General features: G+C 38.4%; 3 protein-coding genes and 1 pseudogene across 4 annotated transcripts; 1 reads left to right on the top strand and 3 right to left on the bottom strand.

The window, feature by feature from the left end:
• Positions 1-20174: 20174 nt before the first annotated feature.
• Positions 20175-23624, bottom strand: LOC104089360 (receptor-like serine/threonine-protein kinase At2g45590). The gene has a single exon (XM_009594227.4). It carries the CDS (start codon positions 22369-22371, stop codon positions 20314-20316), a length of 2058 nt encoding a protein of 685 aa, XP_009592522.1. The 5' UTR covers positions 22372-23624; the 3' UTR covers positions 20175-20313.
• Positions 23625-46917: 23293 nt separating this feature from the next.
• Positions 46918-54626, bottom strand: LOC104111344 (calcium-dependent lipid-binding protein-like). Of its 2 annotated transcripts, XM_018776003.3 has the most exons (13): positions 54471-54626; positions 54197-54333; positions 53085-53186; positions 52408-52458; positions 50757-50877; positions 50519-50608; positions 49675-49796; positions 49468-49566; positions 49172-49252; positions 48999-49084; positions 48131-48356; positions 47845-48009; positions 46918-47489 (listed from the first exon to the last, which is right to left on the bottom strand). In XM_018776003.3, the coding sequence occupies exons 2-13, from the start codon at positions 54299-54301 to the stop codon at positions 47091-47093; spliced, it is 1647 nt and encodes a 548-aa protein (XP_018631519.1). In that variant the 5' UTR covers positions 54302-54333; positions 54471-54626; the 3' UTR covers positions 46918-47090. The 2 variants fall into 2 exon arrangements, with proteins under 2 accessions (XP_018631519.1, XP_009619318.1); XM_009621023.4 differs by lacking the exon at positions 50519-50608.
• On the top strand, positions 53624-53732 carry LOC117280330 (U6 spliceosomal RNA; annotated as a pseudogene).
• Positions 54627-62080: 7454 nt separating the features above from the next.
• LOC104111345 (early nodulin-like protein 18) lies at positions 62081-65284 on the bottom strand. Its single transcript, XM_009621026.4, has 2 exons — positions 64947-65284; positions 62081-62787 (listed from the first exon to the last, which is right to left on the bottom strand). The coding sequence occupies exons 1-2, from the start codon at positions 65149-65151 to the stop codon at positions 62351-62353; spliced, it is 642 nt and encodes a 213-aa protein (XP_009619321.1). The 5' UTR covers positions 65152-65284; the 3' UTR covers positions 62081-62350.
• Positions 65285-72089: the final 6805 nt, after the last annotated feature.

Below are 72089 nucleotides of genomic sequence, written 5' to 3'. Positions count from 1 at the left end.
TTCTCAACTATTCGTTGAGCTTTAAGCAAAGAAATAACTCTACTGAGAGTATACTCTAAGGTACCTCTCCACTCTAATCGTGGTAAACTTGGCATAGCCAGCATCACAGTTTTAGCGTGACAATCAAGAATAGTATAATGGGACGACAACCAGTCCATGCCCAAACTAATATCAAAGTCCACCATGCTGAGCAATAATAAATCGGCTCTGGTCTCAAAACTACTAAGAGCAATCAAACATGACCGATACACGCGGTCCACAATAAGAGAATCTCCCACAGTAGTAGATACATAAATAGGGGAACTCAAAGAATCCCGAGATATCCCCAAATGTGGAGCAAAATAATAAGACACATATGAATACGTAGAGCTTGGGTCAAATAATACTGATTCATCCCTATGACAGATAGGGACGATACCTGTGATGACTGAATCTGAAGTAACAGCCTCTGAACGGGCTGGAAGGGCATAGTACCTGGCCTGGCCTCCACCTCTAGGGCAACCTCGACCTCCCCGACCTCCACCTCGAGCTGGCTGAGGAGGTGGGGTGGCAGCTAGGGCTGGAAGAATGGGCGGAGGACCCGGTGGTGCACGTGGAGGCTGATAAGTCTGTGGAGGTGTACCCCTCCTGGCTCTGGGGCAATCTCTAACCATGTGACGAGTGTTACCACACTCAAAACAACCCCTCGGAGGATGCGGCGGCTGAGACTGACTCGGACTTGGCCTGCTGGACTGGCCGGCGGTGCATAATAGGGCTCTTAAGGTATAGGAGGAGCGGGAACACCGCTGGCTACTGGAAGAGCTGAATGAACAGGGCGATTCACAAAACCCCTACCATAGCGTGTTGCTGGCGCACGAGCTCCTGAATAATGACCAGTTTCTCGAGACCTCTTGGCCTCTCTCTCCTCTCTATTTTGGGCGAACATGCCCTCTACTATCCTGGCAATGCTCACAGCCTACTGATAAGTGATGTCCATCTCCAACTCCCTGGCCATACTGGTTCGAATACTGGGGTGGAGTCCCTCAATGAAGCGATGAACCCTATCTCTGACTGTAGCTACCAGAGCCGGTGCATGGCGAGCTAACTCACTGAAACGGACTGCATACTCCGACACAGTCATAGCACCCTGACGCAGCTGCTCAAACTCTGCGTGCCAAGCATCCCTGAGGCTCTGGGGAACATACTCATGCAAGAACATCTCTGAAAACTGAGTCCAAGTGAGTGAGGATGCCTCGTCTAGACTACTCAGCTCATAGGCACGCCACCACTAATATGCCGCTCCCCTCAGCTGGAAAGCGGTGAAAGAAACCCCACTCATCTCCACAGCATCATCTGAAGCTAGTCCGCTGAAAGTAGGTGGGTGGTACTTCTTGCAACTCTCAAGTCTCAGTTGTTCTGCCTCAGAAGCAGCTACCCTGATCTCACACTGAACTGGAGCCACTGGGGGCATAGGAATATACTCTAGGGCCTGATCAACCTGGACCCTCTACTCAGGAGTGTGGGCTGCGGGAGTCTGTGCCCCTCCCCTGGCCTGAGATGTAGCGGGATCTATCGGAAATAGTCCAGCCTGAGCCAGAGTGCTGAATATGCTCATGAGCTAAGCTAAAGTTCCTGGAGGGCTGGAGTAGCAATAGGGATCTCCGGTGCTGGCCCTCCAGCTGGAGCTGCTAGGGGCTCCTCTGACGCAGCTCTCGCAGGTGCTCGGGCTGCACCGCATGGTCGTCCTCTACCCCAACCCCGGCCTTTGACGGCTCTGACAGGGGGCTCGTGTGCCTGATCGTCGGTCCTCTCGGTACGGGTCCTCACCATCTGTGAGAAAGAATAGAATAGAATCTTAGATTTTTTGGTGTCAATAACTCGCACGACAAGGAAATCAAAGAAATATGATTGTTCTTAATAGTTACATAGCCTCCCTAAGATAAGTACGGACGTCTCCGCACCGATCCGCGAGACTCTAATAAACTGGCTTGTGGCTCGCGACTCCTATGAACCTAGTGCTCTGATACCAACTTGTCACGAACCAAATTAACCCTCCGTAAGGTGTCGTGATGGCACCTAGTCTTTACGACTAGGTAAGCCTAATATTACGAAAAAGGAATATAAAAAAAATACAACATTTTAAAGATAAACAGCATATTGTGAATAGCCAAGAGTAGTACCACTCGACATATACAAAATAATTTCCCAAGACCCAGAATATCACTAAGTCACAAGTTGTTATAATCTATGTAGCTCTATACAAAAGTCTGAAGATAATAAAGAAAATCTCTAGGCGAGGGAGTAGAAGGGGACTCCGAAGATCTGCGGACGCAAGCAGAAGTACTTTGAAGTCTCCTAGAATCAGCAGCACGCACTAACCCCGAGGCTGATAGCTCGCACTTGGATCTGCACACGAAAACATGTGCAGAAAAGGGCATGAGTACACCATAATGGTACCTAGTAAGTTCCAAGCCTAACCTCGGTCGAGTAGTGACGAGGTCAGGTCAAGGCCCTACTGGAGTAAATATAATAAATTAGAAATTAAAAGATATAAGTAAAATTTATGGTAACACAGTTAAAGAAATTCTCGAAAATTTAACAGTTAAGGGAGCCCTCGGCTCAGAACAAGGTAAACACGGTGGGAAATCTCCCGGGATACCGCCCCGTAGTTCCAAATGACTATGCAGTACAGGGGGATCTCCCGGAATACGTTCATAGTCCCAAAGTAAATATGCAGTGCTGGGGGATCTCCCGAAATACTTCCGTAGTCCCAAAGTAAATATGTAGTGCTGGGGGATCTCCCGGAATACGTCCGTAGTCCCAAATTAAATATGCAAGACAGGGGGATCTCCCGGAATACGTCCGTAGTCACAATTTAAATATGCAACGCAAGATGAAATGGCAGGTATGGCATCGAGTTATACAGTTTATACTGAACACAGATAAGGAAAATAGGGACTTAACTAAGCATGGCGCATAGAATGTCAAATAGGCAGTTAAAACACGTAAGCATGCTCCTCTAATCTAAGCTAAACAATTAAACGTATTAGTACAATTTAATAAGGGAAAACAGTTTATAATTTAGAAAGGAAAAACGGGATTTTTGCAATAATAGCCCGTGTACATACTCGTCACCTCACGTACACGGCACCCACGTATCAATTAATATCAAACATCTTAAGAAAAAAGTTCCCAACGCAAGGTTAGGCAAGCCACTTACCTCAAACCAAGCTCAATCAATCGGTCAAATACCTTTCCCACGAATATCCGACTCCGAATGGCCCAAATCTAGCCAAAAGCAATTACATATCATAAATACAACAATAATAGACTCTTCTAATTAACGAAATTAATATTTTAACGAAAATTCCGAAATTAACTCAAAAGTCGTATGTGGGACCCACATCTCGGAATCGGATAAAAGTCATAAAATACGAACACCCATTCGCTCACGAGTCTAACCATATAAAATTTGCTCAAATCCGATCACAAATCCCCTTCAAAACTCGAAATCTTTATTAAGGAAGTTCTTCCAAATTTTTCCCAATTTCAACCCCAAAAATCTGAAATTAAAGAGGAAATTAATGATAAATTAGTGGATATAACCATAAATGAGTTAGGAATCGTTACCCAATCGATATCTCTGAAAATCCCTCAAAATCTCGTCCAAATCCAAGCTCCCTATCTCAAGTTTTTTTTTGGTAAAATGGCAAAACCCCTGTTTTTGGAAACTTTAACACTGCCCAGCGATTCCTTAATCGCGTTTGCGGAAATAGGCTCGTGATCGTGAAAAACAACTTTCTGCCCTAGAAATTACTCTACGCTATCGCGTAAAACACCACGCGAACGCGATGCTCTGACTCCCCTACTCACGCGATCCTGAACATCCGCACGCGTTCGCGATGAGCAAAGCGCGTGGTCGAGCTTTGGTACACTTAACCCTACGCGATCGCGATCTTGTCTCTACATTCGCGAAGCACCACCTCACATCACTACGCGTTCGCATGTCACGAAAATCTGCATGCGTTCGCGATGAGCAAAGCGCGTGGTCCAGCTTTGGTACACTTAACCCTACGCGATCACGACCTTGTCTCTGCGTTCGCGAAGCACCGCCTCACATCACTACGTGTTCACATGCCCATGTCTGCGAACGTGAAGAACAATTCCTTCCTCTGCCCAGCTAAGCCTACACGATCGCGGATCACCCCACGTGATCGCATATAAGGAAACCAGAACTCAGACACCAAAAAACTTTAGCAACCTCTTAAGTTCAAATATCGATCCGTTGGGCGTCCAAAACTCACCCGAGGCCCCCGGGACCTCGACCAAACATACAAACCAATCTTAAAACACCATACGAACTTAGTCGAGCTCTCAAATCACATAAAACAATGCTAAAAGCATGAATCACCCTCCAATTCAAACTTAAAGAACTTGAAACTTCAAAATTCTACAATTGATGCCGAAACATATCAAATCACGTCTGATTGACCTCAAATTTTTGCGCACAAATCATAATCAATATTACGAACCTACTTCAACTTCCGGAATTGGAAAACGACCTCGATATCAAAAATTCCACTACCGGCCCAAAACTCCAAAAATTCGACTTTCGCCATTTCAAGCCTAAATGAGCTACAGACCTCCAAAACATAATCCGGGCACGCCCCTAAACCCAAAATAACCTAACGGAGCTAACAGAACCGACGGAATTCCATTTTGAAGTCGTCTTCATATTGTTCCGACTACGGTCCAAATCCTAAGGCTTAAGCTCTTATTTAGGGACTAAGTGTCCCAAAACACTCTGAAACTCAAAACCAATCATCCCGGCAAGTCACAATAGCAGAAATAGATATGAGGAAAGCAGTTATAAGGGGATCAGGACTCTAATTCTCAAAACGACCGGCCGGGTCGTTACAACTTTGTTTCATAGAGGAAGGTTTATGAGATTAAGTCCACCAGCTGACTTAGGGGTACATATCTTTTCCCATGCTACTAATGCCTTCCTGGTTATTGTGTTAGTTCCAGACCAGACGTAGCTTCTGCAGAGTGCCTCTATCATTTCAATACCTTAGCAGGCAAGATGAACAATTGAGCCCAGTAAACTTGAATGCCAAAAATAACAGATTGAACCAACTGCACATGACCAACATAAGATAGCTTTTTAGCAGTCCATGAAGAGATCTTGGCTGTGATCTTTTCAATCAAAGGCTGCCATTGTATGAGAGCTATTTTCTTTGTAGATAGAGGAATGCCTAGTATTTGAAGGGCAAGGATCCTTGTTCAAATCCCAGGTGAGCCAAAATCTGCTCCTTCACATCTTGTTTCACCCCACCAAAATACACTGAACTTTTACCCAAATTAGCCTGCAAACCTGATGCTTCAGATAACTGAGAGAAACATTTGTATAATGTGACCACCGAGGATAGATTACCTTTGGCAAACAACAAGAGATCATCAGCAAAACTCATATGAGCTATGTTAAACTAACATATAAAATAATAAACTAACATATAAAATAACAAGCATGTTGAGTGATAAACTAACATATAAATCAATAGACCTGTTGAGTGATAAATCGGGAAACTTTTCTCATCATGAACACAAGAACATTGGATACCTTGGTGCTACTCGGCCTCAAATATCGAGCCCGGAACCAAAATGTGGTTCATTTGGACTCAAACTAAGTATTGTTATATGAATATTTAATAATTAAATCTTGTATAGTTATGAAAATTAATTATTTAATTTTATTATAGTCAAATATAGGTGAGTATTAAACAAACATATAAAATAATAAAACTAACATATAAAATAATAAACTAACATATAAAATAATAAACTAACATATAAAATAAGAAACAAACATACTAAATAATAAACAAACATATAAAATAGTAAACTAACATATAAAATATTAAAGTAACATATAAAATATAAAATTATAATATAAAAAATATATTAACCTAATTAACAATATAGTAAAAATATCAAATAAATTTTAATATTAAAGGTATTGCAATATATTTAAAGATGTTAAGCAATGAAAAAGAAAAATACTTTAGTTAATATTGTTCAATTTACAGTAGTAGTCATGGAGGTTCCGCATGTGCATCCCGGACCTGCCTCGCTAGAGCTACCGTTGCTACAGGCCGAGCATAGGTCTTCGTACATATGGGAGGGGCAGTTATTGCCCCAGACGTTCCGTGCTAGAAGAGTAGACGATATGTGGGACTTTCTTAGGGCCCACCATCTCCATCCCCGTATAGTCAGACGCCTTCAGGACACGAGTTTCTATAAGATTATTAAGATCGACCGGTTGCAGCTGGATTGGTCGTTGATCATGGCTTTGATAGAGCGGTGGCGATCGGAGACGCACAGATTTCATTTACCCATTGGCGAGGCTACTATCAAGCTTCAGGACGTGGAGGTTCTGTATGGCTGCCAATTTATGGACATCCTATAGCTTTACCACATGCTATCAGAGATTATACGGGATTGCAGCACCTGGAGATGTTGCAGCGGCTCACCGATTTTCAGCCAGCGGATGAGGCTGCATTGGTTGGGGCTAGCCATCTGCAGTTGACGCCCGTCTGGCTGCATCTGGAGGCGATGCATGAGGAAATTACGGATGATACAACGGATCTTCATATTAACCGGTACACGAGGTTGTTGATGCTACTTATGTTTGGAGGGGTATTGTTCTCGAACACTTCGGGAAACCGAGTCACCTTGAGATTTCTTCATCATCTTGAGCGACTAGATGATTTACCTGATTACACCTGGGGTGCAAATGTTCTTGATTACTTATATAGGCAGATGTGCCGGGCTAGCATGGGCACCCAGCGAGACATTGCCGGATTTTTGCCACTGCTGCAGGTGAAAACATAGTCAATTATTTTCATGATTATAACATACATAGTAAAAATATACCTTAAATTTTACATCCTCATTGTATATTAGGTTTGGCCCTGGGAACGGTTCCTGCAGTTGCAGCCACCTCTACCACCCTTCGCTCCGGATGCACCACCTCCACCGTTTCTCCCATTAGCTAGGAGGTGGGTTGATAGGCGGGGACACAGACGCGAGTACTGTCACGACCCAAACTCCCTCTGTATAATGTCGTGACGGCACCTAGTCTCTACTACTAGGTAAGCCTAACAAATTGCGGAAAATAACAAAATAAAAGTAAAACTTGGAACCTAATAGGAGTGGACAGTTAAATAACTAGTAACAATGATGCTCGGCATGTACAATAACCAATACTCTATAAATACACAGTCTTCCCAAAACTCGAAACATCATAAGTCACAAACTACAAAAGGAAACTAGTATCTCTATACACCAGAGTCTAACAAAAGAAGTACGAAAGGTAAATGACATAAGAGAGAATAGAGGGGGACTCTGAGGTCTGCGGACACGGCAGATGTACCTTGAAGTCTCCAAATAACAGCAAGCACTCTCAGCTAGTAACGGGGATGATAAGAAGCACCTGGATCTGCACACAAAACATGTCCAGAAGAGTAGCATGAGTACACCACAATGGACCCAGTAAGTGCCAAGCCTAACTCCGGTCGAGTAGTGACGAGGTCAGGTCAGGCCCACTAGTAAATAATAAATAAGGCAGGAGAATATGCAGTATAATGAGTGACTAGAATTTAACAAAAGGAAACACAGCAAGGAAACAATACAACACACAGCGGTAAACAGCAGGGGATCTCCCGAGATACCGTCTCGTAGTCCTAAAATAAATATGCAGGGAGAACTCCCGAGGTATCGCCTTGTAGTCTCAAAAGTAAATATACAGGGAGAACTCCCGAGGTACCACCTCGTAGTCTCAAAAGTAAATATATAGGGAGAACTCCCAAGGTACCGCTTCGTAGTCTCAAAAGTAAATATATAGGGAGAACTCCCGAGGTACCGCCTCGTAGTCTCAAAAGTAAATGTGCATGGAGAACTCCTGAGGAACTACCTCGTAGTCTCAAAAGTAAATGTGCAGGGAGAACTCCCGAGGAACCGCCTCGTAGTCTCAAAAGTAAATGTGCAGGGAGAACTCCCGAGAAACCGCCTCGTAGTTTCAAAAGTAAACACACAGCTCAAACCGATAAATACAACGATAACAGCAAGATTTCTACAGTTATACTTATAAGGAAAAAGGAAAAGCAGGAAATCAACTAGGCATGCTTCACAAAGTTCAAATAAGCAGTTAAAGCACGTAGACATGCGATATTAGACTAAACAGGATAACTACACATACTGGAATAGCTCAATTAAGAATGAAAACAGACTAATACTTATTTAAACGATATAACTCAAATAAAAGAGAAAACGGGTTGCTACTCAATAAAATAAATTGGGTTTTACAACAAATAGCTTGTGTACGTACTCGTCACCTCACGTACACGGTGCTCACATATCACAACAGTACCAAATTCTAAGGAGATTTCCCCCACACAAGGTTAGGCAAGCCACTTACCTCGAACCAAGCTCAATCAATCAGTAAGAATTCCCTTTCCTCGATTATCCGACTCTGAATGGCCCAAATCTAGCCAAAAATAATTTCATACCATAAATACAACTATATTAGACTAATTTAATTAATGAAATCAAGGCTTTAACAAGAATTTCGAAAATGCCTCCCCGGGCCCATGTCTCAGAATCGGGTAAAAGTCACAAAATATGAACACCCATTCACTCACGAGTTCACTTGTACCAAAATTATCCAAATCCGATATCAAAATCTCAATTAAAACCTAAAACCTTAGTTGAAGAACTTCTTCCCATTTTTCTCAAATTTTCCACCCAAATCCGAAATTAAAAAATGAAATTAGTGATAGATTAGTGGAATATAACCATAAATGGGTTAAGAATTGTTACCCAAAAGCTTCCTCTGAAATCTCCGAAATTATCGCACAAATCCGAGCTCTCAAAGTCCCAAAATTGAAAATGGGATAAAAACCCTCGAACTTAGCCTTTTCTGCCCAGCGATTTCGCATCTGCGGGCCTATAATTGCACCTGTGATGCCGCACCTGTGGAAATTCCATCACAGGTGTGGACTTAACTTAAGTCCCCTGGGTCTGCATCTGCGAGAGAAGCGTCGCACCTGCGGATGCGCTCCTGCGACCAAGGAACCACACATGCGACCCTCACCGCTCATGAGCACAAACCAACCGCAGAAGCGAGGCCGCTTCTGCGCAATTACCTCCGTACCAGCGAACCCAGCTCGGGATGAAAAATCCCGCATTTGAACTTCTTCATCCGCATGTGCGAGTCCGCACCTGCGGTCTCCCCTCCGTAGGTGCGAAAACACCAGTAACTAGAAAACCTTCAGCAACTAGCCTAAGTCCAAATTCAATCTGTTAAGCATCTGAAACACACCCTAGGCCCCCCGGGACCTCAATCAAATATACCAACCAGTCCTAAAACACCATACAAACTTAATCGAGCCCTCAAATCACATCAAACAACGGTAAAAACACGAATCACCTTCCGATTCGAACTTAATGAACTTGAAACTTGAAACTTCTAAAACTGATGCCGAAACCTATCAAATCTCGTCAGATTGACCTCATATTTTGCACACAAGTCATAATTGACATTACAGACCTACTCCAACCTCCGGAATCGGAATCCGGCCCAGATATCAAAAAGTCCACTACCGATCAAAATCTCCAAAAATTTGACTTTCGCCAATTCAAGCCTAAATTTTCTACAGACCTCCAAACCACAAACCGGACATGCCCCTAAGTCCAAAATCACCCAACGGAGCTAACGGAACCGACGGAACTCCATTCCGGAGTCATATTCACATAATTCCGATTACGGTCAAAATCCTAAGGCTTAAGCTTCAATTTAGGGAATAAGTGTCCCAAAAAATACTCCTAAACCAATAACAAAACCTCCCAGCAAGTCACATAAGCAGAAAAAGATACAGGGGAAGCTGTTAATAGGGGATCAGGGCTATTACTCTCTAAATGACAGGTCAGGTCGTTACAAGTTCGAGGCTCGACATAATCTCCCCTATTGTAGGGATTTGTTAGATTTGCTGGAGAACGCGCAGGTAAATGTATACTTAAGATTACTTGGCCTGGATCTATATGTGTTACATATACTCACAGTTCCTATTTTTACTTAATAGATTTGGAGGCCATACAACGACGAGATAATAGCTGGTTTGCCCGATTATTGCTCGACCGGCCAAATTATGTGGAGCTCTTCTGTCCCGTTGATGTGTCTCGATATTGTCGAGCATCATGCCACCGAGCGAGTCCTTCGCCAGTTTGGTCGACCGCATCTTGTACCTCCACCACCCGCTTGGCTTAGGACACATTACCAGCGGGATGATCGTTCCAGGGTTGACCAGACATATGTGGCATGGCTAGAGGCGTAGATCGATATTTGGGACCAACGACATGACCTGATTCCGCCACCCCCTCCACCTGACCGTACGGATGGTGAACATGAGTACATGAGATGGTACCGCAGCGTTACCCGAGTTTTCATTGGGAATCCCGTTCATCGTGCTGGCAGTCGGTATATTCCATATGCCGGGAGGCATGAGGCACTGGTATGTTATTTGGTATACTTACTTATAACGTTAACCTAGCGTTCCGTAATTAATATTTTACATGTTGTGCAGGCTATTTGCCTACATATGTTCTACCAGTTGGGACTGCAGATGCAACAACATACCGGTGAGGGAGCGGCCGCTTTGCATGAATATGGCCGGCAGGTTACAAATCTGGCTTCCCGGACATTGAGGCGAGCCCGAGATAATGAGCACTTAGGATACGAGGCTGATTATGTGCCGCCAGAGTAGTACCATCATGGCCCACCAGTGGATCCTGAACGTGGTCGACGTTGTAAAGCCCCGTAAAATTTTGCAAAAGAAAATAATATTTCGTGATGCCGAATTGGTTTTACGCATTGAGTATGCATCGAAAAGTAAAGAAAATATTTTGGCGGAAAAGTGCATTTCTGCGGTCCATTATGTGACCACAGAATCACTCTGCGGACCGCATAATGGCCGGAGAGTGAGGCAGTTAATTGGGACAGTTGAAGCAATTATGCGGTCGATCATGCGATCGCATAGTGACTGCAGACTTGGGTAGATTTTTGATCATTTTGGACACCAATTATGCGACTGATATGCGGTCCGCATAACCATTTTTGGGTTTTTAAAACCCGACCTTGCTTCGTTAAATACATATTTTGGGCCATTTTTGAGATATAATCTGACATTTTAGAGTGAGAGAGAGTGCCCTAGAGTGAGAAGGTGTTCTTCAATACTTGTTCTTCAATTCTTGCTCAAGTTTTGGAAGATTAAGAAGGCAAGCTCACTAGGTCTTCATCCTAGAGGTAAGATTCTACACCCTAAACCCTAATTTCGAAATCATATGAAAATGGGTAATTAGCAAGATAATGTTTGGGCATTAGAGCTGATTATTTTACATGCATGTGATATCAAAGGGTGTAGGAAGATTGTTGAACTAAGCATGGTAAAGATTGGGTTGTGGGATGATGGAATCCTCCATAAAAGGACCTTAAAACCTTGTGCACACCTAGTGTTTGATAAAATGCTCAAATGAGCTAGAACCATGATCATCTTCCTAATTTTGATTCAATTTGTTATATTTCTAAAATAGATTGAAGTTGCTAAGAATTTCGGAACATTTTAGAGTTTAAGGAAGCTCAATTGAGGTATGTTGGATAAACTCTTCTCTTAGAATTGAATCCCACGATATTCATGTAAATTATGTAAGTCCCGAGTGATTCATTATGAAATTGGCTATTTCGAGTAAGATTGGGTTGAAAGATATATGTTCAACAAGCATCCCAAATGCTTTATTCATGTTATGTTACCAATTGAGGATGTGTTAAAATATGGGTTGTGCATTAATAATGTTTTGACTTTAAGTCAAGTTCAAATGAAGGCTATTATGCCAAATTTTGTGAAATATCTCTATGTGCATTAGACTCTAAATTGCTCATATGTGTACTACACACTTTGATTTGAATTGTGTTTGTTGTTGATGATGAGGATGATATTTGAAATTGATAAGGTGAGCATAAAATACTGAATATGGCCAACGTGCCAAGAATGATCTTATAATTATGGTCACTAGTGCCAATGAAATCAAAAGATGTGAAAGTATTATGAAATACGTTGATTGATATAAAAAGGTTGATGTCTCAAAAAAGACAGCCTAGCCGATCGGGTCGTGATCGGACACCATGCCGCACACATGGTGGTGATTGTGCTGGAAATTGTAATTAAAATTGTGATTGTGGTCGATGTCCCTAATGGATAGCCTAGCCGATCGGGTCGTGATCGGACTCCGTGTTAAAGACGGTGGTATTGATATTGAGAGTAATTGTGGTTGATGTCTCTAATGAGATAGCCTAGCCGATCGGGTCGTGATCGAACTCCGTACTAAGAATACGACGGTACCGGTATTGTGGGCAATGGTATATCGATACTAAAAATCTCACAATGTGAGATATGGAAATTAATTTGAACATTGTCTTGATCCTAAATTGAGGTTTGATGTTAATTAAGGCTTTCATTGATATTATGATAATCTTATTTGTATTATTTATCATTCTCTTGAGAGGGTGTTTAGTTATACATACTAGTGTTATTCGACAGTACTAACGTCCCTTTTGCCGGGGGAGCTGCATCTTTCAATGGATGCAGGTGGTTCCACAGCAGGAGATATTGGTCAGTGATAACAGTGCACCTTCTTCCCAACACTAGTATGTATCTTTCAATACATACTAGTGTTGCCAGCATTATCATTGTACTCTTCTTTATCTATATAGGCTCCGTAGACATAGTGTGGGTTGTGTATTGGTGCTGGGAAAGACAAACTATGCTATGTTGTAGTTGTATTACTTGTCCATTTGAGACTTTAAAAATGGTGAAACTTATGGTAAGAAATTGGTAATTGCAGACATGACCACTTTATTGTTTAATTAAGGAAAACATATATTCTCTTTATTCATGAATGAGTTTGGGTAGAAGGAATCTAACAGGCTTGCTCGGTCGGGTTCACTCGGTTGAACGCCGGTCACGCTCCTCAGTTTTAGGGCGTAACAGACATGGCAGACGTGCCCAGAGAGGTAGGGGTGTCCCATGAGGTCGTGGGGGTCGGCGAGGACATAGTCCCCAGCAAGGGGGCGTTGAGGCACCTGCTGAGGATGTTGGAGTTGATCAGTCGGGTGACCACCATGAGCCAGACCATGCTCCTAGAGATATACCGCCATTCAGCCTTCAGCTTACTCCAGGGACTTCGCAAGTGACCCCGTCAGCTTCATTGTTGATCGCAGGCACGGCCATTACGCGACAGGAGTGGGATCAGTATTTTCCTGGTCCTCCAGAGCCATCGACGGTTGCTGATGATCGTCCGACACGAGATGCAGATAGTGGCGCCGACTAAGTTATGGCTCATCATCGAGGGATGCTGAGGATCTTTCACAGGATATGGTTAGTTTGTATTACTATTATTTATATTTGTTTTTATCTCATTGATTAGTCATAAATATCTAAAGCGTTTTTTTTAAGGCATCATCCTTGCCCGTCACTGAGGCCACTTTGTGCGATACTAACATGCCTGAGACGGATGGTTGTATTCAGGAGCCTGCCGAGACCATGGTAAGATAATTTAAATTTTTTTAGCTAACACGTACATTACTAATATATATTTCATATACTAAAATATCTTATTATTCGGTAGGTTACTGCTGGACCGACGACCCTTTCTACCAAGCCTGCCAACCTTACTGACGATCATACTGCAGCGCATCCTCCAATAAAGAGGCGACGTGATGAGGATGATCCTGATAGTATAGCCTGGCGGGATGGGATGCACCTCAGACCAATCAATGCTTTAAAGCATACGGGTTGTGGGACACATTGAAATTTTTTATTATCTATACATATGACATTCAGTATGTAATAGCAACATTATTTATGATTTATATTATATGCGCATGTGTTTTTATTTCACGGGCTATTTATTAGTTTAATACTACAACCAAAACAAGCATAGCAACTTAACATAATTTAAATTTGGTACAACTAATGAAAATACATGACACGAAAAATATAAAAATAAAATACTATACTCAACACATTTATGTATTTGTTTAGTCACTATCGCCCATTATTCTCTACTTCAACCACTTAAATTTCTCTTCAAACCTATTTTTTCCTTCTTCAGTCTCTTTTAGTTTCTCCTGCACTGCCGCAAGTTGTCGTTGTAGTTTAAAGATCTGGAGTTCGTATTCACCGGTCATATTCCAAACATACTGCAAACATGATTTGTAGTATTCCTGATTAATGGGATCATCATACCATTCTTCAAATCTACATTAATTTTCGTCCTACCAATGGGGATTATAACACAACACTATTAGTTAACATTTTATATAAAGAACATTAACAAATATTTTTTCCAAAACAATAACTTACAAGTTGTTGACATATCCAGCGTCTGCTCCCCATATTACTATTTGACCAACATGGCTTCAAAATCGCATGTTTGCCACAATAACACCTTGGTACGTCATTGCGTCCAGACATTTCTTAATGCAAGAAAAATAAAAAATTTATGGAAAGTTTTTCTATTTGTTTTGGTTAAGCGCAAATAATAACTAAAATGCGCTAGGCTTTTATAGGCAAGATAAAACACATAATGCATAATGGCGTCGCGCTATGCTTCGCGTGATAATGATTCTTTAGGGTACAAGACAGCTTTTCCAGAACGGCAGCTTTTTCAGCTCGACAAGACAATACACATTATGCATATTGGTACCGCGCTATGGTGCGCGTGATAATGATCCTTTAGGGTACAAGACAGATTTTTCAGAAATGCAGCTTTTTCAGGTCGACAAGACAATACACATAACTCATATTGGTGTCACGTTATGCTGCGCATGATAATGATTCTTTAGGGTACAAGACAGCTTTTCTAGAACGGCAGCTTTTTTAGCTCGACAATACAATACACATGAGTTACTCAAATTGATCCAAACTTTGCATATATCTTTATCACTTCACTTACAAATCATAATGTGTTGATATCCCATGATGGACATTATCCTGTTGATGATCACTCCCGGATGAACCACCATGATCCAACACACCAAAACTAGTCATATTCGAACTGGGCATTGGTTCATAACTTGTAAAATTCATATCTGGTCGGTACCCTCTGTGGAATAAATGAGTGTTACTACAAATTCAATACATAAAAATAAATATCGTAACACAAAGAAAAATTGAAGTTTATCACTCGGCTTGTGGATTATGTAAACTAGGTGAAAAATTATTTCATCGCTCCACATTTGCCCGTAGAGATAAGTTTAGATCAGGCCAAACTCTTTTATCCGGAACCTGTTCGGCTAAAAATGCTCCAAAATAACCACCCGATGATTGAGGGATATCTCTACTTTGCGCAACCTCATTATTGTGAACGTCTTCAGCCTTGACGTACACTTCCAACAGGTTTATCACAAGAAATTCATGGTATTCATGCGGAGTCCTTAAAAAATCTCTCAGAGCTTCATCGTCTTCGATGTTAAACTCAGCATAACAAGCAACCCCTTGCGGAGTCACAGAATACAAATATCTTCCGGTTACTTTAATATTCACTGAACGTTTGCTCACACTCATTTTTTTACATAACAACGATACCGATGTATCGTACTCCATTGTATGTGGCAACTTAACATGACACTGTGGAGATAAACTATAACTTAGTGAGTGATTCGTCACCACAACCCCTCCCCCCTCCCCCCCAAAAAAAATATAATGAAACCCTAATTCTTCGCTCTTCAGACATTATGACAAAATGCAAAATAACTTAACGAATAAATATTTCAGGAGACTTGAAAATATTTATGAATGGATTTTTACAAAATCCTTAACATCTTTAAATAAGGCAAAAACCAGTCTGGGGGTACAATTATTTGAGGTATAGCGCCCATTGTTATGTTAGTTAAGCCCAGAAGAATTATTGGTGGGCCCACATAATATATATATATAGTGCGATACGTTAGGGCTTTATATATATAGTGTGGTACGTTAGGGCTTTATATATATAGCGTGGTACGTTAGGGCTTTATATATATAGCGCCTTATATTAGGGTGCTATATTTAACTGGGTAAAAGTCGTTAAGGTATAGCGCCTTAAGCTTGGGCGTTATATATATTTTGGTTCCTAATTTTTTTTTTCGCGCATTTTGGTTCTTTGAGTCCAAAAAAACCATATTTTAATTCCGGGCCCCTAACTTGTTCTCTTTAATTGAACGTCCCCAAAGGGACTAGGCCTGACCTGTTTTTAATGGTAAAATCTTTGAACATTAAATTTTAAAATACCTCTTTCCATTTTTATCTTTCTAGTCTTTTTCTTGTGAGAATTGACGTGACACAAGGAAAATATTATTCCTTCCATTTCAATTTGAATGATACAATTTTCTTATTAGTCCGTTCAAAAAAGAATGACATATTTTTATATTTGAAAATAACTTAACTTTAAATTTTTTATTTTACTCACTTTACCCTTAATGAAAAATTTTTATAGCCATATAAATATTATAGCCCCATAAAGTTTTTCCCCTAAATTTTTAAGACCACATATTTCAAAAAACTTCTTTTTTTTCATAAACTTTGTGCCAATTACTAGTTATTTATGCACCCATGAGTAGGTCTAACAATCAATGAAGCAGAAAGAATCTCGCGAGACGAGAGTTCGGACCGTAAAAAGATAGAATATGATGGACAGAGTTATCCGATACATATATTAGTAGAAAGATGAGTTCAAGGTGGTCTGAAGTCTAAACACCACTGTTATTAAGAAAAAATCTAGTTTAAAAATTTAAGTACAAGTAGAAGTGATGTCTGAGCTATAGAACCCGTTTGGATTGGCTTAACAAAAGTAACATTTCAGTAGAAATAGCTTTTAAGTCAAAAAATAATAAGTTGAGGTTGCCTAACTTATTAAATTTTTACCTTATTTCAAGTACTTTTTAACTTTTGCCAAACATAGAAAAAAAGCTAAAAAAAGGTTTAAAGCTGACTCATGATAGGCAGCTATATATATAAGAGAAAATTCCAATATGCATAAATAACGAGATGAAAGGCAACAGTTCATATATATAAATCCATAGGGCTATGATGTTGGTAGGGGTGTACAAGTCAAACCGAACCGACGAATCAAGTCAAACAGAAGAAAAAAACTGACTTGTGATTTGGTTTGGTTGGTTTGGTGTTGGAAAATAAAAAATCGATCACTCTTGGTTTGGTTTGGTATTAACAAAAAAAAAAAGTCAAACCGAATCTAAATCAAACCGACATAATATATATAAATTTATACATAAAAAATAATCATCAAAATCTAATTTGTAAGTATTTTTTAAATTATTTTATAGTTTTCAATGTCTTGAGATATTATTTATTTGTCTTCATTCTTCTATCTTTCCTATCTTCCAACTCCAAAGTCAAAAAACCCCAAATAGTGAAAACCCTTCCATCCAATTCACGACGAGCTTCCTTCTTTGCAATTCCAAACCACTGTCCAAGTTTGTAATTATATATTAGTCTTACTGCTCCAACACAATTTGGTAAGCTAAAGTATTTGATTAAACCAATTATGTTATTTTGTCCCTTTAAATTTGGGTATAATTGTTATCTTAGATTGTTGGTCCTGAAATTTGATGTTACGAGTTGTGTTCTTTCAATCCAATATTGCACTTATATTTGTGATGAAATCACTGCTTAATGTTAAAGGTTCTCTAAGAAGGAATGCAAGCTTTAAGACTATCTAGAAGAAATTAAGAAAATTGAGCAAGTTGAAGAAGGTAATTTTATATATTTAATTCGTAATGAATTCGATTCTATCTTTATATTGTTTAACATGTAACTGTTTTTTTTTTCCTGAATGTCTGGTGACCATTTGAGTATTGATTAGTTTAGAACTTCAGTTAAACAAAATAGTGTCAACCTATTCATGATGCTTGGCTGCTTACTACTTATTTCTAACTTTTGTCTTGGCCAACTTTAATTAACTTAATATTTTTTGTGGAACTACAAGTTGGGTTGTAACTTTTGGTTTATCTCATGTTTGTTGTCATTTTCTATTATGAAAGGTCTTGGAATTATGATTCATACGAACAATTGCTATTCCTCATATATTATTTTAATAAATAGTAATCATGCGGACAATTGGTGATTATTTGATCTTTTTTTCAAGCATAATATAACTAAAAAGGAAAACCGAAAATAAACCGAAAAACCGAGGAAATCAAAAAAACCGACAAAAATCAAAACCGAAAAAACCGAGTTTATGTTGGCTTGATTTGATTATAAATTTAGTAAACCGAGATAGTTGGTTTGGTTTTGGTTTAATAAAAAATCAAACCAAACCACCTCACGTACATCCCTAGACGTGGGATACCCTGCAGAAGAGAAGGAAAAACATGATTGCTAAGACAACCAACGTGTCTACACAGGTTTAGCATAAAGCATTGTGGGTCAAAGGTTTTTGAGGGACATTATGTGAGCAAAAGAAGGAACTTTAGTGCCAGTGGACAAGTGCGCTTCCTGTTAGAACTACACTCTTAACAACAAGACAACTTCAGTGACCTCTAAAACGACAGTAACACAAATATCCTATCCATCTTTGTCCTTTAGTTGATCAGCAGACAAACATATTCTGATGAAACTAAAACAATAAAGAAATCTCATCCAGGATTTTCAAACTCTCACGACTACAAACATTTATGCCTTCTGCTATCTGCTATATGAATCCTCACTCATGTCCATGTCGCTCTATTTAAGCTCATTGTAGTCAAATATTATACTATAAAATATCAGAGCTCTATTTGCAAACTCTGAGCAGAGAAATGTTAAAACTTCCAGTACCTTGTATATGTAAAAGGGGCTAATTCTACTACTTAAAAGTTTTCAATCTTATGTAACTTATAGACAAACAAATCAAAATCTTAACTTCACAACTATAACATCACGAATTCTACAATGCTTATCATATATCAACTTAAAGAGCTATGAAAAGCTATTTCAATCTGAATCAAACCAAAATTACATGATAAGCAAGAAAGATTTAAGTGTTCACAAAAGAATTCTGCCACATTCACCCAGACAATTGAATGGAGAATTATCTGCACAAGGTGATATAGGTACCCGAGATATTATATGCATGATGAAACGCGGGCTATTACAGTTAGATGAGGTATCCAACATAAATGATCTCCACCATTTAAAGGAACTAACTCATATCCACATTTGAGATGCTTATGTACTTCATTAAACATATCAAGAGACATAAATATGACAATTTAGGTTCGCAGAATAACCAAATACCGGAGTACTGAATATTACTCAGCTTCCCCTCAATTTTGGCAACATTGGTTTACTGTTTAACTTTCACTAAATATTTCCAGTAGTGACAACTGCTGTTAGTCCCCTATGAATGTGAAACGGTCGTATCACTTTTGTTTCTCAAACATGGATGACCTATTTGCCAAACAGCATATTATATAGGTATTCATATTCTTTTAGATCCTTTGAACAATCAGCTGTAGACACATAATCTAATTATAGAACAGCAGTCAGTTAACCGCTCGTCCTTGTTGCTTTTCTCTCTGATGTCTTTCCCTAAGCATATCATCTATTTATGCAATATGAACAATTACAATACATATTTATACTACATTGTATAAGGTCACAGGAACTACTTAGATTATACAGTATTAGTGTGGACAAATAAAAAATGCACTTCCATGTTTTCCTTTGTAATCACCCCTTGGACAGTTGGGAATTGGGATAAGAGGGGTTAAATCTGCAATGAAACGAGTGTAACTATAAAACAAATTACATCCTACTTTTAAAAAGCAACAGACAACAAACCGTTAAATATCTTCTGGGACTCGGATAAAGTAAGTGCTGAAAGCAATAAGTAAAAAGCAAGCTCGTTATTGTTCAAGGGCACTGAATTTTGTAATTACTGGTGCACTCAACTTTTAGAAAGTGGAAGTAGAGTCATATCAGATACTTTTAAGCCTAGGATTCCTTGAATTCAGCCACTAGTCTGCTTATCATCATAACACAGTAGAATTGAGAGGTTCAGGAAATATAGAGAAGATTTATGCACAAAAAAAAAGAAGAAGGAACTGATAAAAAGATTATAACATTTTTCTTCCTTTTGGTTTTTGCTAATCTTCTAACATTTTTTTACACAATCATACATGAAGATTACATTGAACAGCGCGAAGTTACCGTTAATCAAACAGTAAAAGAACACTCAGTGAACTCACCGGGCCTTTTTCCGGGACTTGAAAGGAAAATTGGATGGTGGTGAAGGGGAAAACTCAAATGGCAAGTGGGGTGGCTCTGATTCACCACAAAGCATTCCAACAATCTCTTTCATTGTCGGGCGCTTGTTAGGTGATCTTTGTAAACAGAGTAGTGCTATTGTGATGCAAAGCAATGCTTGCTCTCTATCCAGTAACTGAATATTGGGATCAACAAGATCCAAAAGCTTGCCCGAATGAGCAAGCTGCCTTGCCCATGAAACCAGATTAGCCCTCTCAAATTCTGACATAGGAGAAGCTGTAACTTGGAGTGGCCTTCTCCCTGATACCAAAACCAACAACAGAACACCAAAACTATACACATCACACTTCTCTGAGAGCTGCCCTCCGCCACCATACTCTGGAGCAATATAACAAACGGTTCCTCTCATACTAGGGGTACTACTCACACCTCCACTCTTGGGAATATCTCCACTGGCAAAATCTTGACTACTTCTTCTTCCAATTCGAAACTCCCCACTGAAACTATCAAGCCACCAATCAATGCTGCTTCTACTTCCCTTACTTTTTCTCCTCTTTCTTTCTGGCACTAGTTCTTCATCCCTTTGCCACCACATTTCTCCCCCTTTGAGATCCCTTTTCTTCTTTTTCTTGGCTAACTCCTCACAAAACTCTTCTTTCCACCATTCTCTTGGCTTCCTATTCTTCTTTTCTTTCCGAAGTTTCTCCTCATCCAAAGATCCCCACCATTCAAGCTTCTTTCTTTGCTTCTGTTGCCCCCCTTTCGCAACATCTTCTTCTGCACTTGTGGTCGCGATCCAGTCCTTCTTAGGCCTTTCTTTTTTAATCTCACTACCAATCCATTCCATCACATAGTCCTTAATCCTCCCCGAATCTGATCCACCATTCACATTCTCCTGTTTCCACCACCAATCTCTACCTGATTGACTAATTCCTCTCCCAATCCCTCTCGAAATTCCACTATCCACACTAATCCCATCAAAAAAACCCTCAGAAACACTAGTCTTTTCCATACCCTCTGATGGCACTCCCACCTCAGGCGACACCCCTCCCGCTTCCCCATCCAACACCCTCACACAACAACTCTCCGGCAACTGATCCACATTTATCACAACCTCCTCTGTCACCACACTCTCATTTCCTTCAAGAATCGACCCATTTTCATCCACATTCTCAAGTACTTCTCCTTTTGCCCCCTTCTCAACTCTCTCCTCATCTTCAATGAAACACTCAACAACTTGATCATCTTTAGTCAAAGACTGTGCTAGACCAAAGTCAGCTATTTTTGCATCAAAATTGTAATCCAACAATATATTAGACGGCTTTATATCTCCATGTACTATAGGAGGATCACACGAATAATGGAGATACTCAACACCCTTTGCAAGGGAACTTATAATATCAAATCTCTTTCTCCATTGCATTAACTCAGGGCATTTTCGATCTAACAAGGCATCTTGGAGGCTACCATTATGCATATACTCATAAACAAGAACTAATCTTCTCCTCCTCCGACTAGAGCAGTGGTGCTTATAACTATGCTCGTCGGAGGAGAAGCCGAGGATAGGCACTACGTGATGGCAAAACGTAGTGTCTATCCTCGAGGCGAGAGAGAGTTCATTGTGGAACTCCCTCTCGCCTTGGAGGGAGCCAGAAGCATCCATGAGCTTCACGGCTACCTCCTGTCCAGAGGGAAGGACGCCTTTGTAAACAGAACCAAATCCACCTTGGCCAAGACGATTAGCAGCTGAGAATGAGCCAGTAGCGCGACGGAGGACAGAGTAGGAGAACTTGTGGGGTGGTGGAGGTGACTTCAGATCTGTAGGAACAGTCCTATTGCGTGACACTTTGCGGTAAATGATGGCAGCAACAATGAAGAATGTCAAGGCAAAAGCAGCAGCTATAAAGGGTGGGATGAGAGGGGAGTGAGAATGGTGATGGTACGAGGGTGGTGGGGGTGGCGGGGGAGGTAGGTAGGTGGTGGGGAAGACAGGTAGGGTGGTTAGAGGAGGCGGAAATGGGTTTTCTGGAGGCATTTCTTGAGTAAAGGTGTGATATTTGAAAAGCTAGACGTGCATATTTGCAGAGAGATTTGTTATTGGGGTGAAACGAATGGACCTGTGGAAGAAAAAGGAACAAACAAGAATAGTGACTGTGTGTATCTCTTGAAGAAGAAAGGGGTGACTTGGAAGAGTTTAGAGATACAAATTTGCAGACAGATTTGTTTATTGATTAAAGAAATGGACTAATGTGGAAGAAGAAGGAATAATCAAACACTATTTTGTGACTGTCGTGATGTTGATAGAGTTAAAGATGCATATTTGCAGAGAGATTTATGAATGAAAAAATAAAAAGGAAGAAACAAGAATGGCAACTGGTCGGAGTGTGGAGTCTGGAGTGTACTGTGTGACTGTGTGCATCTCTTGAGGAAGAAAGGGGTGAGTATCAAAGATACATATTTGCACAGGTTTGTGATGGACTGTGTGATTGTGTGTATTTCTTGAGATCCATATTTGCAGAGGAGATTTGTTAAATGGATGAAATTAAGAAAAAGGACATATAGTGAGGAGGAAGAAGGAAGAAACAAGAAATATGGGGAGTCTAGTGGGGTTGTGGAGTGTAGTGTGAATAGTGTGTGACTGTGAGCATTTCTGGACAAAAGAAAGGGGGTGATGCTTGCTATTGCAGAGAGATTTGTTTTAAGGATGAGAAAGAGAAAAGGACCAGTGGGAGAAGAAAGAAGGAACAAACAAGAGAGAGAGAGAGAGAGGGGTGGGAAAGTGTGGAGTGTAGTGTGAACACTGTGTGACTGTGTGTAGTCTTTATCTTCTCATCTCTCTGTTACTAATGCTATGCTACCGTGAAACACAAAAACTAGATCTGTTTTACTTTTGCTGAGTCAAAATCTAAAGTCACGGGCTGTGACGTAAAGTCTGAGGTTTCCTCTTCTTCTTCTTTTTCTCATTAAAACTTTAGATATTTGCCATGACTCAAAAGAGATTGGGAGGTATAGTGAGTGCTTACATTGGAGTTGTAGCGTGTCTTGGTCTAAAGCTTTCACATGTAATATGGATGAAGTTGTGTTCCTTATTTCGGTGTGTAGTGAAGAAGAGGTTGTTGTTTATGATTTAGCATGTCAGTTTGTAGCTACTACTACTACAATTTTTCGAGGTTGTAACAATGTTGACATATTGAAACTGTGGGTTTATATTTGGTTTTTCGTCTTGTTGTTCAACATTTTAAGGGCCAGAATATAGTTGAATGTGATGCTAAAGAATTTGTACTTTCTTATAAATTCTCGATTTTACGTAATTTGGAGTACTTTTAGATTATTGTTATTTTTTGTTAAAGAAAAATTCTAATATTTCTCTGATTTGGCTTACAAGGCATGCAAATCTAGAAAGTCTAAAAATTATGCTAAATCCTTTCTATTTAGAGTATGCTCCTAATTTTATCGTAAACTTGTTGGTTGCTGACTTAGCCTAATAAAAGTGTTTGTTTGAGTTTTAAAAAAAAAACTTTAGATATTCTTGAAACTACACGAAAAATAATACTACTATAATTTATATTTTACTATAGCAAAAGAAGTATGTTCTAATATGTAGTTAAAGTTCACTTAGGTTGAAGTAATAAATAATAAAAATCTATGATGAAGAATTAAAATACTAATGGAGAACTAGTACAAATACACCTAATAAAAAGGAAATGACTATATTTTGGAGTCAACGAACAACACGCATGAGCAACCAAAATATGAATATGATTTAGATCTCCAAATCTCTCAAAAATCATATTTGGGCTTAGCCTTACGCCTTTACAAATGGGGCATTATCACCTTCAATCCCATAGGGGTCGTTTGGTTGGATGTATTAGAGAAAATAATACATGCATTAACTTTTGGTATTAGTAATTCTTTGTTTGGTATATTTTTTTAATATACGTATTACTAATGCAAGTATTAGTTATACAACTTCTTTGCTTTCATCCTATGTATAACTAATACATAGCAAACTATGGTATTAGCAATACTAAGGTTATTAATGCATGCATTAGCATGGTTAAAGACAAAATTATTTTTAAAATTCCTTAAAGCTAAAGAATATGGAAGGTTTTTTTGTAAACAACTAGTTTTTAAAAAAATTATGCAATGCATTTTAATTTTTAATACACCACACTAAACAATGAATAAGAAATAATCTCTTCATAACTAATACTTGCATTATTAACCCATGCATTTCTAATTTATGCATTACTGATACACCGTATTCGGTATTATTCTTATACACCCTACCAAACGACCCCATAATGTTTACATAGTAAAGAAAGAAGTAGGAATTCATATATCGATATTCATCACTTCTTTAGCAATTTCAAGTTTTTATTTCATGTTCCAAAAAATAGTATTTACTACTCCTTAGTAGTATATAAAGTTAAGTAATATTGGTACGTATTGAAGTGATGTAGTGCATAGTTCCAAATTGTCTACCTTCAAATATCTATGGAAAACAAAAGAGGAACATATAATACAATAAAAAATGGTCCAAACAGCCAAGGAACATCTTGTCGTTCTTTTTATTATATTATTTTTTGTTTCTTACGGAGGTTGGCCCCAGATTTTGATTTACTAGAAGTAAAGATTATTGTACTCGCTACTTCTCTGCAAATGTATTCGAATATATACATACTTCATTTTTCATCATTATTTAACTTTACGAAAATCAAGACTTGTATAAAAATTTCTAACTGTTTATAATTCGAACAGCCATAATGATTGTATTCGCACTTGAAAATATAGATCCATTCTTTGCTTCTCATGCATTAGAAGGCAAAATTCAAGAAAGAGAGTCAAATTTTGTTATAAAATATCTTCTCCCTTCCCCGCACTTAAAAAACAAATGGAAAAAGGGAAAAATTAGAGAGAAGAAAAGGGAAAGCAAATTGACTAAAAGCAAGTTGAAAACCAATTATTATCAAATGAAGGATAGTTGTGTAAGCAAAGTGCAACATCATTTATTTCTTCTACTATAGGAAAAAAATTAAAAAAAATAAAGTGTACTATCATATTATTAAATTCTATATACGAGGGAGTATTACTTTTGGAGCAGTATTAGCTTTTTATTCCCCCTTTTTACTTATTTTAATGCTTTTTAGGTAGTGAAGAACAAAGGGAAAAGGTGGCAGAGTTTACCAAAGCGTTAAAAGGAGGTTGACCGAGGTTGTACCTTCATTCTTAGCTGACACGCATACAATTTGGATTATTATTATATATCGTTTTATAATGTATCGTATTTTATTGTTTGTATTGTATTGTATTATTTAATGAATATAATATTTGGATAAATTGTATCGTTTGTCATCGTTTTATGATATCATGCATCAACAATATGAACAATAAACTTGCAATATTATTAAAAAAAATGATACGAAGCAAAAATATTTAATCTAAAAAAATAGAATAAATGATAAAACATGATTATTTAATAATAAGAAAAGACAAGATGAGAGAAAAAAATAAGGTGACGACGCCACCATATCAAATCCGTCGTTAAATAAATTAAAGTGGCACTTTTCGATGTTACGTAAGGACGGATTTAACGATACGATACAATAAATTTAAGTAACAATCAAAACAAATATTGTATTTAAAGTAACAATACGATACAATACAATAGCTAACAACCATCCAAGCAAGTTGTCAGTTATGGAGTTACCACTTGTATGGGTCAAAATCTGTCTTTAGAATATTTAAGCCGAGATAATACTAAGGGAAGAGTTCCCAAGTCGTCGTCTGTCGAAGTCTGTGGTCGAAGAGCCAACGAGGGTCGTAGTCGAGGTGTCAATAAGGGTCGAGGTCGAGTATCGTTGACATAGCTGTAACGGCTAGTTTTCAAGATATGATACTAAAAAGAATATTCTAGTGGATATTCTCTGTACTTGTACTATTAGGGTTTCTTAGAAACATGTTCCGTATAAATTTTTTTTAAAAAGACAATGATAGGGGACATGTGATATTCATTTGTAAATAACATACTTTGACTTAAAAATTCGACTCTCACTTGCTAAGATACAAACATCATCTTTTCAATGAGATTCTTATCCATACTTTTCCACTAGATCTGAGAATAACTCGAATATTCAAAGGATTGTCTATCATTCATCATTGTCACGAAGAACATCCATTTATTCCATCTTTTCTTGGGTGACACATTCCCTCTATTTACTTAAATGTCATTTATTGTCATTCATTGTTATTACATGCAATACTATCATTTCTGATTTGTGGAATGTTTACTACACATCACTGTTACTGACCGGCCATATTTTTGTGATATTTATTTCTTCTTTAAGAATCTCATCTAAGGATATTATTATTAGCTAAGAATAACCCTTATTTACATAAATTTAATTATTTGAACCAAGATCTATACATTTTTTTGTCAAATAATTTGGCGCCGTCTGTGGGAATTTCTTAGTTAAATTTTTTGTTTCCTCTAGATCTACAATTAACACAGGTCACTAACGTCAAAAAATCCTGATATCTCCTTTCTTTGTGCGTACAAAAACCTGCATGGTAGGTAACCAAGTGGAAAGGACGAGGGCAACAGGTGGCTTCCTAACCAACCTCTTAAATGTCATCGACGAGAGCTGCGAAACAGTAGGTGAGGACATGACGCCCAGCGCACCCCCTAGGCGAGAGAGGTCACCGTCCCCACACTGCAGCATAACAAAACCCAGCAGTAAAGGTGTTTTCACGCCTTCATAGGAAGGGACGCCCCCAGCTTGAAGAAACCCCTCGAGGCATGGCTAACCGACACGCTAGCAAGTGTCCTCAACAAACCCGCCCCAGGCGTGACTGCGAAAACTGCAAGGGCTTGCACGATACAACAAACAGATGAGCAGTGCAACCAACCCCTCCCTCCAACGACAAGTATAACCCACACTGTCATTGATAGTACAGATGACAACGTCCTCGCTGCCCTTCTTAAAAGGATTGAAGAAATGAAGAATGAAAACAAGGCGCTCTAAGACCAGATGAAAGAACACCAAGAACGGGTTGACAAGATATCGGGCGCTCCTAAGCTGTTGCCGAAAAGGGACGGCGGACGATTCGTAGAGCAGTCGTACAACGATGATGCAGCCCTGCATGCCATACCAAAGCCCTTCAAAATGCCGCCCTACCTTAGGATATACGACGGCACGACTGATGCTGAAGATCATGCGACCTACTACGTCACCGTCGTGAAAGGCAACGATCTTGCCAAAGAATAAGTGTCCTCCATTTTGCTGAAAAAGTTTAGCGAGAATCTCACGGGAGGGGAATTAAAATGGTATTCGCAACTACCAGCACGCTCCATAGAAACTTTTGAAGAAATGGCTGATAAGTTTTTAACCGTCCATGCCGGAGCCAAGAAGGCCGAGGCGAGAGTAAACGACATATTTGCTATTAAGCAGTCCCTGGGAGAAGGGCTAAAGGAATTTTTTGTCCGGTTCAACAGAGTAAAGATGACTATGCCCAACGTATACGAAAGGATGGCGGTCGTAGATTTTCAGAACAGGTTGAATCCAGAGGGTTCGAGAGCAACTAGAAAATTGTTGAGTCGATTGATGAAGTATCCCGCAACCACTTGGGACAAAATCCACAACGCTTATTGTGCCGAGGTCCAAGTAGAGGAGGACGATCTCAATGGACCAACTCACTGACTAAACTCGGTACAAGCCGAATCCAAAAAAGAACGAAGAGATAGTACCAGAAGAGATCACCTGATTCCACGACGTAACATGGAACGACACCAACCATATGTTAGGGCGGTCGCTGCTCCCTCCCTCTGCTATGAAGAGGGCCAGCCCATACCAAGGACATGGACTCATCGAAACGAAAGAGGTATGCCTCCTTTATTATCTGCTCACAATTTTTGTATATCGCCTACAGAAATAGTTTACACCCTTGAGAAACTCAGAACAAAAGTGAAGTGGCCCCCAAATATGATATCAGACTCGAACACCAGAAAGTCTGACGCCCTCTGTGAGTTCCACCAGGAACGCGGGCACAAAACAAAAGATTGCATCACCCTCAGATAGGAAGTCGTAAACATGTTATGACAAGGGCACCTCAAAGAATTGTTAAGCGACAAAGGGAGGACCAACTTCGCCAGAGAACGTGAATATCATGGCCCGCCAAAGACACCATCCCAAGCTCGTACCATCAACATGATCATCGGCGACGGTGGCGATGCCTCTCTCAACGGTGTAAAGTTCACCACCACTCACAAACTCAAGCGGTCGATCACCCGCGAACGGCATGGCAGACTCGAAGAGAGTATCATTTTCGACGAGTCAGATGCCGACAGTTTGACTTTCCCTCGTAATGATGCCCTTATTATTACTTTACACATTTTAGATACTGATGTCAAACACATCATGGTGGACGATGGAAGCAGTGCATACATTATCTATCCCCGAGTCCTTACCCAAATGAGGCTCGAGGATAAAATAGTGCAACGCTGCGTCACGCTAACCGGTTTTAATAATGCAGTTGAGCGAACGTCCGGGGAAATTACACTACTCGTCTTGGACGGTGGAATAACTCTAGAGACAACATTGAACACCATGGATCAAGCCACCGCATACAATGCCATAGTGGGTCGACCATAGATACATCCCATGAGAGTCGCCCCCTCAATCCTATACCAAGTGGTCAAATTCCCAACACCATGGGGGATTTCAGTATTCGCAGAGAACATCACACATCCCAGGAATGCTACCGCATTGCCATAGATAGCACAACCACCATACAGAGAAAAGACAAAGAAAAAGAGGCGTAGCAATCAACAAGGTCGAGGTCGGAGCAAAATGAGACCGAGGACGTCATCGAGGATCCCGACACGGTCGAAGCCGTAGGATCGACCATAGAAGACCACGACCCCATTCAATTGGACCTCAACGATCATAGCAAGAAGGCCTATATTGGCTGCAAACTTCGGGAACCAGGTAAATTCTGTCGATTCTTAACAGCTAACGCAGACTTGTTCGCTTTCAGCCATGTAGATATGACAGATATCCCAAAGAAAATTGCCACGCACAAATTAAACGTCGACCCATTCCAACCCCCCCCCCAAGTGAGATAGGTCAGGCGTAAATTCAACCCCTCTATCAACAACACAGTCCGCGAGGAGGTGGAAAAACTGTTAGAAAATGGTTTCATCAGGGAGTCAAAGTACCCCAAGTGTGTCACCAACGTAGTGATGGTCAAAAAGAAAATTTGGAAATGGTGGGTGTGCGTTGATTTCACATATTTGAACAAAGAATATCTGAAGGATTCATTCCCATTACCTCATATCGACCAACTCATAGATGAAACGGTCGGGCATGAGCTACTAAGTTTCTTGGATGCCTACTCAGGCTATAATCAGATCCTCATGGAAGAAGAATATCAAGAAAAAACCACGTTCATCACCCACCAGGGAATGTATCTCTACAAGGTCATGCCGTTTGGACTAAAAAACGCATGAGTTACTTATAAAAGATTGGTAATAAGGATGTTCAAAGACCAGCTAGGCAAAATAATGGAGATATATATAGACGACATGCTAGTCAAGTCCAAAAGGGGAGAAGATCACATCGATTATTTGAAAGAAACTTTTGACATATTCAGACGGTACAGAATGAAGGCGAGCATGGAGAAATGCGCATTCGGGGTAGCCTCGGGAAAGTTCATGGGTTTTCTGGTATCGCAACGAGGGATCGAGGTCAACCCAGACCAAATCAAAGCCATTAAGGGGATATCAGAACTCTTAACTACCAAAAAACAAGTCCAAAGGTTGACTGGTCGTATCGTCGCCGTATCAAGGTCCATCTCGCGGTCGTCAGATAGGTGACATAAATTCGTTGGCGTACTTAAGAAAGACAACGACCTCGAATGGACTTCCGAGTGCATCCAGGCTCTGCGAGAACTGAAGGCATACCTATCATCACCGCCCTTGCTTTTGAAACCCGAACCTGGGGAGCAGCTCTTCGTCTGTCTAGCTATATCTGAGGTAGAAGTAACCACAGTCTTGATCCGCAAAAATAAAGGTACGCAATCTCCCATCTATTACATTAGCAAAACACTTGTCGACGTCGAGACGAGGTACTCGCACCTCAAAAAATTAGCTCTGGCCTTGGTCGTAGCTTCACGAAAGCTTAGACCCTATTTCCATAGTCACCCCATCTCGATCGTCATAACTTTCCCTTTGAGTAGCATTTTTCATAAACCCGAGCTATCGGGAAGGCTGGCCAAATGGGGCTAGTGAGCACGATATCACATACCAGCCGCGAATGGCGATAAAGTCACAAGTGCTCGCCGACTTCAGCGCAAAAATAATGCCCGAAGTTGAAAAAGAAGCCATCCAAATTTCCCTCCAAACACAAGACCTCTAGGTCCTATACACAGATGGCGCATCCAACGCATCGGGGTCCGGAATGGGACTCGTACTCGAGATCCCAACAGGCAAAGTAATTCGCCAGTCTATAAGGTGCCCGGATATGACTAACAATGAGGTCGAGTGTGAGGTCGTAATTACAGGATTAAGACTAGCACTCAAATATGGGGCGAAACGGTTGAAACTTCGTTGTTACTCCCAACCCGTAGTCAATCAAATCACAAGGACTTTCCAAATCAAGGAACACAGATTACAAAAATACCAGATCGTAATTTGCAAGCTATTTCCTCAGTTTGACGAATGCCAACTCGATCAAATCCCACGAGCATAGAATGTCGAAGCAGATGGCCTTGCCAAATTAGTCGATGCTACCAAAAGCATCATGACCAGAGATAAAAGCGTAGTCCACCTACTCAACTCATCACTGGACCAAGTCGAGGTAAGAACTATAAATTTAACTTGGGATTGGAGTAATCGTATTATCGCATATTTGTAGGACGACACACTCTCAGGCAACAAAAAAGAGGCCAAACAACTAAGAATGCAGGAGGCCAGATACAACCTCCTCTATAGTGACCCGCACAAGAGGCCTTATGGCAGCCCTCTAGCGAAGTGCTTGGGCCCGAACCAAATCCAGCGCGTCCTCGAAGAAGTCCATGAAGGCCATTGCGAAGCTCACTCTGGCAATCGAGCACTGGTCGGATGCCTCATACGAGCGGGATACTACTGACCCACCATGAAAAAGGATGTCGCAGACTTCGTGAGGAAATACAAACAATGCCAAAAGTGCACCCCAACGATTCACCAAGCGAGCGAGCACCTCCACTCGGTCACCTCCCCTTGGCCGTTCATCAAATGGGGAATGGACATCGTGCGCCCCCCCAGCGAGCATGAGGTAACGTATGATTCCTTTTGATCTTAACTAACTATTTCTCTAAATGGGTGGAAGCATGAGCATTCTCCCAAATACGAGAGCAGGAGGTAATCACCTTTATATGGAGAAACATCATATGCCGATTCGGCATACCCAAGGAAATACGGTTGTGACAACGGACCCCAATTCACAGGAAAGAAAACCGTCGAGTTTTTCTTCTTCGAAAAATGGCATATCAAGAAGATACTCTCAACCTCATACCATCCAGCGGGTAACGTCCAAACAAAATCCTCCAATAAGTCTATACTAAACATCATGAAAAAAGCTCGAAGACGCCAACGGACTACGGCCGGAAATGTTACCAGAAGTATTATGGGCCTACTGAACAACTCCGAAGACGAGAACAGGAGAGAAATCCTACTCTTTGGTCTATGGGACTGAGGCAGTAATACAGGTCGAGGTCGGAGAACCCAAACTAAGGTACTCCCATGAAAGCTGCGCAAGTAACGGCGAGAGCAGAAAGCAATATCTCGACGAAATAGATGAACGGAGAGACATGGCCTACACAAGAATGGTCACCCAAAAACAATAAGCAGAACGTTATTACAACAAGAAAGCAAAGGTTCGGCCGCTTAAAGTCGGGGACTATGTACTGAAAGCCAAAACTCTAGCGAGCAAAGATCACCGAGAAGGCAAGCTGGGAACGAACTGGGACGGACCATACAAAATCACAGCAAAAACAAATAAGGGTTCATTCTAACTAGAGATAATGGAAGGAAAGATACTACCAAACAACTGGAATATCAGCCACCTCAAATACTTCAACTTTTGAGAGAAAAAACGCCCCCGAGTCGTACTCTTTTTTCCCTCACTTGAGTTTTGTCACATTTGGGTTTTCTCAGGGAGGTTTTTAATGAGGAGATGAAGAGAACGCTTCGAGTCAAATTATGCGAAGGTAGGGTCGTGATTACTATTTCATAGCTCGGCCTCTCAATACTCTCCAGGTCAACCAATGAAGGGACTAGATAGACTTGGACTAGGATTGGAATGCCGACCAACACCCAAGAATTTGTAAGTTTCTCCAATTATGTAACCAAAGCAACAATGTCAAAGTAATAAGAAACTTTACGCTTATCAACACACCTTTTTCGAATTAAGGTTATGTTTGATTATGATCAAACAAACACCTATCGTACCTCGACCGCAATCTAATGAAAGGTTATATTCGAACCCGATCGAACAAACACCTACCGTCTCTCGGCCGCGATTTAATGAAAGGATATGTCCGACCTCGCTCGAACAAACACCTATCAGGCCTCGGTCGCAATCGAATGAAAGGTTATGTTCGACTCCGCTCGAACAAATATATACCGGCCCTCGCCCGCGATCTGATAAAGGTTATGTTCGACCCCGCTCGAACAAATACATATCGTCCCTCGACCGTAATCTAATGAAAGGGTATGATCGACCCTGCTCGACTAAACACCTATCGGCCCTCGACCACAATCTAATAAAAGGTTATGTTAGACTTCGCTCAAGAAAACACCCATCGGCCCTCGACCGTGATCGAATGAAAGGTTATGTTCAACCTCGCAAGACCAAACATCTACGGGTCCTCGGCCACGGTCCAACGAAAGGTTATGTTCGACCTAGCTTGAACAAACACCAATCGGCCATCGGCCACATCCCAATAAAGAAACAAAAATATACAGAAGTACAGAAAATAAACCACATGAAGAGAAGAAGATGCAAGGAATGACTTTGATATTTCACATACTAAAATTGTTTACAATAGGCTCGTGAAAACGCCGACAAAAATATACAAAAAAACAAAAGAAAAAACTACTGGCCACCACCATCACAGTTTTTAACATCCTCGCTGACTTGGCCCTCAACAGTGTCGCCACTCTGACCATTAATACCCTCGCCATCACCACATTCGCCCTCAGGATATACAGCTTCATACCAAGCATTCTCTTCGATCCGGTCTACACCCTCATCCCCATCGTCCTCACCGGCCTCAGACGTAGCGGGATCATACCCACAAGTGACTCGAGCTTCACGAGCCTTAACACGAGCATCTTCGAGGGCAGCCTCAGAAACGGATCCCGTCGCATGCAAATCTCGAAAGATATCTAACTGGGCCTCGACATAAATCCACTCCTCATACAACTCCCGAGGAACGTTAGGAAAATCTGAAGTACGGGAGGAGGACGACTGCACCAGTAATTGGTCCTTCTCGGCCTCAAGAGCAGCAACTCAATCGTAGAGGCCAGAAGTATCTCTCTCTAACTCTCCAATCCTCTCATCGAGCCACTCTTCTTTAAGCTTTGTTGTTTCTAAGTCATTCTCTTGCTCAGAACGGATAATACGGATTACCACCTTAAGAGACTTCGCCTTACTCAAAGCCTCCGACAAAGCGGACTCTACCTTCTCCAGATCCTCTGCCTTCTCGGCGACCTCGCCACTTAGAGCCTCTACCCTGAATTGGCTCTCCTCAAGCTGGGCATGCAGCAAAATCATTTGAGCTTGGAGGTCACTGCACTGGGCTTCGACCTCCTTGCTGAGCTCAGGCTCTTCCTCTTTGCTCCTTAATGTCCCCTCCAGGACGCTACACTTCCCCATCATCCGCACCAGTTCCTCGTCCCTGGCCTTCAAGTCCTCCCTCCGTTGGCGCAGATTGCCGCCCTTACGAAGCTGACACCGAAGCTCCCGGTACTTCTCAAGAACTCACAAGTACTTGTCCTTTAACTTCACATAGATGTCGTTATACCTCTGCTCCCTACGAGCACTCTCAATTTCTAAGACGACCGGCTACAAAACGAATAAAAGAAGTTAGAGACTCTGAAAGAACAAAACCAAAGGAAAAACAACTAACAATGAATGTATTTACCCGAAGGGAGAGGCCAAGAAAGTTATTCGGTAGGTCGTTGTCATTGATATTGTTGAAGGTCGTACCCTCAACTTCAAAACTGAGAGGGACAAGGGAAGGGATAATCTGCTCGGTATTCACAAGAAGATTACCATCCATCGGGATCATAATAGTCCTCGAACCCCCCTCCAACCTCACTTCAAGCTGAGTAAGCCCCTCGTCGATCATCCTCAGCTCATCTGCATCCATGTCGGAATCACATCCAAAATCCTTCTCAGCAACAACCTTACTTCTATCATTAGTCGAATGAGGTATGTCCACTGCAACACCAGAAGGTAAGGCCTCTTTGCGTCATGGAAGTTCAGGGCCGCCACCCACCACGCTTTCGATCATAGCCCCCCTAGGTCATACATCTGTATCCTCCCAACAAATGGTCTCGAGACGAGCCTCTGGACTCTCCTTGATATGCATTGTGGCCGTCTCCCGAAGGACAAAGCCACAGTCTCCCACATCGGTAGCCGCCGATATCTACCCCATGAAGTTTACGGCCCTCCTCTTACGAGGCATCAAATCCCCATCACCAGGCAAAGGCTCCTCGTCCTCATCGATGAGACGGTACAACGAAGGACTCGAGGTTTTCGCGGTCGAAGTCTCCGCATCTGAAGAAGGGATAGATTCGGAGGTAGCCACTGGAAGGACCGGGACACGAACAGAAGCAGCCGCCATCGAAAAAGGACCGGGGCACGAACAGAAGCAGTCGCCGTCCAAGAAGGGACCGTGGCATGAACAAAAGCAGGCGCAGTTGAAGAAGGGGCGGGAGCCAAGGACGTAGTAGCCTTCCTCTTTCGGAATGAGGGGGCAGGAGCTTTCGACCTCCTCGAAGATCCCCTGGCCGAAACTAAGAAAAACACAAGGATAGGGAAAGGGAAAGGTCAGCAAAAGTAAACAAAAAGAAAAAGAACTAAGACATTGGTGGTAAAAGGAACTTACCAGTCGAAAGGAGAGTAGGACCAAACTTCATGAAAAAACCTAACCACTCACGGATCCCTACAATGTGAGGGAGAAGCCGACCAACCCAGTCAGAAATATCTTCGCCCAAATGAGAAGGCGAGGTCTTGGCTGCATGAGAAAAGGACTAGAGGTCAAAGCCCACGACTATGCATGGGAGAAAAATCAGATACCTACATACAAGGAAATTAGTTACTTTCGAGTATAATTTCAAGCCTCAGGAAAAATGTCGATATTGGCCATCACGTCCACGGTCCTCACGAAAAAGAAGTTGAACCAGAATTAGCGATTTGTTTTGTCATCCATCTTCACTACCAAGCACTTACCTCCTCGATGGCGAAGGTTCAACATCTCCCCCTATAAAAGCTGGGGGCGAACAGATGTATTAAATGCCAAAGAGTCAGTTCGACCTCGGCTAGCTTGGCAAATTTGGTAAGCTTCCTTATAAGTTTATAAACGTATGGCACAAGCTGAGCTGGGAAAATGCCGTAATAACGACAGAATTCCACCGCCAATGGAAGACGAGGGAGAGTGTAGCCGACTTAGAAGGGATAGGCGTAGAAGGCGTAGTACCCAGGACGGTGGACCTGCACCGTATTCCACCCAGCCAGGATTAATTCGACGTGATCGGGAAGGCCGAACTTAGCCTTAAGCTCTCTAAATTCCTTCTCCTTCATAACTGACCGAAAGGCTCCGGGATCAGCATCAGGTAATTTGGAGAAATCAGATCTAGTATCAAGATTGCGAGGAATTATCTCCTCCACTAACGGGAATCTTTCATCCTCGACTCAGAAGGCATGTTAGACATGTTTTGAAAAAAAAAGAAGAAGTATCAAACGATGAAGAACTGAGAACAATGCAAATCACTAGAACAGAGAGAAGAGTTTTAAAGCAAGGATAGAGCAAGAGAGTAATATAGGGTTTCGAAACAATAGAAAACTTAAAAATTTAAAATCACACCTAAATACCTCTATTTATAAGGATCTTTGCACCAGGACCGAAAATGATCCATCATTACTGGCACCGGAACCGAAGCCACACGTTCAATCATGGGTCACACGCGTAACGAAGCAATGCATCGGGAATATGCGTCATAATAACGCATGACGTCATGACGTCATCCTAATTTGTGGACAGCATAACTCCAATAATTTGAAAGGAGCGGCTCGCGTAAGGCCACGTTGTTAGTTCGCCGCAACCACCATGACCTGCACAACTCGTTCGATTGTTTCGACCACAACGAACAAAATTCGCTCATCGAACCCGCCTGAAGTCGGCCTTAGTATGCGGAGGGGATAACTGTATGGGTCCAAATCTATCTTTAGAACATTTAAGCGAAGATAATACTAAGGGAAGAGCTCCCAAGTTGTCCTTTGTCGAAATGGCCCGAGAAGCATCGAAGTCTGTGGTCGAAGAGTCAACGTGGGTTGTAGTCAAGGTGTCAACAAGGGTCGAGGTTAAGGTCGAGTATCACTGGCAGAGTTGTAACGACTAGTTTTCAAGATAAGATACTAAAGAAAATATCTAATGGATATTCTCTACACTTGTACTACTAGGGTTTCTTAGGAACATGTCACGTATAAATTGAAAAAGAGACAATGATAGGGGACAAGTGATATTCATTTGTAAAGAACACACTTTGACTTAAAGATTCGGCTTTCACTTGCTAAGATACAAATATCACATTTTAACTCAGATTTTTGTCTATACTTTTTCACTAGATCCGAGAATAACTCGAGTATTCAAAGGATTGTCTATCATTCATCATTGTGAGGGAGAACATCCATTTACTCCATCTTTTCTTGGGTGACTCATTACCTCTATTTACTTAAATGTCATTTATTGCTATTCATTGTTATTAAATCCAATACTATCATTTCTGATTTGTGGAATGTTTACTACACATCACTGTTACTGACCGACAATATTTGTGTGATATTTATTTCTTCTTTAAGAACCTTATCTAAGAATATTATTATTAGCTAAGATTAACCCTTATTTAGATAAATATAATTATTTGAACCAAGATATATATATTTTTTGGTCAAACACCACTTTAATCTAATTTTCAAATATAACTATCACGACCCAAACAAACCCCTGTCGTGATGGCACCTATCGTGGAACTGGGCAAGTCGACTCATTTCCAAAATAAACTGATATTTTCATTTCAAAGATAATTTCAGTATTATTTAACATAAAAACCTTCGCAAAGGAGTTCAAATCAAAATAAAAGTGCGGAAGGAAAAGCCCGACATCGGGGTGTCACTAGTCATGAGCATATACTACAATCTGTCTAACAATATCAAGGCTAACGCAGCCTGAAAAATAGCTAAATACAACTAGAGGAAGATAAGAGGGAGAAGAGCAGGGGCTGCGGTCACTAAGCAGCTACCTTGCTATCCCCGAGAAAATCTGCAACCAAAATAATCAACAACCGCTATCGTATTCAGCTACACCTGGATCTGCACATAAGGTGCATAGAGTAACGTGAGTACGCCAACTCAGTAAGTAACAACAATAAATAAAGACTGAGCATTAGTGACGAGCAATAAAGCATATAACATTTATATTAGAAAATCTCAGTAAAATACCACATGCTTTTAAAATCAGGATTTGAATCAAAATATCTCGTTTAAACCCAGTTCTAGTAAAAATTATTTAAAGATATTTTTCAACAGTTTTCAAACAGAGGAAAAATGCAAAGGTGAGCAAAAATAATGAAATCATAAACAGCCCCTCGGGCAAAACATCACTCATATACAGCCCCTCGGGCAAACCTCACAGTCACTCGTTCCACTCGGGCATACCTCACAATCACCCTTGCCACTCGGGCATACCTCACAATCACTCATGCCTCCCAGTCACTCAGCACTCGGCACTCGCACTCAGTAGGTACCTGCGTTCACTGGGGGTGTGTACAGACTCCGGAGGGGCTCCTTCAGCCCAAGCGCTATAATCTGCACGGACAACTCATGTGCTATAATAATAAAGTATGCTGCAGGCGGGCAGCCCCAATCCACACTCATCATCACAATCAGGCCCTCGGCCGATATCAAACATGTTGCAGCGTGCAGCCCGATCCCATAAATATGCAACATGCTGCGGCGTGCAGCCCGATCCCATAAATATCCTCACAAATCAGGCCCTCGGCCTCATTCAGTCATAAACCTCTCAAGCCACTCGGGCATTTCAGTAAAACAGGGTGCTCAGCCCAAAACAATATTTATATGCATCAAAATAGAGTCATAAAACTGAGTTATGCAGTAAACAGGTGTAACCATGACTGAGTATAGATTTTCAATCGAAAACAATGACAGGATAGTAAGTAAAGGTCCTTAAGGGTCCAAACAGTACTGGCATAAGGCCCAAACATGGCATTCAGCCCAATTAACAAAAACTCTTTCTAAAAACACATAAGTATCATATAATTTCCATAAAATATGCAACTTTACAGTTGCTACAGGACGGACCAAGTCACAATCTCCAACAGTGCACGCCCACACGCCCGTCACCTAGCATGTGCATTACTAAAAATAGTAGAATGATATAAAATTCGGAGTTTCGTACCCTCAAGACTAGATTTACAATTGTTACTTACCTCAAACCGGTCAAATCTCTACCCCGCAATACTCTTGCCTCTGGACTCAGCCTCCAAATGCTCCAAATCTATTTACAATCAGTACAATACCATCAATATATGCTAATGGAATGAATTCCAATGGAAAAGCTACAAAATTAGACCAAAATCCGAAATTGGCTCAAACCCGGCCCCCGGGGCCACGTCTCGAAATCCGACAAAATTTACAAAACTAGAAAGCTCATTCACTCACGAGTCTAACCATACCAAATTCATCAAAACCCGACATCGTTTGGTCCTTCAAATCCTTAAATTAAACTCTTAAAATTCCAAGCCCTAACCCCTCATTTTCACTAATTACAATGATTAAACAACATAAAATCACCATGTATACAAGTATTAGGGCTCAAGCAACTTACCTCACTGATAGCTTTTGAATCACCCTTCAAACATCACTCCAAAAGCTCCACAAACCGACTTGAAAATGGTGAAAATGAACCAAATTCGCGAAGTGTTTTATTTATGGTTTCTGCCCAGGTTTTCGCATCTGCGGGCTCTTTTTTCGCGCCTGCGGGACCGCACCTGCGGTCAAGGCGCCGCATCTGCGAACTCCACTTAATTCCCCAACTTTCGCACCTGCGCTCCAGGCTTCGCACATGTGGGCTCGCAGGTGCGGCCAAATCTTTCGCGCATGCGCTCCAGCCTTGGCCTCACATTTTTTCCGCATCTGCGCAGCAAATTCTCGCGCCTGCGAAAGCGCACCTGCGCGTTTCCTCCGCTTCTGCGAAGCCTGCCCAACATCTCCCTTTCCGCATCTGCGCCCCAGGTTTCGCACCTGCGGGCTCGCAGATGCGACCTCCAACTCGCACCTGCGCAACCTGCCTAGCCCAGCATTGCCCGCACCTGCGAACTCCCCACGCGCACCAGCGGCCTCACACCTACGACTCTTTCTTCCGCAGGTGCGAAAATAGCAGTAGCAGCAGCTTCAGATGCATTTTTCAACTCCGACAAATCCGTTAACCACCCGGAATCACCCCGAGATCCTAGGGACCCCAACCAAAAATATCAACTAGTCATATATCAACATACCAACTTAGTCGAATCTTCGAATCACTCAAAACAACATCAAATCATCAAATTACCCTCGGATTCAAGCCTAAGAACTTCTAAATTTCCAAATTCGGCAACCGATGCCGAAACCAACCAAACCACGTCCGAATGACCTCAAATTGTGCACACACATCACAAATGACACTACGAACCTACTCCAACTTCTGGAATTCTATTCCAACCCCGATATCAAAATTTTCACTGCCGACCGAAATCGCCAAATTTCCAAATTTTGCCAATTCAAGCCTAATTCTACCACGGACCTCCAAATCACATTCCGGGCGCACTCCTAAGTCCAAAATTACCTAACGGAGCTAACGGAGCCATCAGAATTCAAATCCGAGATCGTTTACACCTAGGTCAACATCCGGTTGACCTTTCCAACTTAAGGTTCTAAATAAGAGACTAAGTGTCTCATTCCACTCCGAAACCACACCGGGCCCGAACTAACTAACATGGCATATCATAATATAGCTTAAGAGCATAAAAAAAACAGAAATAGGAAAAACAGGGCTATAACTATCGAAACGATCGGCCGGGTCATTACAATAACGATAGAGTTTAGAGTACAATGGGATATTAGCGGAGCAAAGGCGAAGCCTTATAGCCCACGAGGAGAGACAAGACGGATCAACTCTTCAATATTTTCATAAAAGGGCCAAATTTCTTTGCATTATTTGAAATTGAGCCATTTTATTTTTCAATAATGGTAATTTTAAACCATAATAAATATTAAGCAGTAAATTTGGACATTTTTTCTCAACAAATTTGAACAGGTAGAGTCACCCTATTTAAATTTGGAGCTTAGACAATAGCAAATACAAATACAAGACAATTTGCTAACGGCAAAATATAAATAAATAAAAAATAATAACGGCAAACAAAATTAAGTAATTCCATGTAACATAAACGTAAAACTTGGGCCTCCTCCCTTTTTTTAAATTAGTCTTGGAATATGTGCGTTGTGCGTGTACCCTATATTTGAGTATAATTTTCTTTTAAAATTATTCAAATTTTTATTGCATATGAGTTATTAAGTATAAACTAGAAAAATTAGTATAAGCTCTGAAAATGATATAAATCGATTCTATTTAGCTAGCTCAATAAAAGAAGAAATTATGCCCTACTGTAGTCACCAAATGCCTTAATTTTGCTAAAGAAACTTATAGAGAGAGGCAAATATGTTGACGTGTATTCATATTGCTCAAAATAATATTTCAGTCCTTTTATGAATTTTACTCTTCTCTAAGAAAATAATTTGACTTGTTTAAACTTTGCTTTTTAAATGGTAGCCTCAATATAGTTTTTTTTTTTTTTGCATAATTCAAATATTGTGTTTTGCCTTCAAAAAAGCTTATATGACATAGATGATGGAGGAAACAATTAACGAAATAAGCACGATAATTATAATGTTATACTATTTAAAAATGAAATAAAATACTAAATAAAATAATAAACCAAAATAGAATTGAACTACAATAATGCATTTGAAGCACAACTAAAGTTCATAAAAGCAGCTGATGATAGTAAATATTATCTAAAATAGTAATAACAAAGGTAAGAAGCATTTTTGCTTATATTGGTCACCTTTCTTGAACCATTTGCACTTGAATTATAAAATATGAGTAATTTAAGCTGGCGTAATTATTATTATAAAATATAGGTAAAAATAATTTTGAATTGATATGAGTTAGAATGTCTAATTAATTTTTTATCACAAACTGCAATAATATAAACAATCTATACAACAAAATTTGTAAATAAGTCAATTTTGTAATGATAATTACGAGACATTACAGTTCAAAAATATAGGAGCGTCTATTATTACATAACTTCAAAAACACAGTAAAGGTTAGAAAATTTACTTCTATTCACAAGTAATTCTACCTTCACATATGTGACACTATAAAAAAAATCTTTTATAGGACTGTTGAGCTCCTCGTTATTCTAAATGTCTTTGGTTTTAAAAGTCTAAAATATCAACGTAAGTAAAATTAACGAGTAAAAGAATCCTAAACCTAAAGTGATATTAACTGCTGAATCCTAGACCTAATTTTCCTCTATAGGCTACGGCAGTTTTGGTAAAGCTAAAGAATCCTTAACCTAAGCAACGAAAAACACAGCGTTAATAGACCTTAAAAAAAGACAGTTTCATGGTTTTCCCGCAAAAAAATTGGTGAACCTATATTTAAACATAGAAAAAAACCTAAATCTAAATAAAGAAAAGACACATCAATAAAACCTAATTGCCAACTGAATCTTAAACGTATAATGAATCTAATTGGTAGCATAATTCTAAACATAAATAAAGAAAAGTTGTATCCAAAAAAAAGGGCAATAAAAAATTGAATCCAAAACCAACACCAAAAAAACAATGGATGAATCCAAAACTGATACAGAAGGGACAATAAACCGCGTAGACTCCCGGTAAGGTAAGAATGATCCAGGATTTTGGCATGATGGGTGCACTATTAAGAAGAGGTGAATCCAAAATTTTACGAGTTCAACCTTTAGTTCTTACGATTGCGTAGCCATTACACTTTTAAAATTATAAGTTCAATTTTTTTTAAATTAATAATTTTCTTACATCTATATCTATTTTTCATGTTGAAAATATTAAAATCAGTTGAATCCATTGACTATATGCTACATCATACACTGCTACTAGTTTTAATATACACATTTTGTTTAATCACATTTAGATTTTACAGCGACAAAAGAAGAATAGAAATTTCAATGTGTGAAAATTTTGAAAGAATAAACCAAACAAAAAAGAAATAAAAATAAAAAGTACTTAATTAATACGCAAAAAATAACACCAGACACGCCCATCTCCCATGGGCGTCTACTTTTAGAAAAAAAGAAGGAAAAAACAACAAGATTGACATAAGATTTGAACTCACAACCTCACCTAAAGAATTGCACTCAATAACCATCACATCATATAATACTTTGAGCATGGGTGCACACACATATATTTAAATATTTTTGAAAAAATATAACATTACTATACATGATTTAGGGCGGGAAACATGGGTTCGCGTGCCCCATAGAACCCCCTAGATACGCCACTGCCAAACAATGTAAATTCTAAGCAAGTACACGACAATTTGGTTTATTTTCCCCCAAAAAAATTAGTTATTACAATTATATCCAACATTTAATAACTTACGAAGGGTAAAAAGGACAAACGACATTTCGATAGGACCTTCGTACTTTTAATATAGTACTAGTTTTAGGATACGCGCGTTGCTCGTGTATCTTATAAACGTTTTAAAAATTATACAAATAAATATTATTAAAATATGCTTATGCTAAAATTCAGTAAAATTCAAAAATACAAGATTGTCATGATATGTAAATTCTATATCGTGAGATAAACACATTCCAAAGCTATTTTTCCATTATATCAAATCTTCCGTCGAGTGAGTGTTGTTGGAATTTAAGTACTTTTTGGTAACTTTTTCCTAAAAATTGTTATGATTAATTTTTAAAGCAATTGTTTTTTTCTGGGAAAATCAAATAGAAGATGTTTTCTCAAAACACAAATTATTGAAAGGTAGGTTCTCAAGCTACTCCTAACAAAAACGTTTTTCAAAAAACAATCTCAAAAACATTTCTAAAATATACTGTTTGTTGGTACTAATTGAAATACCTAACATGTCATGTTAGATAAAATTGTAACTACAATTAATATTTATTTTCTAATTTACTAAATTACCAAACGTAGAAGGACAAAAACTTCAATTTAACGGAATTATTACACATTGAACGTCCTGGAAACAAGGAAGAACTATGGATTCATATATACTGACAAGGATTCATGTTAACGAACAAAGACAAGTCCAAGTTAAAATATATATTATACATTCAGAATTCAGAAGGGTCACAGATTCATATCAGGTACCTGTAGGATTCAAATAATTCATTAAGATTTTCTACATAATTCAAATAAAAAAAGATTTAATAAGTAAAATTTTAGTTGATTTCAAAGTACTAAATATTAGGAAAGTAATTTAATTACGATTTTGTCCTATGTGAAGTCTATTTTTAAAGGATAAAAAATGCGAACTACATTTCACTAAGGAAGTCGTGCTTTTAATATAGTATATATAGATTAAGATATAGATAGATAAATAGATATATTAGCCAGAGCAAGATAGACATGGATAGCAAAAACTCCACGCCCTTTCAAATTAATTATTTCACAGGACGCTTCTGAATTTGTCCATAGATTTTGTTTCAGAATTCTATAATAATATTTGAACTCCAATTGGCTCATTATTTCAATTTTAACTTGCGATATAGAATTTGAAGATTGATAAATAGGTTTTAATTTTTTTTTGATAAGTTCTTTCAAGTTCCACTCGCAAAATTACAATTATGTTTTCATTATTTCATGTTAAAATACAACTTGAACTTTCAAATAAGTACTAGTACCTTTTTCAACTTAATTCAAGTACTAACTTGTTTCAATGTCCAAACGCCTTCGTATCCACCTCAAGGTAAAAATGTGCAATCTTGCAGAACTCTGGTAAACAGGTACAGAGATCAAATCTCATCACGAGTTTTTCTTCCTCTTATTCCTTTCACTTGTCAATTATAATAACAACAACATACTCAGTTTTCGAAAGGGTATGGTGTATAGAGATCTTACTCTTACCTTGTTTAAGATAGAAAGACTGTTTCATATACATCCTCTGCTCAAGGTTTACCTCGCATGGTCTAAAAACAAAAAAATAATATTTACCTCTCGTTTGAATAGAGGAAAAAAAAAGCAGAAAACATTGTTTGTTTATGGAATTTGATCAGTTTTTGAAAAGTTAATCAGTTTTTTGGATGAAATTTTTTTCTCCACTCATAAAATTTTAATATTTTTTCAAGTAAAATGCATGTCTAAATATAACTTTAACTTTCAAAAATTATTTTTCAATAAATTTTTTTTTTTTTTTTTTTTTTAAGTTTCAACTAAATTTATGTCCAAACACTAGCTTAAATTAGTACTAGCATGTCAAGATCTAACAATGAGGCTGTCGAATAATTTGTTGTTTTTGTGTTTGTCTTTGTGCTTGGAAGAGTAGCTAAAGGTAACGAAGGAGGTCATTGACTTTTGGTTGTGTAGCTACCAATCAAGTATAGTGTACTCTCTACTGTGTCAGCAGTATAGGGCTTAGGTAGTGAGGTGTGTTGTGCCTTCTTCGAGGATTTGCAGAATGTGAATTATGTGAGTCCCACTCTCTTTTTTTGCCTTCTCCTCACAATTATTTAATTCACCCTAGGCTATACAGTATAAAACATAGTACTAGGGTGAAGGTAGAAGTCGAGTTACGCGTTCGGTAAACTCAATAGCTTTTACTTAAATAATATACTTTATATTAAAAATTTATTAAATATATATAAATATTGAATTTAGAACTTAATCGTTAGTACTCGAAGTCCTTGTTTTAAATCAGAACCCATTAAATTAAAATTCTGACTCTCTCTGCCTATAAGTTAGATATACTATATCAGATAGATATTATATCTCTATTTTGAATGTCTTACACATTATTAACACCCTACTAGTTAAAGTTGTAAGAGTGAATTTGGCAAGAAAAAATTTAGTAACTAATAGTTCATGTCTTTTTAACACATCAAATAAGTCAGTCCGGTGCACTAAGCTCCTGCTATGTGCATGTTCGCGGAAGGGTCTAACCACAAGGGTCTACAGTACACAGCTTTACCCTACATTTCTGCAAGAGGCTGCTTTTACGGCTCGAACCTGTGACCTCCTGATCACACGACAATAACTTTATCAGTTACGCCAAGACTCCCATCCCTTTTAAAATATCAAATATTTGGACATAAATTTCAACATGTCAAAATTCCGAATAGTTTGGACTTTCAGGGAGTGTTTTCGTGAGAATAATACTTAAAATCAATGGTTTGAAACTAAATCCAAAAAAGAAACTAAACCATATGCTCAATTCCTTTAAAAAACTTTTAAAAAAAATTGCTTGATAATGCATGTATGTCCTTAAACCCTATTTAATTCTATCCTTTTGAATGAATAGGAAAAGGAGAACTAATGGAGAGAAAAGTGAAATTATTTCTGGAGTAGAACTATAAATAATAATACAATTAATAATGGATTAGTATAAAGCATAAATTTCAAAAATTACAATTTTTTCTGTCAACCAACAGAACATTTTGTGGCCGAGATTATAGCCAAAAGATGGTATGTTATATTCATGGTTTAAGATTCAAATCCTACTACAAAGTATATAGTGATGTTTTATTTTATTAATAAAACATGCATTAAATTTGGCGTTTTGCTACTTGCTAGTTACTATATATTTCATGTAGATACAAAGAAAATTCTGTAAAACAACATTAAGCACGCCTTGTTGGATGTAGACAATCCACTTGGTTTTTTCGAGACACACAATAAGTTGTAAATTTTAAAAAGTGAACCATTTCCCTACATACTTTCGAAAATCATTTATTTGTTCAAGCTCTTTCTAAAAAATTGTAACGTTTTCTACTTATAATGAATTTTAGTCAACTGATTGGATCTTTAATCTTTTTGTTGGCAGCACTTTTTTAACCAAGGTTACGACGAGAATAATGAGATCACGAGAAGGCTAAAACTTTGCTGCCAATTTTCTGACATACCTAGAGAATAAACCAAACTCTTTTCTTAGCTCTAAAGAAAACAAATCAATAAAAAGCTTGAAAGAATTTTCTGAAAATAACAATCAATTTAAGATGTACTGAAAATCCAGAACCATAAAAGTTCACACTGGATTAATTTCCACCATTCTATGAACAACTTAATTTCCAATCTTCAAACAGCACATTGTCACACTAAAACCTGAGTTCTAAAAGAAAAGACTGAGTTCTAGTTCACAGGACTAATCAGTATTTGCAAGTACAGTCTTGAGTGGCTTTGCACCACCATTTTCTTGAACAGAGTTTACTGGAGTAGAGGAACCACTCTTCTTTGAACTGCCTGTGAATGTCCTTCCCATAAATTTTCCAGCTTTGCTTAGGCCACTACCAACAGCTCCAAAGCCACTTCCAACTATTCCTACACCAGCACCTACCCCGGTTCCAATGAGCCCCACGCCTGCCCCAAGACCAGTGCCCACCAAACCAACACCTGAACCAACCAGTGATGCAGCCCCATCAAGGGCATCCATTGTGCTCCCAATGACACCTTCTGCTTTCAGCTTCTTCCTTTCTTCTAGGATCGCCTTCTCTGCCTCCAGAGCAGCTAACTGCTCTTCCTTGTTGAATTCATGATACAACACCTGCACGCAATAAACAAGCTGTAAAAGCCACTCCACTACCTAGGCCATACTATCATACTGGTAGTTAAAGGAGACACAAAATTAAACAATACACAATTAAAGAATGGTTAGTACCATAGCAACAAACTGTGCCTATGTGAGCTCATAGTAGGTTCCAAACCCCAAAAAAGGATCGGGCTTGTAGTAAATTGACTGTCAGCGTAAAATAATCAAACTATGATGAATGCTTTAAATATTGATACAGAATATGCATGTAATCTTACCCAACTAGTTTAGGATTCAGGAATGTTGATTGATTGAGAGAAGTATAGCAACAACGAAACCTCAATAAATGAGTATGAACATAGTCCTGTACCTTTATTGTGATAGTTCCCCTATCCTTCTTATCTTTGACTTTGAGCATATCAAGTTTTGGCAGCAACCTTAATTCAATTTCTTTGGCAGTCTCAGCTACTAGCTCATTCAGAGGCAACTTAGCGACACCCATTCGCTGGTCTTGCCCAACGTCTTTATCGAAGACCTGCTCAAATTGATGTGAAGATCAACTGTCACACAAGAATTCACCCAAACAGTATGTACAGCATCAGATATTCAAGACAGAGCAAAGCATAGGAAAAAATGTGATAGTAATCAAATCAAACCTCCACAATGAGGGATTGGGTCTCCTTGTCTTCTGCAATTAACTCAAATGTCTGATCCCAAATGGGATTTAGGTTGTTGTCAATGGTTTTTGTCTTAACCTTGAAAAGTGGACGAATGTATACAACCACATATGGATCAGATTTTCCTATCATTTCGTGGTTCTTTAAGCCATTAGCCTTGACTACAGTTACTATGAGCTTCCCCTGTGGCTTAAGCTCCAAATCACTGCATTTAGGGAAACATTGGTTACATAACAATGAAAAATAAGCACGTGGAGACGATAAGGAACAAATGTATATGTGGACATGTCAGATGACCTAGTGTTTACATTCCCTATCCAACAACAGGTTTGCTGAAAGGTTTAAAAAGAGCCCAAACCAACAACAGTAGGCAAAATGAACAAGCACAGACATCACAACATGTGAAAGAATTTGATGAGAATAAACCCAAGGAAATAGAAGTATTTATAGGTCATCCACTATCATAAGCCACTGGAAGACCTTTTCCCTAAAACAGTCTACCTCAAATTCAGATCCGCGTATTTCACTGGATCACAAAACACAACATTTCGGAATTCAATTACCAAAAGCCATTTGATCTTTTTGTTTTCTGACATGTATCTCAATAACTGAAACACCTGAATACAGTCACACAGGAAGGAACAGCAGTACTATTGATTTCAAGTAGGCCATTCCTTAAGTAGATGCACAATTTTGATTTCTGATGTTTTTCAAGCATACGAGTAGAAAGCAAATTGAAGCAACCCAAATTTACTTTTCTTTATTAGCATATTAGAAGGATCAAAAGGATAAGAAAGTGATAAGGTGAAGTGCTCGGTGACTAAAGTATTTGTAGAATTGAAGATACCTAGTATCCACAGGTATGCCGCCAATTGGAACAACAATTCTGTGGGGCCATTCTAGCATATCTGTCACTATTGTATTTACAGTGTCCTTCCACAGATAAACAACAGCATTGTCAGTCAAACAGAAAATATCCAAAATTAGAAGTGTACTGCTAAAGAAGATGTCAACACTAACATCAATCATATCCGAAAGTCCAGGAAGAGCAGTTAAACTTCCACCGACTGCCTTCAAAACATAGTCGATTCTAGGCTTTGGCTGATTCAACAAAAAAAGGAATACTTCATTATAACGTCCATCAGGACATACGCATCTCAAAATCAGTAATTTAATTGAGAGAAAAGTCATCTCCAAATAATGTTGAAAAAAGAAACCATGTAGCACATCAGAAACAATGGGAGGAACATCAAGTTAATATAAGAAATGAAACAAACGAATCGAGGAGCAAATTGACATATAGAATTAGGCTATACCTCAGAAAGTAATGCTACAACAACAGCCGAGATGCAAGGAATTTCCTCAGTTAGTTGGAAGATAACACGAATAACAGTGAATACTTGAAGATTTTTCAACTGCAACCAATTTGGCAATGGTCAGTGCAACTCTCTTCCTAAATAACCAAGTAGTCAACATAGCATCATCCAAGCAAAATAGACAGGTGAAAGTGTTTAGGCACACACCTGAATGGGTATGGAAGCAACCATTGCAGCTTCAACACCTAAAACAATATTGGGATCACCACCCCATCGGAGGTCAATATCCATAGTGATTTGACCTTTTTTAAGGCTCTGAACACGAATACCTGCATTAATTAAGTATTAAACATGCTAAAGCATTGTGTGACACCGCAGACACTCTCTGAAAGAACCTCAGATATGCAACGAGCACAAGTTTATCAACAATCTTACTAAATGTAACAATAACCATGACACGATAAGCTCTTGGCAGATTTTGTAGCCATCAGCTGCAACATTTCGAAGTATTACGAGAAAGATTTTCTTAGACATATGATACAGAAGTTTAGGAGTTACCAAGAAAATGAAACTTGGTCCCACTTCTTTCTTCACTTTAGTTTTCAATATTAGCAGCATCATACTAGAAAGAACTCAAACTTTGCAAAGACCTCAACCCAAAAAAACAAATATTAGCAAAACAGATTAACTAGACTAACAGTGCACCTAGTGCATTGTCTTTTCCCTTCAGGCTTACACAGCATTATTTTTGATAAATAGGCATACACAATATTATAATAGGCAATAACCGTTCGCATGAGTTTTCAAGCAATTAAGAGAACATGAGTGCATACTGCATTTTTTGTCTTCTTCAAAATCACAGAACTGACACCAGCTAGAAAGCTCAAATGAGCATGAGCGCTGTCATATGAACTCAATCCTATATGGCTTAAAATGTTCAACTAAACCTTTTGGTGTCAAAACTGAATCATTGAACTGCAGAAGATTCAAACTGGAACTTAATTCAACTTAATAGATATGAATATTCAGATGAATCTCAGGAGTAGAATACCAGCACAATGAGGAGGACTAGTAGCAGCATGAAAACTCCAACTAAATAATTTGTCTTTTCTTTCCAAATGCAGCTTGATGGATAGAAAAGCTGGATAGGATGAGTTCTAACATACCACTTTTTTTTGTTGATCAAACAGTTATACAACAACTAAAAGATAATTAAGTTTAACTGCAATGGATTATGAATTACTTTTTGCTGATCAAACAATTAATAATAGATATTTTGATGCTGCTACCTTCTATTTTAGGTGCCACTGTTCCCAATGATAATTTGCTGAACTTCAACGAAGTAATTCCAGGGGGTCGATAATCTTCTAAAAGAGGTTCAACAGATTCTCTTATAATTGCCTCTCCTGCCTGCATAGTGACATACTCAAGAGTATTGGATCTTGGCTCCCACAATACAGAATTTGGCAAAACAACATGGTTCACACACAACAATATGACTAAAGATATGTTTACATTGATATATAATTGTTACCATAGAAAAGGATATGACCATTGACCTTTATTGTACTATTCTCCGTGAGATACAAGATGAGATATATAACACTATAAACCCAATTCCACTGCACAGAGCAGTGAACTTAACAACTATAAGAAAGCAAATGTTCCATCTTCTCAAATTTCCAAAAAAAAAAAAAAAAAGGTCTCCGCTGTGCTCTAAACCTATGTTCCTACTGAATTCTAACTTCAAGGCAAGATCTTTTCACAATAAGCAACTTCCAAGCATTGTAGAATCTTCAAAAGGTATTTCAGATGGCTTGGTGAGAAGTCATGTACACGCAAGAAATCTTGATCCCTTATAAATTAGGTAATATCAGCATGGAATAAATCTGGTGTTATTTATTTATTTAAATAACCAAGAAATCCCTGAGGGCCAACGGCTCACGGTTAGTGTGCCCAGCCCTCTACCATTTCTGGTGTGCTATTGATAAGTTCAAGTTTTAATTAAAAAAGTAGCACACTAAGAAATAACTTCATTTTTGGCAAAAATGAATAAAAGGACAGAAGGTTTGAAGATCACTTAAAGGGACAGTTTGGTCATTACATTGAAAATCAGGGACTGAGGCTCATCAAGCAGCTTCTATGCCAATTTTGTATGAATTTCTAAATTTAGGCTTTACTGCTCAAAGGAAGAATATAAAAGATGCTCAAAAGACTTCTTAATTAGCCTTCACCCTCAAAATTCCTAAGCTAATATTTGACTCCTCAAAAGTCCTCTTTTTCGATCTAAAATATGAAGTTCGGGCATTTGCAACTCAAAATTGGAGCCCGATTTTTTTTATATTCTCCTAGTAAGAACCTTGTAAAGGTAAACTTCAACGAAACCTTTTATCTCAAAATAGATAGTTGATGTCGTCACTAGTGCTTGGTCTCAAGAAGCAAGTCTTTTTTTTAACCGGGTATCCTCTTTTTGGCTAATATCAAATGCCAATGTGCTTGAAACATAAAGTTCGAAGTGGGAATGGATTATCGTTTGAGCTTAATTCATAGTTCTACCTTCTAAGCTTCTTCCTCAATCAGGAAAAGCCTTTACACTTTGAGCGTTCCAAATATTAAATATCTTTATTTGGTGGGAACAAATATGTGAGTAGAAGATCATGGTAATAGGTGATAAGATAGCTATATCATATGCTATTCTAATACTTCTTTTGTAAGGTAATATACTATTCTAATACTTACTGACTCTAACAATAGTAATGCTGTTATTATTCAGTTATTATTCATGTACTATAATCTATGCGTAACTTGTGATGAACGGTGAACCAAACATCCCTAAAAGTTTAAACACACAGAGCAAAATTGGTTATAATAGAGTTACAGCAGAACCAGTTTAAAAAATGAAAAATGCTCAGGATAACTAAAGAGGAGTAAAAAGCTTACTTCGGCAATAAATGGCCACAATTTGCTCAATTGTTTGTTCAACCACTTGACCTGCCCATGAGATATAAATGAGACAAAAGTAACATCGACATGATCACTACATCAATTTATTCCTTTAGATTGTATGAAGAAAAGATTGCAAAAACACCACATGATGCATAACCTCTAAAATTCACAATTGACATTAATAAAGTATGGAGATAACTGTTAATCAACACAATATTCCAGTCAACAACAGCCAAAGCAAAACATCTCTCCATCTACTTAAAATCTCCCTCATCATCTGTCAGTGTATCTCTTGATTCTAATTCATCAGATTCCATAAGTAAAACTAACCTTCATTGACTTCATTTCTCAAGCAAAAAGGCATTACTATTGAGCAGTGACTAGAGCACAGAAAAGAAAGTTTCATTTAATCTATAAGGATTTATGTGGATCTTTGTTTATATCTCAACGGTAACAAGGTCAGTGCAACAATATGCATAGATTGATTAACTTCAGGATCTCTTTCAAAGACAGGAAGATTTATCAGCTTGAAAATAAGGGCACTAGTTCTTCGAGCTCTTTTTTTTTATTTTTTATTTATAAGGTTCTTCTTCGAGCTCTTCTTTCGAAGATATTAACAAATTTATTCACATTTCATTGAACTTTTCACTAAACAAGTAAAGCCATCCAACCTGCTCATAAACCGGGAATGATATCCATTCAGGAAAGTTATCACCACACACTTTCTTTAGATCATCCCTGTTGAGGCAGCCCATTAGTTTTACATCTACTGCCTGTAAAGGAAGTAAAACATAACAAGGAAAATGAATGCCAATCCTTCAGAAAGTGAAATCATATCAGAAACCTAAATGCTGTCTGCAAGCATGATGATGAGCATCATGTAAATATTGGCACTAGCACTAAAGCAACTGCAGCCCATATTTAATACTACTTATAGCAGAAGTGTCATATGGACCTATATCCGGTGACCGTTATCACCTCATTCGGTGCAAAGTCAAGCATCAAGCAGCAAAATACTATCACATAGGCAGCAAATGTGCAACAATATTATACACATCAATAGCAGAAACTGACAAATATACTACTCAAACATATAGCTATACATCATAACCGCCATAAACTACTTCAGATAGAATGGAGATCATGTTCCAAGTCTGGGACAGTTGTGCGCTACTGCGCTTCATGTTTTGACTATCAAATGTTAAGAATACTCCTCGACACTTGCGGGACATTCGATAAAATTGGAACAACATAGAGAAGATTAGAATGACCCCCGCACAAGGAAAGCACATACAAAATGAGAAATGATCCTAAAAAAATGTAAAGGAGTACTCCTCCTCTCATTTCTCCCCTGTAAGCTAGGTCGTTCATTCCAACTTCCAACTCGAAACCATTTCACAACGTCTCCATTAAAATCATTGGAATGATCCCTAGTCAACATACTGCTTCAGCTACAATTATTCTAAAGCAACAAACCGACAGACCTATGACTAGTAGAAGCTTCAACTAAGTCAACTAACAAAATCACAGAGTTATCACCACTTTCAGTTTTGTACACTCTTCAGGACAGAAATTAGGGTTGCAACTGACACTAACCACCTCACCCGCACTAAGGTATGACCGAAGAGAAACAACATTGTTTGTCTTGAAATACAAACTATAGCAAAAGCCAACTAATTTGTGGAAATGTTGGGACTGAGGCATTTTTTGAGACTGAAGAGTAATTGTTGTCATGAACTATACTTCAAAAACATTAAAATCTGGAGTATGGCAAGATATATACCTTAGCAATTCGTTTGTTACTCCTGTACCTCATCATATGTTTCCAAGCTGCCATTAAACCGATCCCCAAGATCATCCCCATCAGTATCCCAGAAATCAACCCCATTCTACTTCAGATCACTTCAAACACCAATTTCCCTATAAAATTGAGAACCTCAAAACCAATTCCAAAAATAGAAAACCCAAAAAAGAAGAGAAGCTTAACTATGAAATTCAAGAATCAAAGAGTTATTCCAAGATTTAAAACTGAACTGTTATAAACAAGCAAAAACCACCTCTAAAAAGAATATCTGGGTCTCTGCTGAAACTTTTTGCTTCTCCGACAAGAAAATAATTGCTCTTTTTCAGACGTGGGTCTACACCAAACTGGGGTTGCTTGGCATTCCTTTCCTCCACAAAACTTTGATGAAAAAAAGATACTTATCTTTCACCTATTTCATTGTACACATAATTAATGAAATGAATGAGAGTTTTAACGGTTAAGCATTACATTTACTACGTACCCTAGTCTTGAAAGTGGTCTTTCCCGTTTCTTTGCTTTGCATTGAATTTTCGGATTTAAGTCTTAGGCTTTTGAGTTTGTTTGTCCGTTTCTTACAACTTTTGGGTTTTGCAGACATACCCCTATATTTTTGGGGTCACCTAATACTAGTATTATCCATAGGTGATGTACCCCAATGATTGAAAGATTCATTTGTCTTTTAAACTTTAGTGGGCAGTGGTACGTACCCTACCTCTTGGAATTTTGGTGTTGGATCTCCCAATCAAAATTGGGTGAGGCAAGGTGGATGATCCTTTACTTGGCAAAGTAGGTCCTTTTTGCAATTACATCTTCTTCTTTTTTTATAATAGTAGTGTTAGATCCATTTGTGTGTACTTTTCTATTTCAGCATGTACTTAGTGAGGTATCATTTACTCTATTTATCAAGTCTTAATTTTGTTAATTTGGACATGAGGTGGCCAGTTAGTAAATAATTTTGACTCCTGGTTCCACTCATGTTAAAATGGCCTATCTTAAGAATTATCAATTGTAATACAATCCATCCATGGTAGATGGCTTCATTTGTCCCTTATTATTTGCATTGAATGGCCTTCTTTGATATACTCTTTTAAGTTTTGAAAGTAGCTGAAGTTCCGATAGAGCTAAGCTCCGGGTATTTACATCTTGGATGAGATAAGGTGGATAATTCTTTACTTGTCCTAGTAGGTCCTTTTTGCATTTACAAATTCTTTTATTTTTTTTGTGTGTAAGAGAACTTTTAAATTAGACGTTTACATTAGGCATAACTTTCGCGAGGGAAATAAAGTAGCACATATTTTGGCATGCAAAGGATCCTAGCAGGCGAAACATGGCACCGTGTTCTATCATTCGGTTCCCCCTTTGTTTGTTAACGCAACTGTCTTAACAGATAAAAGAGGAACTAGTTTTGAGAAATTGATGGTAGGCTATAATTACGTATTTTAGTCGCTTATCGTACTCTAATTTACAGCACTTTAATTGAGTGTGAGCTTTAATCGCTAGTGTTTTGCACTAATTATGTATTTTATGCCTTGTAGGAGTGATTCCGAGCTATATGGATGTTACGGAATAAAATCGAACTATTTGGAGCTTTGAAGTCTGAGTAAAAGCCAAGGGATTAAGACGGGATCGCGTTCGGGGGTCGAGAACCACATCCGGATGTCAAAAACCAAGGAAAAAGCCTAGCTCTAAGAATCCACCACAGTTGCGGCGTGTGGGGCGCCACAGCTGCCCATTTTCTACTGCTGTCAATTTTGCACGCTCTCTGATAAAGCCCACTACCATCCCGCGTGGCGCGTCGCCCCATGCGGCGCGCCTGTGCAATTTTTACAGAGTAACAATCCTAGTTCGCGTAAGAGAAAGTCATTTCGTTTGGGCCCGACCCTACTTGATATAAATACATGTAAAACGTTATTTTGAGAGACTTTGAACATACTTTGAAGGAGGATTCACGTGGAGGAACACACACCATGCTTGGAGGAGGCTTCTAACTAGTTTTTCTTTCTCCTCCCTTCCTTTAATCTCATAGTTTATTAATTCTAGAGTTTTTGGGTGCTACATGAACGTTGTGATTTGAAGCTTGAATTGTTCTTATTATTTTATCATATTGATTTATTTATTAAATCTTGCGCTTAATTATTTGATTGATTTATCACCAATTAAATAATATCTACGAATCTAGCATTGAACCCGGGAGAGAGAATTTTAGATTGCATATAAGATTGAGTAGAGCAAGATCTTGAACTCGAGTATCGGGAACAGATTTGCGGTTAGGATAGGAATATACCTAATCGCCTTGCTTGGTTATTATACGGGAATGATTAATGTGTTCTTGTTAATCCTAATTTCATAGGAATATAGGCGTTAGGTTAGCTTGAATAGGCGAGTGGTGCTTGGGGAGAAGGCTACGAGCAATATTAACCCTGTCAAGCATTAAACCAGATAAATTAATTCGACAATTTAAGTAGAAAACTCAACGGGATTGTTAGTTAACCCATAACTCTGGAGCATTTTCTCCCATTGAATTCATCTTTAATATTGCCAACTTGTTTCCTTTAATCTCTTTGTTTGCTACTCTAGATTAGTTGTAGTTAAATAATCACACTTTAGAAAATCGCTTGAGTAGATTAATTGTCCTAGTTTAATTTAGTAAATAGTTAATCATCAGTCTCTCTGGGTACAATATCTGAACTTACAATCCTATATTACTTGTCGACCATGTATAGTTGCGTGTGCATTTGGAAGCAACAAGTTTATGGCGCCGTTGTCGGGGACTTAGAAATTAACTATTCTACTAGATTTTAGATTTTTACTTTTTGTCTATTCAAGTTTTTTTATCTTAGTTTAATATTTTATTATTTTATTGACATGGCATCTTGGAATGAGAATTGGTCGAATATTGGTTATTCTTATTATGGTAATCCTTATCCATATTGTGGAGGACCACACTTGTGGCAAAAGTATGAATCTCAATCTTATGAGTAGAATATTTATAATGTGTGTGGTGGTCAAGGTAGCCATTGGGATGGTTGTCCTAATTCTTATTATCCTTTTTAGAGTTCTTATTATGATGTTTCTAATAATGTTTATGAGTTTGATAGGAGCAATGAAGTGGACGATATGGAACGCGTTGCTCGTATTATGGACATGATAAGGCAAGTAGCTGAGCAACAAAATGTGATGAGGCAAGTAGCCGAGCAACAACATGAAATTCACAAAAAGACTGCCTTAGTGATCAAAGGACTGCAGGCTAGAATGGACGAATTAATGGTCAATTTTTAAGAAGAACCTCAACTCGACAAAGAGAGCGAGTTCCCACAAGAAGATAACTTTGAAGAAGTAGATATATTGAGCCAATCTTGACTAGAGGAACAAGCTCAACTGGCAAAATTTCATGGGGTTCTATGTAATGGTCTTTCAAATATGGCAGAACAGTTGATAGACGAAAGAATTGAGCTCAGGTAAGAGATAGACCAATTTGGCTCAGATACCCATGACCTGCAAGCTCAATTGAATAAAAGGTTTGAGGCGTGTGATGCCTTACAACCAATTTTTGTGGATACTGGCCAACTTGTAGAGCGGAAAAAGGAATTCCAACTACTCGACCAAAATAGTATTAATAATGTCAAGCTTGATGAAATGTGCAAAAGTGAGCATGTCAAAAGTGAAGCGATTTTAGAGTTGGAGCGCATTAGACCTCATTCTAACCATTTTTCAACATTGTTCTTGGTTAGTGACATGAGAATTGATCGATTTGATCCTATGGAGGAGTCAATGAATGGGGAACAAAGTGCTTATATTCTGAAATTTGTGATGCTAAGGAGACAAAATGACATACCTCACTTAAAGGCCAAGAAGTGCAAGATGCGATACCTATTGCTTGGTTTCTTTATTTTTACACCACCGCCCTAGGAACGTGACAAAAAAATTGATGTAAAATTGGGGGCGCAATTCATATCCTCAAAGTGGAAGAAAAAGTAGTGGAAGTAGTGTAAGTCGTGCCACGACTATAAATAAGGCGCTTGTTGTGAGGCAACCCAATTCTATTTTTTTCTTTTTTTTTTCTTTTTTTATTGTGTTATCGTTGTAGTGTTGTTTTTGTATTTTGTAGGAGTAGGAGCATAGAATAAAGCCATTAGACGTGTGAAAAATCGAGCAGGTGGTTGAAACTAAGTGTGGGGTACACGCATACAGGATAACAATCGGGAGAAGTCTGAGTATCCCGTGAGCTGCTAATTCTTCGGCCTTTGGCCTACCAGGGAGTCTCTTTTACCCTCTTGTTATTTATAGTGTGCTTTGAGGACATTGCACAATTTTAAGTGTGGGGTGAAGAGATTGTCTGAGTGATTTTCTGTGCTATCTTTTACCCTCAGTTTTTTTACTCGTGTATAAGTACCTTAAATTGTATGATCTTAACTTTGCTTAACTGCTTTGACTAAAGTGTCTTGATGAGTCCAATCCTGAGTGAGTTATGTGCTGTGTGTGTGAGGTTTGTGTATTATTCTGTGCATTCCATTTGATGTCTAGAACTTTCCGTGTGTGTTTGCAAAGCGAATTAGTAGTTTTGTTCAGTCTTGGAAGTGATATAGGCATTCTTTGTTGAGCCAAATATATATAGTTTATCTGCCTAATTGTTATATATCGTAGTTAACCCTTTGAGCATGTAATCCTGTTTCTTTGGCAACCACATTACGAGCCTTACCCATTTATTTGAATTAACTATCTATTTGAACATTTTCACCTCTCATGAGCACTCGAATTGTTATGAACTTGGTAAAAGTTTATGTGTGGGGTGGTTGGTTTGGCTTTTGAGTGAAACTAATGAAATAAGGAGAAAGGTATACTGTTTTGAAAAAGTAAGAGCCACTTGAATTGAAAAAGAAAGAAAAATATTTATATTGTTGTGAAAAATATTCCTTGTTAGTGGTAACTCTTGATGTAATTGTGCATAAAGAAGTATGGAGTTAATATACATTGACGTGAAGGTGGAGTTATGGTTTGACATAAGTGTGTATTTTTAAATGTTAAAGTGTGTGTATTAAAGTGCTTAGGGAGGTGTAGTCACTCTTATATCCAAATGTATCCTACCCGTCCCGCAATCTACATTACAACCAATTGAAGTCCTACTTGATCCTAGACTGAACGAGCTCGATTAGTAGAGTAGTACACTACGGGCAAGCCTATGGTGCATCTTGTGTGGCATATGAATGTTATTTCTGAGAGTGAGTAAATTCTTTCTATCTTGAGTTCCTAATTGTTCTTAAATTTTATTATGTGGAACTACTCTCTTTTGTCGTGTGAGGGCACTTGATTCATGAAGGAAAGGTAATGTCATTGACCTCTATGTTAGAATAAGTGAGCGAGTTGTGAATAATGCGAGGTACTTGTGAGTCAAATCTTGAGGTGAAGATGTTACACTCTTGTGCTTAGTCTATTTTAAATATTCTTGGTGTAATGAGTTAGGAGAATTATTTAAAAATGTCGTGTATATATAAAGTGTAGTTTGATTGCTCGAGGACGAGCAATGATTTAAGTGTGGAGTGTTGATGGTAGGCTATAATTATGTATTTTAGTCGCTAATCGCATTCTAATTTACTGCACTTTAATTGAGTTTGAGCTTTAATCGCTAGTGTTTTGCACCAATTATGTATTTTATGCCTTGTAGGAGTGATTTCGAGCTATGTAGATGTTACGAAATAAAATCGAGCTATTTGGAGCTTTGAAGTCTAAGTAAAAGTCCAAGGGATTAAGACGGGATCGCGTTCGGGGGTCGAGAACCACATCCGGATGTAAAAAACCAAGGAAAAGTCTAGCTCTGAGAATCCACCACAGCCGCGGCTGCCCATTTTCTGATGCTGTCAATTTTGCACGCTCTCTGATAAAGCCCACTACCACCCCGCGTGCGGCGCGCCTGTGCAATTTTTATAGAGTAACAATCCTATTTCGCGTAGGAAAAGGTAGTTTCGTTTGGGCCCGACCCTACTTGGTATAAATACATGTAAAATGTTATTTTGAGAGACTTTGAACATACTTTGAAGGAGAATTAACGTGGAAGAACACACACCACGATTGTAGGAGGCTTCTAACTAGTTTTTCTTTCTCTTCCCTTCCTTTAATCTCATAGTTTATTAGTTCTAGAGTTTTTGGGTGCTACATGAACGTTGTAGTTTGAAACTTGAATTGTTCTTATTATTTTATCATATTGGTTTATTTATTCAGTCTTGCGCTTAATTATTTGATTGCTTGATCACCAATTAAATACTATCTACGAATCTAGGATTGAACTCGGGAGAGGGAATTTTAGATTGCATATAAAATTGAGTAGAGCAAGATCTTGAACTCGATTATCGGGAACATATTTGCGGTTAGGATAAGAATACACCTAATCGCCTTGCTTGGTTATTATACGAGAATTATTAATGCGTTCTTGTTAATTTCATAGGAATATAGGTGTTAGATTTGCTTGAATAGGCGAGTAGTAATTCGGGAGAAGGCTACGAGCAATATGAACTCTGTCAATCAATAAATCAGATAAATTAATTCGACAATTTAAGTAGAAAACTCAATGGGATTGTTAGCTAACTCATAACTCTAGAATATTTTCTCCCATTGAATTCGTCTTTAATATTGCCAACTTATTTCCCTTAATCTCTTTGTTTGCTATTCTAGATTAGTTGTAGTTAAATAATCACACTTTAGAAAATCGTTTGAATAGATTAATTATCTTAGTTTAATTTAGTAAATAATTAATCACGCGTCTCCGTGGGTACGATATCTGGACTTACAATCCGTCGACCATGTATAGTTGCGTGTGTGTTTGGGAGCAAAAGAAATCCATATCAGCTAATGTTTTGTTATAATTTAACAAAACTTAGTAATTTTAGTGTCCTTAATGATACTGCTGCTTGTAATGACTTTTTAGTACTTTACTATCAATATAAGTATCTCTAAAAAAAAATTAATGTTAGATCTATTGGTGTGTACTTTTCTATTTCAACATATGCTTGTATCATTTTATGGGTAACTCTATTTACCGAGTTTAAAAATAGAATTCATATTTTATTGATTTGGACATTAGACGACCATTTAGCAAACAATTTTGACATGGTTTAACTCATGTAAAAACGGCTTCTCTTTTAAGTTTTAAGAACTAAATTATCAATTGTAATATTATCCATCCATAGCAGATGGCTTTATTTTGTCTGTCCCGTATTATTTGCATTAAATGGCCTTCTTTGAGGTTACACTTTAAGTTTTGTCCATGTTAGTTTGGTGGGGTGACAAATTTAGTACACTGAATTAACAGAGACGGAATTTAAATAGTGGTATCAAATAAAAGCCATTTGTGCAAATTTCACTTGCTCCATTTGTTCCGATGCTTCGAGTTTCATGGCTAATATATCTTCTTAATGGCTGCTTTAATATCAAGATACCACATTAGTAGTCTCTTTCTAGTATTCAGTTCCTCATTAATGGATTTTGCCGACAAATATGACCTAGTTCCAACCAATGCTAAAAATGGCCTTTCTTTCCAGTATTCAGTTTCTTATTTCTGCATATGTATTATGCGTTCTTGATTGGTCTATGTTTTGAGATCTGAACTAACATTTAGACTACACACTGGAGTTAATTTTGTACCGTTTTCAACTTTCTAGAGTAAATTAAATTTCTATTCATATATATTTGTACGACTCAACATTATGTGTATCAATGTGGTATGGACACTAAATTAAATCTCGCAAAAGAAAAATCACAAATTCGTGCTCTCCGATCATATATACTGACCAAAAACTCCTGCATTAATATGTTCAATGTACTTGTATATATACTTTGTTCGCAACCAAGCCACAAAGAAACCCCCAAAAGTCACAAAATAATCAGGAAATTTTATTAGAATTTTCTTGGCTAAAGTAGATTGCTCAATGTAGCCCTGTGGTAAATACAGGGCAAGAATCACTAAAACAAGGATAGTTGAATAAAAAATATGATTATATGTTGAAGAAAAAACCTGTAATTATTTGAATTAACTCATTTTCTTTCTCTCATTTCTAAACAATATAAGATAGCTCCAACTCCTCAATCTGCCGAGGAGCTATCCAGATCCTCAAAAGAACTAAGAAATATAGTCCTACTACCTCATACCAAATGCAAAACCAGTATTACAAGTGCAGAAACCACCAAGAAGAGTCCAGTACTGCTCCTCACACCACCACCGTTAGGGTGGCTGGTTACCACGGTAATAGGCGGTGACTCCGCCTCGATCGTTGATGGCGGTTCCACATAGGGTGGAGGAGGTGGTTGGTTGAGGCTCGGAGGAAGTCCTATACCATGTCCCACTTTGATCTCAAACGCCATGCCATTCAGGCACTGGACTCCATCATCCGCGTCGGAGAAATAGTATTGTGGCCCCTCGATAGTCAACGGAACAGCGACTGTCATCGCTTCCCCAAACTCATTGCTGCCTCCTTGATACTGAAATGTGTCATCATCTGAAGCATCATCCATGCTGCAATTCCTATATGTAGTCTCATTGTATGTTTGAATAACTGTTTGGTTGGTGTTTGTACTAAATACTAAACACACAAACGAAAAAACAAATGAGAATAGCATACAAAACCAACATTTAATAAGACGTGCTTGGTTCTACATGTAGAAATTATAAATTCGTACTCCCAAAATAATAAAAAAGCAATTTGATAGTTATCACAAATAGCAAGAAGTTCAATAAAATTTGGAGTTCCTTCCGGGGTTCGCCAGCTGGAAAAATAAAGCAGAGAATGCATAATAGTTCTGAGTTCATACAAATTACAATAGGGAGACTGATGACTTCTGAGTGAAACACGATCACATGTGGCATATTCTGTATAATATCAAGACCTATAGTTATGAGTTCATCACACTCATGATCATATGTAAACACACAAAGCAATCCCTTTACAACTTGTTTGGATGGTTGTTACCCATTGTATTGTATCGTATTGTTACTTTAAATACAATGTTTGTTTTGATTGTTACTTAAATTTTATTGCATCGCATCGTTAAATGAGTCGTTACGTAACGACGAAAAGTGTCACTTTATGAAATGACGGATTTGGTGTGGTGGCACAGTTACCTTGTTTTTTCCTCTCATCTTGCCCTTCCTTATTATTAAATAATCATATTTTATTCTTTATCCTGCTTTTTTATACAATAATTATACTTTGTATCCTATTTTTTCTTGGTAATGTTGCAAGTTTGTTCTTCATATTGTTGGTGTGTGGCATCATGAAACGATAGTAAACAATACAATCTATCCAAACATTGTATTCATTAAGCAATACAATACAGTACAATACGATACAATACATTATGAAACGACATGTAACAACCATCCAAATAAGCCGTTAATGGGATTGATAGCTCAATTATGATATCTAAAATTTCCTAGTGGAACTATCAGAAAGTTTATTAGCTACACCTCCCTTACATAATCAATTATTCTAATGAAACATTTAGACTTGAAAGAATCAAGCTGAACTTTTTATATTAGACATCCAAGTGACAATAAAATTGAAAGCTACTCTACTCGAGTTCTAGATCACAGTTATCCCAATTGTACACTAAAAATTGTAACTTTTGCATCAAGATAACAGGATACGTTGTACTCCCCTACAGTGCCAAAATGAGTTTATGCTATTACCACATTAAAGTAAAGAGCAATTTAGCAGAAAATTTCAACCATCATTTTACTCCATAAAGATGTCTTCCTCCAACTTAAAAAAGCACCTCCTCCTCCCATCAGAAACAATGATCCAACACATATTGTAACTTCTCTGGCCAGTGGTCTTTAATTTATGTACTAATGTTTGAGATCTGAGAAATCAAATGAAGGCAAGGAATAAAGGACAAGATCTGTCAACAACAAAGATTGCGTACCACCTATCTGCTATTTCAAATAGTAAAGTCTATAACATAAGATGGGCAAGGAGATATAGCAGCAGAAAAGCAGATATTGTATCATTCTTTTTTTAAGCTCAACAAGTCATTAGTATTTCAGGATCAGGGAATGTAAGACCTAATCAAGTACTAGGAAAACTTGTTCAAAATCTCCAAGTAATCGGCAAGAATCACACAAGTTGCAAGTCAATAAATTTCTGATCTCTAAAGACTCTTCACTAGCATCACAACTTGCCTTGGATACGAAGGTGGATCCAGGAACCTAAGTCGACGGACACCGTGTATGATATCGCTGGACTCACTACTCCTTTGAGCAAAGGATGTGAACTTAGCATGAATATATACATTCTTAGAGATTTCAACAATAGATACATAGGTCGCTCCGAATGCATATTATGGATCGGCCACTGTTTAGATTATGTCTAGTAGCTCCAAGTTTTACTAATAGCAGAAATTATAATTTTGTTAACAAGTCTTTCTCCCCAAAATCCACAATTAGATTCAACTCCTCCAATCATAACAATCTAAAAAGGAGCAACCTTGACTTCCAAAAAAATAAATAAAAATCCACCCTGCTCAATCTTACTAAAGATGCTCAAGAAGCCAGCAACTTTAGCAAAATATCAGAGTTTCAAACATTAAATTCCTTCAATTTACAAGTCAAAAGCAAACCAGATCAAACATTTAAAGTTCCACCTCTGCTCATCTCCCCACTGTTTCATACAGATTCGACTAAAACCATCAAACAAGAAACGGCAACGACCAAAAAGGGTGTTCAAAGATATCAAGAACTTACTCAAATAATCACCAAGATTAAAAGTCTGTTTAGCAGCCCAAGCAGAGTAATCAGCGGAAGTCTTCTTAGTGTTGATGTTGTAGAACCAACCAGCTGGACCACCAACTGTGTGGTTTGTGTACTTTGCAGTTGACTGTGAAGCAGCCAAATTGAAGAGCAGAGCTACGGCTACAAATAATACCATGGAATCCACCGCCATGGCCATGTGGGAGAAATGGGCACAGTTGTGTTGGTACTAAGGATTGACGATCTGGGATTAATTGCAGATATAGTTGCAGAGCTTCGTTTGGCATGAGGTGTAAGAAAGTTACGGGGTGGTATAAAAATTTAATAATATCTTAATAATTTGTTTGGTTAGCAAACTTGGTATAAATTATTTCGGTATTAATATTAATATCGGGATAACTTATACTTTATAGATGACGGATTAATTAGTGCGGGATAACTTATACTTTCTTCTTAAAAATAAAAAATAATACCAGAATAACTAATCTCTGTTTAATTTATCCCGACATATTCAAACCAAACGACGCAAGGTATAATATAAAGAAGAAATAGCACCGGACACGTAGTAATATTTTATTATGCGACACATGGTACTGGACCAGACCTGGTGTTGAAAAAGGGAATACTAGTATGTTCTTTTCTTTTTTGTTTTTTTCTTTTCGTTTTTCATATAATCAATATAACTCGGCTTATATACACATCAAAATCCAGCTGAAAAGTGAAAAGGGAATGCTGTTATGTTCTTTTCTTTTCCTTTTTTCATAATTAATTCAACTCAGCTTAAATACACATCAATTTAAAAGAAGTTAGGGTGAGTTATTAAATCTTCCTTACACTGCCATTGTCCAAGTGCAACGATGACTCTTTGAACTTGACACTATTTTTATACAAAACACTTTAGCAGCAGTCCGTAAAAGAAAATGTGTTTACTAAAATCTCTTCTAATAATGCATCAAAAAAATAAAATAATGTGTGACACCCAAAATAGTGAATCTTGATGGTTGAGATATCTATGACATCCAAGATAAACCTTTATAAAAAATTTAAGTTGGGGATCAATATTTTCAACACTATTAAAATCTCATACATTTCGGTTAAGGATCTTATAAATATTACTACTATTTAAGTACACAACGGCAATAAGTCAATACTATCAACAAAGTAAGTGGGCCAAGTATAACGATCCGACTTGTCGTTTTGTGAATTAGCGTCTCGTTCAGCGACTTAAGGTCCCGAGCAGCTTTGTGATGTGTATTATGACTTGCGTGTGTGGTCGAGTTTGATTTTCGGATGATTCGGGATTAAATTGAAAGAACAATTCTTATTTTTGAAGTTTAAACGAAAAGAGTTGACCAAAGTTTGACTTTTGAGCAAACGACTCCGGAATGGAATTTCGATGATTCCAATAGTTTCGCATGGTGATTTCGGACTTAGGCGTATGTTCGGATTTAGATTTGGAAGTCCGTAAAATAATTTGAAGCATTTCGGCGAAAATTAGAAAGTTAAAATTTTAAAATATTCACAAGTTTGACCGATAGTGGACTTGGTTAATATCGGGCTCGGATTTCGATTCCGGAAATTTGAATAGTTTCGTTATGTCATTTATGACTCGTGTGCAAAATTTGGGGTCATTTCGGATTGATTTGATATGTTTTATCACAAGTTATAGAATTTGGAAATTTCATAAACTCATAAGTATGATTCGAGGTGCGATTCATAGTTTTGGTATTGTTTGATGTGATTTGAGGCCTCGACTAAGTTCGTATCGTGTTTTAGGACTTGTTGGTATATTTGGTTGGGGTCCCGGGGGCCTCGGGTGTGTTTCGGGTATAATCGGATCATTTTGGGCTACTTTGGATGCTGGTTGTCTTATGTCTGGTTTTGTTCTTCGCGTTCGCGAGGAGCCTCTCGCGTTCGCGAAGAAGGATTTGGCTTCTGGGATTTTGTTCTTCGCGTTCGCGAAGAAGGAATTCCTGTTGTCCGTCGTCCGACTTTGGAAGCTTATATCTTGCAATCTATAAGGAATTTGGAGATTATCCAAAAATGAAAGCTGTATCCCATTGTGTCTAGTTTTCAGAAAATTAAATCGTTTGATATTTGGAGTTATGTACGAAAAGTTATAGTTGATATACTACAGGGTGTCTGGGAGAGTTTGGAAATCGCGAAGAAGAAATTTCTGTTGCAAAGGGCTGATTTTGGAAGCTTATATCTCGCAATATATAAGGAATTGGGAGATGATCAGAACTTGAAAGTTGTAGCCCGTGATGTCTAGTTTTCAGAAAGTTAAACCATTTATTATTTAGAGTTTTGTACAAAACATTATAACCATTATACTAGAGACTATCTGGGAAGAGTTTGGAAATGGCTGTTGAGGAATTTGTTCATCGCGAACGCAAGGGGAGGGTCGCGAACGCGAAGAACAAACCCCTAGGCAGCTGAATAAAGTCAAAAAATGAGACTTCATCTTATTCTTCCCTTTTTGGACGAAGAAAGCTCGGGTGAGGCGATTGTTCGAGAGTTTTTCAAGGAAAACATTGGGGTAAGAATTCCTAACTCGATTTTGGTTAAAATACATGAATTTATTGTTGTTTTATCATGAAATTACTAAATTTGGTTGAAAATGGTAAAAATGTTTTATACCTTAAATTGAGAATTTGGAGGTCGATTCGTTATCGGAATTTGATAAAATTGGTATGGTTGAACTCGTATCAGAATGGATATTCGAATTTCGTGAAAATTCTATTGGGTTCTGAGAGACGGCCCCGTGTTGACTTTCGAGTTGACTTTTTAATGTGAAATTTTAAGTTGACGTTTTATCATCCAGAATTATTTTCGAGGAATTTTAATGAAGTTATATAATTTATTGGGATAGATTTGAGCCGTCCGGAGGTCATTTCACGCAAGAAGGCTATTTTGGGATATCGACCTAATTTTAAAAAGGTAAGTATCTTGCCTAACCTTGAGTGGGAAAATTATCCCTTAGGCATTATGTCTTATGTGGAAATTGTGTGATTGAAAGCCGTGTACGCAAGGTGACGAGTACATACTTGGTTTATATGTGCAAATTATATCGGTTAAAATTCGTAGACACCCATATGTATTAAATTGGAAATTGTTGGTACTTATTAAATTCTTTAGTTGTCATGCCTCATTCCTTGTTTGCCGAGTTTGCTTTTATATGATAATTTGGTGTGATTGTCACTTGACTTTTATGTGGATTCTGTATTCTGTTGATTTGCCATTTAGTAGAATTAATTTCATTAAGGATTTTTCATCTGCAAATAATTAATTAGTTAAATTTGAAAAGAGGTATTAATCTATTTACCAACAATATGGATTAAAGAAGGCGTTGTTCTTGTTGAGTTATTTTTCCATCCTTGTTATTTTTGAGATTTTATATACATTGTGTTGAGCACGAGCTATCTGTTGTGAAGTTAATTGATTTTGTTGTACCTTTGGAAAGGTTGTGGCCTACGGGCAATTTGTAAATATGAGTTGGCTATGTGGTGCTGTTGTGATAATATTCTGTGTGAATTGTTATGTGATTTGGATTACTATTATGCAGTGTATAAGGGTGGCATTCCATTGTTGACATTACGCGGGGATAAGAGTGGATATAGGAGCGATAAGGGTGGCTATAAGAGCGATAAGGGTGGCTATTGATATTGTCAGGGTGAAGGGATAAGGGAGGCTATTATAGGAGTGATAAGGGTGGCTATAGGAGAGATAAGGGTGGCTATTGTCAGGGATGATGTGCGATGATGTGGGGTTATTGTGCTGGTGATTTTCATATGATGTTGTGATTTTCCTTGTGTTTATTTTTATATCTTGTGTAACTTGTCTTATTGTTTTGGTAAACTTGATAATAGTCTGATCTATGTAGAAATTGTGAGCATGTGGCTATTGCCGGGCGGATTATGTTATTGGCACGTAAACTGTCCGTGCAGATATGATATGAAATGTGGGCACAAGGTGCCTGATAAATATAATGATTATGTTATTGGCACGTGAGTTGTCCGTACAAATGTGATATGAAATGCGGGCACGAGGTGCCGGATAATATAATGATTTTTATTATTGGCACGTGAGTTGTTCGTGCGGTTTTGATAGAAATATGGGCACGAGGTACCGTAAAAATATGAAAGTGGGCTGAGACCCATGTTACGAAAATATGAAAGTAGGCTGAGACTCGTGTTTTATGATTATAAAATGGGGTGTCACAGAGTGACTTTTATTTGAAAGAATTTATATTCGAAAGCCATTTATTTGAAAGAAGTATATTCGAAAGATATTTATTTGAAAGAATTATATGTGAAAGATTTATATTTGAAGGACTTGATTAATTGGTTGTACTTGTATTCCTTATTCGTTTGAGCAATAATTATGGTGTTCTTGTTGCCTTGATGTTTATATCACTAGTTGATTTTTGTTGCTATCATTGCTAGTTATTTTCCAGTACTATTGTATACTGCTATATTGCACAGGTTATTTGACTAGTGAGTGTCTTGACTGTACCTCATCACTACTCCACCGAGGTTAGTCTTGATACTTACTGGGTACCTATTGTGGTGTGCTCATACTACACTTCTGCACATTTTTGTGCAGAGCCAGGTATTGGAGATATCGAACTCGGGCATAGCTAGTGTGTTGATCGCAAGGATTCAAGGTAGAATTGCTTGGTCGTCGCAGTCCCTTGGAGTCTTTTTATTTTATTGTACTGTCAACTCTTATTCGAACAATATTGTATATTCGATCCTTGAGATCATTGCATATATTCAGTTAGAGTTCGTGACTCTGTATTACCATTCTTGGGAGGTTGTTATAATTATTTCCGTTGTTGGTTTTGACACTTGTATTAGATTATATGTTTTAAAAAAATGGCTCGAAGTGTAATTGTAATCGGCTTACCTAGTCTTAGAAACTAAGTATCATCACGACGCATGTGGTGGGATTTGGGGTCGTGACACCAAGTTTTTAACTACTTGAATTTCAAAGGGCGATTTGCAGTCGTACCCTATATTTGCGCCACCTTTTAACCTGTACCCTATTTTTAAAAATTATTGATTTGGTAGCCAGCTGACAAAAAATCTGTAATAATAAGACAATTATAGCCCTGACAAAAGATATAAATAAAATCTGCATCACGCATTAATCGCGTTCTCCTTCATCACTCTGCCCCTCCTCAAATCTTGTTACACTCTATATTTTCGTACGTAAAACTGCGTCGTGAGCAAACTAATGTAGGACCCAAAAATATGAGATCATCTTTGAAAATATATAAAGTAAGTTAATCATGTTGCCTCGGAAGTTACAAATATTGAAGTTCATGAACAACAAGTACAAAGAGGGTTGGAAGGTTTAGAAGCTAAACGAATTGAAGAAAATAATATTTCATCGAAAGTCGACAAGTTGGGAGTGTTATAGCATGTACTTTTGGGTGAGACCAGGGTGTTTAACATGATAAGGAGGTTATGTTATGAGTTATGTTATTCATATGATAGTCGTGTGTTATGTTTTGAAGTCAAGCGAGTGGTGGAACAAAAGTCGATGAAAGTCATTATAAGTTACGTTCATAAGTTTTACTGAAACTTTGGGTCAAATGTAACTGCGATTTTCTACCAATATACTTAGAGTTATAGGGTGTTCCACCCATCAAATTAAAAATCTATGAGTCTAGTTTCCAACTCATTAAACCGCTTGTCAATACGATATCAGAGTATAGAGATATGGGCATTTTTGCGAGATTGCGCAGACTGTCACCTACTTGCTTAAACGAGAATCCAAAACTGGGCCAGTTCGGGTCGTCCAAAACTGGGCCAGTTTGGGTCGTTCAAAGAGTCCTTTTTAAAGGCTTATCCCCTTCATATATTAGGCTGATAATAGGGCAAAATAGCCAAACTTAATCTCTGCAAAAATCCTCCCAGGAATTTCCCACAAACCCCAATTGATTTTCTCTCCCTTTCAAGTTCTAATTGGAGGTAAAGCCTAGAGTTTGAAGAACCAAGATAGGAGCTGAGTTATCCAACAAATAAGGTAAGTTTACTGCTCTCTTCCATCCATTTTTTTCTGCTGTAGATACATAGCAAGTTGTTTTATATTTGTAAAAACTCACGGGACGGTGATCGAAAATCGTGAGTTCGAGTTATTCACCTGTAGCGGACTGTTTTCTGGACTGTTTGGTATTGCTGTTGGGCTACGTGATTTACTATTGTTTTGTAGAGTTTTGGAGGAGGAAGGGTGTGGAGAAACACCATATAAATGCAGGATGTTGGGTTGGTCGTTCGTCGTAATATTTTCGGGTTTTTGACACTACTACGGTGGTCGTTTTGTGTATGAAGAGATTGGGGTGTGTTGGGCTATTTTGTAGTATTTTGTGGTTTACATAAGGTTGGAAAATAATGTATATATGTTGTTATTGTTTTTTTTGGTGTTGTTGGTGTTATCTTGAATTTGGAGGAAGTAAGGATTATAAGGGAGATGCTGTCCGTTTTAATACAAAATAAGCATGCCGTTCGTTGTGCGATAGTTGTACCTTTCGTAACTTAATGATAATATTATTATCGTTGTTGTAGATTAAGGTGAGAAGAGGCGAGTTCAACTTGGTGATTGGAAAGATTGTGATAAGGTATGTTAAGGCTAAGCCCTTCCTTCATTTTGGCATGATCTCGTAGCTACATGTGTTGATAATGAGACATAAAGAGAAGTTCGTATTCATGAATTTATTCACATTATTCTAGTCTCATAAGTTACAACATTATTCCTTATCGAGACTCTATATTCAATTTAGTATTGTCTTCTTCCAGTCAAGAGAGCAGAGGGTCTATATATATACAGTATTACAGTATTTTCACCACCATCGAGCTATAATCGGTGGGCAGTCCCCTATTGGGCAACCTCTGATCAGATGGTAAGTTATATATACCGAGTCTACTATGGCCGAGCGCCTATGAGCGAGCCCAGGATGGCCGAGATACAGAGCCTAGTATGGCCGAGCACCTATGAGCGAGCCTGCTACGGCCGAGCAGTTACATGTACTGAGCCCTATAGGGCCGGACATTTATTTTACTTACTATATTGAAGGAGTTGAGTCAGTATCAGCAGGTAAGTATATCTCCATATCATCTTTGACTCCCCATT

Source organism: Nicotiana tomentosiformis, chromosome 1 (genome assembly GCF_000390325.3).
Source record: "Nicotiana tomentosiformis chromosome 1, ASM39032v3, whole genome shotgun sequence".
Taxonomy (NCBI): domain Eukaryota; kingdom Viridiplantae; phylum Streptophyta; class Magnoliopsida; order Solanales; family Solanaceae; genus Nicotiana; species Nicotiana tomentosiformis.
Note: the sequence above shows the minus strand (reverse complement) of the source record. Positions and strands in the feature narration are given on the sequence as shown.

Bases quoted from the DNA above. Each gene is read 5' to 3' on its own strand.
- LOC104111344 (XM_018776003.3), bottom strand. From the start codon at position 54,301: ATGGGGTTGATTTCTGGGATACTGATGGGGATGATCTTGGGGATCGGT. The intron at 53,187-54,196 runs GTATATATCTTG...CTTCCTTTACAG, and splicing joins GTAACAAACGAATTGCTAAG to GCAGTAGATGTAAAACTAAT. The intron at 49,567-49,674 runs GTGTGTGCCTAA...AATTGGTTGCAG, and splicing joins TTGCTTCCATACCCATTCAG to TTGAAAAATCTTCAAGTATT.
- LOC104111345 (XM_009621026.4), bottom strand. From the start codon at position 65,151: ATGGCCATGGCGGTGGATTCCATGGTATTATTTGTAGCCGTAGCTCTG. The intron at 62,788-64,946 runs GTAAGTTCTTGA...TTGTGTGTTTAG, and splicing joins TAATCTTGGTGATTATTTGA to TATTTAGTACAAACACCAAC.
- LOC104089360 (XM_009594227.4), bottom strand. From the start codon at position 22,371: ATGCCTCCAGAAAACCCATTTCCGCCTCCTCTAACCACCCTACCTGTC.